The following is a 72,089-nucleotide window of genomic DNA, read 5'->3' on the forward strand; positions in this document are numbered from 1 at the left end:
AAAAAAAAAACCTCATAAATAAAAAATCATTCAAACTCTCTCTTCCTCTAATTTTATATATAAGTTAGATATACGATTATATATATATATATATTATAGTTTATTCATATTGGGCTCATTTTTTACACTAAATTAACTCATTTTACACAAAAATTTAAAAACTTAGATTAAATAGGACATGTGGCGCAAAATTAAACTTTAATTGAAATCAAATTTTTACATTGAATTAACTCACTTGGTCCACCACACAACCTTGGTGCGATGGTCACTCCACAGGTATAAGTGCTTGTAGGGTGTAGGGGGTAAGGGCCGAGATTCAAATCTTTAGGAGGAAGCTTCACACACATACACTTAGATTAAGTTAGAGTAGAATTCTATCTTAAAAAAAAAAAAAAAAAAAAAAAAAAAAAAAAAAAAAAAAAAAAAAAAAAACAACCCTCACTTGACACAAAATTTTAAAAACTTAGATTATATAGGACATGTGGTTCAAAATTAGACTCTAATTCAATTTAAAATTTAATTGAATCTTCTCCCAGTTTTGCATATATATATGAGTTGAACTCAATTTACACCTAGTGTAACTTTAAGTAATGTTCCATCACTCAATAACTTTTTATTGAATTCATATTTTGAAATTCAATCGTTGAATTACATGTTCTATATGTTCTTAACATATATTCCAAATTTAATGCAAATCAAATGTAATTTACCATTCGATTCATAAACTAATCTTTTGTGCATTATTTCAAATTACAAAAACTTGAATTTAAATAATTGATTGATGACATGGCTATTGATCTTTGATCACTTAGAATCTTGCAAGTATGAAGAATATACGAAGATAATGTAATCTAACTATGGATTTGTCAAAATTTGCATCCAATTAAAAACTATTAGTTGGTATAACATTATTTTAGAGTTACACCAAATATAACTTGAAACCAATAATGGAGGTCCAAAGATTTGTGAGAAAATGTATTTATAAGGATAGGGATGTGGGGGCAAAGAGAGAAGTAAAAAGACAAAATTCTAAAACTTAATGATTCAATGATTTATTGAGGAAAGCATAGAGTCTTGACTCTTCAATTAAACTCAACCCTTTATTAAAGGCTAATGTGTTACAAGAAACGGATTACATAGATTCAGTATTTCATTTTTCTTCCCCCTTCTATATTTGTTTTTGTTTACTCCAAAACTTAAATCCGATGGGCAATAAATAGTCGTGTAAAACAAAAAAGGAGCACGTGTAGTGTTTTTAAATATGACCGTTTTTCTTTTCTTTTCCTTACTTGATGTGTAACACAAAACGACATATATGACATTTAAAGGCCATATTTAGTTGTCCTAATATAGACCCAAATCACCAGAAATATGGTAGAATATTAATGAAATTATAATTGAACATTAAAGGGCATTTTTTTTTTTTAATTTCTCTTTATTATAGACACATGGAAAACATATTAACTTGTGCAAATAATTGCTTGACATGTGTTGTTGTTTGCCCATATAATATCAATTAGGGCAAATTTCAAAGTTGGTCTCTATTCTTTACACCATATTTCAATTTAGTCCATAATCTTTCAATTGTGTCAATTTGATCTTTAATCTTTCAGTAATGTGTTAATTTAGTCCATGTTGTTATCTTTTGGATGGAAATTGTTGATGTGGCAAATGGCCCAAATAAAAATTTACTTTTTTCCACATCAACGGATACTGTACCGCCACATCAGTTTTTATTATAAAAAAAACTCAAATTAAATCTGCAACACGTATTTTTCTAAAATCCAAAACCCCTAATAACTCATCTTCATCTCATCTTCGTTCTTCTTCTCTCTCATTAGTCACCATCCAAAAAGCATGATTATATGATCGTTGGTATGATTGGAAGACGAAAAAGGATTTACGTAGCCAATCTCAATTCCTCAAGATTAAGATATGCTAACATATGCCAGGGCGGGGGAAGTAGAGTTGTTTTATGAATTTTTTCTCCTTTAATGCAAATAGTGTATTTTTTGAATGTATTGTATAAATGAACCACTCCAAGATATAGTGTATCTTGATTTCTTTTGGGAGGCTGCCATAAGATTAAGGGTGGCAATTCGTGTTTGTGTGTTGGGTTTGTGTCGTATTAACTCATGTGTATCCGACTATATGGATCAACACTAACCCGACATGTTTATTAAACGGGTCAAGATTCCTTTACTCTAACACGACTCATTTATTAAACGGGTTAGTCGTGTCAACCTGTTTATCAGATTTTATCAAGATGAAGAAAAAAAATTTATGAGAAAACAAACAAATAGATATTTTAAATATAAAATTCAGAACTAATGAGTAACTACATCACAAATAATCATTTAAAACTAAAGTATATTTCAATATCACAAATAATCAATCATAATATGTTAAAAAAAATAAACCACAACAACTAATAATTTTATATACCTAAGGTTTGAAGGTTATATTAGTAAAATTTCATTTAATAAAATGGGTTAGATAGGTCAAACAGGTTCCATAGATTGAACACTAACCCAACCTGTTTATTAAACGGGTCCGTCGTGTCAACCCGAATATGACACGAACCCATTAAGTTTCAACCCATAATCTGCTAATTTCGTGTCATGTCATGTAGAGTTTGTGGGTCGTGTCCAATTTTGCCACCCCTACATAAGATCACCCACAATCGTTTTCTTTGTTAATGATGCGAAACTTTTTCCCGAGATTTACCAGCGCTATATAAACAAGTAACCATGTACAAATGCAGGGTTTGTTGGTACTCTAATTCGTCTTCTTTGCCACAGTAGACGAAAAATGGAAAAAGATAAAGGTTAATAGCAGTCTGAGATAGAGAAGAGTAGAGACTAACAAGAAAGAGGGAGGAAGAAGAGATGGAGAAAGTCAAGAATTTTGGATTTTAGGGAAATAATTCAGATTTAATTTGGTTTTTTTTAATTGACATGGCAATACATGTGTCATTGTCAAAAAATAATTTTTTATTTGAGCGTGGGTCACATCATCAATTTCCATCTAAGAGATAATGATGGGAACTAAATGAACATAGTACTGAAAGATTAAGGACCAAATTGACACAATCAAAAAGTTTAGGACTAAATTGAAATATGGTGTAAAGGATAGGGATTAACTTTGTAATTTACCCTATCAATTAAATATAGGAAGTTGTCATGTGTTTATTTTAAGAGATGAATATGTGTAATTGTAGCAAGCATCCACTAGTTTTGTGATCCAATTCAACCAAAAAAAAAAAAAAAAAAGTTTGGGATCCAGCTTTTATAATATACTAGTATGTAGCCCCGTGCTACCGCACGAGAATGGATATATTATTAATCATGAGTTTATTCATGTTTAAAAGGCTCAGTTAAGTCTAAATTCATATTATTAACCAGAAAATTTCATTAACAAAACTTAGCAGTATATATATTTTACACAGAAAGATGAACCTTGGTGACAATGTTTATCCAAAAGATCCATTCACGCTTTTGAATCTTCAATCTCAATTGGTGATTGAAATTTTCGCAGCTTAAAAATTTAAAATTAAAAAAAAAAAAAAAAAAACCGTCAGAGTTGTACTCATTTTGTAGTTTTACGATGGGTCATTTTGTAACATGATGGGCATTTGTGTGAAGAAAAAACCTCTGAAGTTCCATGGTTGATAAAAGAAATTCTCTCCAATCTCTTTTTATAGAGAGATGGGTTTGTACGTGTTTTTATACATCCTTGGGGCTAAAAATTCGTAATCACCAATAACTACTACTACTTGAAATCAAATGCAACATGACTGTAGCTTATTTGAATTGCTTGGCTGCCATGTGTTCTTGGGACACAACAAATAGTTTAAAAACCCAAAAAAAAAAAAAAAAAAAAAGCAAAGAAAATCAAAACTCATACAAACTTTAGGGACAAAAACAATATTTTAGCCTTATATTATGTATCACTCAATCAAATATGGATGTGTGTGTGCACTTAAAAAAAAAAAAAAAATGTGGATGTATACCATACTAAATAGTTTAGAGCATCCATAGCAACCGTGCCAAATGTGTCAAATGCCAAATATTTGGCACATTTGGCACACCAAACACAAAAATCCCCCTTTATCAGATGTTCCAAATCTTATTATTTTTGCAACATGTGAACAGTACCCTCACAAATTTGCCACTGTACGGACAGCTGTGGCATAAGTTTTTATTATTTTTTTATTCCACTTTCTCTCTCATCTATCCGTCAGTCTCCCTTCAAACCCCAATCCTCTCCTCTCAAACCCCACTCTGTCTCTCTATCTCCCACTCCCTGTTTCTCTCGGTGCCGTTGCCCTGCTCGACCTCGGCGCCTCCGTGCTCACCAAGACGCTGACGTTCGCCGCCGCATTCTCCGCCTTCTTCGCTCATCGCGTGGCTCATTGCGCTCGCTTTCTTCTTCGCCTGCGGGTTCATCAAGACCAGGCTCAAGAATCGAATCGCTTACCAGCTCGTCGTTGGCGCGAATTTGACTTTCAACACGATCAAGCAGACGATCGGGTGGACCGATTGGGCCAAGGCAGCGATCGTGCCTGGGTTGGTGTCGTTGATTGTTGGGGTGATTTGTAATGGGGTCCGGTGGTATGGGTGTGGGGTTTTGATTTGTGGGAGTGGGTTTTGGGTCGTGGTGGTGCAGTGGCGGCGTGGGGCCATGGTTGTGGCTGGGTTTTGTTTTGAATTGTGTTTTGGGTTGTGGAGGATGTGGTGGTTGTGTGGTGGTGGCCGGTGGTTGTTGGCAACAGTGTGGTGGCTGTTCATTGTGATTGATGAGTTGTAAATATTATTTTAATGGGTAGGAAATATTATTTTAATGTATAGAATTGAATGATAAAACATCTGATAAATTGGATGTTGTAAAATGATGTGGTAAAATAATAAAGTAGGTCTTTAGTGTGGTAAAATGGCATAATTTTTGCCACATCTGCTGTGAATGCTCTTAGACTTCAAAACAGTATCATGTATTAACTTCCTTTTTCTTTTTCTTTTTTTATAATGACTTCTCTTGATTTTGCCTTCATATTTCTCAACCTTACTTTATCTAGCAAAGATCTTTTTATTTTTTTTGAAATGTCATTCCACATATAAATTAGATGGTGTTCTAGGTATACAAATGTGTCTTTTTCATATAAGGAATGGCATTCCAAAATAAGAAACCGTTAGAGCATTAGCATCAAGTTTGCTAAATGTTAAATGTATAGCATTTAGCACACTTGACACCAAAAATCCACCAATATGAGAGAGAGAGAGAGAGACCAGCTGAGATATAATCGAGCAAAGCAAAATGCCAGCTATGTTAGGTCTTAGTATCCATTCTAGGTAGAGTTTCATAGTAATTTGGCCTTGTTGTCCTCTGTAATCCTGACCTATATAATTGGATTGCTCTATGAAGTCAATCAAATCATCTCAAGGTATTTTGAGCTATTAGAGGATCTACGTTAATTGGATTCAGGAAATTTTTGTTGATTATCCCTTATGAGGATTCACTTATTGACCAAACAATACACTTGCTCTACAATGGTTATGAATGGGATGTTGACCATTAAATGGTCAAAGTAATCGTCAATGGGCCGGGCTGGGCCGGCCCGACCTGTTTTTACTTGGCCCATGGGTCTAATGGGCTGGGCTTAACGGGCTGTTGACTAGTCAATGGGCTAGGTCGGGCCGGGCTAGATGGAAAAATCCTAGCCCATGGCCCTACTCATGGGCAATGCCCATTTAGGCTTTAGTGGGCTAGGCTAGTGAGGTGGGTTTAATGGGCTAGTCATGGGCATTTTTAACAGGTCTTCAATGGGGTTATAAAAATTTAACCAAAAAAATTATAATTATATATTATTACAAACTATCAAATTGAACAATTAAATCTACTAAAAAGATTCTATTAAAAAAAATACTAAGACATACCTCTTAAAAAGGTACTAAAATAATATTAATTAACTTTTATTGATAAGAATAAATAAGTACATTGAATTAAATATCAACTCTTAAAGGAAATATTTGAAGAATAAAATATCAATTCTTAAAGGAAATATATGAAGAATCAAATATCAACTCATTAAGGAAAGAATTTCTTCCAACCAACGGTAAGCTTTTTTTTTTAAGGAATTTCTTCTATAATTGTAACTTGTAAGGAAAGAATTGGAATTTATCAAAGGAAAGAATGACTTTCTTTCCAGAGGCACAGAGGTAGGGCAACAGTCATCTTAGTAACTTTGTTTTAAAAATCAAAGCTACTAGACTAATACCAAAATATATATTTATTATGCATATTGTATCACAATCATGCCAAGTATTTAGTGGTTAGGTGTGTGGTCTTAAAGTTTTTATAATGTCTAAAGTTCAATCCCTCACCCACCCAACCCCCAAATTATTTTGTTATAAATTTTGGTCAATGAGTCAGGCTAACGGGTCGGGCTACTAGGCTGGGCTAACGGGCCGGCCCACCGGGCGCCCATGGGTAAAGAAACCAACCCATAGCCTGTCCCATTGGGCTACTGGGTTGCCCACGAGCTTCATTATTACCGGGCTGGCTGCCCATTAGCCTGGTGGGCTAGCGGGCTACTGGGCCAGCCCATGGGTCATGGGCTATTTGATGACCCTTGATTTTTACCATTATATGTACTAGGATCGTATGCGTTGACAAATTGTGTCAAATTGTGAGTCTTGTTATATCTTATAGTTGTAAGTCAAGTATAAGATGAATATCTAAAGATCGACTAAAGAAAGAGGATTCTTGAACCAAAATAATAATAATAATAATCTACCTTGATTTATTCAGATTGTTAGAACTAAGCTTTAAATCACTCATTTAAGTTGACAAAGTAATTTAATTTCAAGCCCTTTTTGTTAGTGTGTAAAAGAGACTTGATAGAAATTGACTTATATGAGGTTTTCTAGAGAAGCAACAATTGAGTTTGCGCGCCTGGGTTTTGTATGAATGTCTCTTAATTTCATCATACCAAAAATATCAAAGTAGATCTGAATATCAATTGGTGAAGAAGCTAAAGCCATAGTGTTACCGCATACTTATTGCTATATTTTTCTGGGATTGTAAAACTTATCTTACCATAAAGTATTTAATTATTTATCTTGTTTGGGAAAATTTTTCATGGAGTGGTTTTTCCCTTGGATTCTCAAGGATTAAGGACAACTTAGTTCAAGGGACTTCTAATTGAGGCTCCTATGGATATCCATGTCGAATGGTATTTTCTAATCTATGGCCCATATTCTGTTCGTTACATGGGTTGGACTACAAAACCCAAAATTGCAAGTGAACTCATCGCAATGGAGTGTTCTTGGAAGCCCACAATCAGCTCCCACAAATTGCTTCACAACTCATTAGCATATTCTCTCATAAACAAATCAGATCTCACACGTATTGAACAGAACTATTGATTTGTCTTCTATGCTGTCTTCTCCACCGAAGCCACTCTGTATCTTCTTCCCAATTAAGGCTACTGGAGCAAGTCACTTTCCTAGCACAAAATAGGCTCAGATCAAATCACTCTGTATCATCTTGATTAAAGTTGCTGGAGCAAAGCAACCAAACATTTGACAACACAAAGAAGCTACATGAGATGGCTAAGTCTTGTACTCATAGCTGTCTAAATGTGATTCATAATGTGAAGTGATTTTCTTAAGTTGTATCGTATTGTATTATATATTGTAAAATACACTAACTTTTTATAAATTTTATTGTTATAGATATATATAAAATGTAAAATTGTTTTTTTTTTTTTTTTAAATTTGGAAATATTTAACTAATAACTAATTTAATCAGTATGTATGCAATAATATTAACAAAATTAACAAAATAAATCAAATTAAAATATATCTTAAATATCTACATTCAAACTGATAAAACTTTTTTTTTTGGGAGAAACAAACCCATAAAACTTAAAAGTTATAATAGGTGATATATAATAAAAATATGTTATTTATCATCACATTTATTGCCAATTTTTTTCATTTCCATAGTTCAAGTTGATGTTATCATCATCTTGCAAAACCATTTCATCATTTACATCTTCATTCTTTGCAATTTGGAACATTTACTGTATCCATTTTCATTTAATCCGTTTTCAAAGTATAGAAAATGAACTTGTATATAAAAGTAAAGTGTGAGGTGTGTAGTCTAAATTTTGTATTAAAAAGAGAATAAAAAAATAAAAACAACAAATAACAAACTCGTGAACGCTTTATTTGATGGAGCTTCGCCAAGTAGTTCATACTTCATAGTTTAATGTTAAAAACAAGCCTAACAATTTGTTGGACTCAACTCAAATTACAAATTCTAACTCACCCTCCCCCATAAAAAGAATAAAAAAGAATTATAACTTGTCTATGTATCATGTGATTGATCGGTATGGTCTATACATATTTATGATACAATACATTTTTCAATTGATTTGAGAATGACTTATTTGAATCTTTAAATAATTTTTTAATCCATATTTTATCCACTAAAAATACTAAGAAAATATCAATTTTACTCAAATATAAATTTTAATTATTTTTTGAGAAACAAATATAAACTTTTATTTTAGTTTTACATATTGCAAACCCATTTTGTTTTTTTCGGCAATATTGCAAAACCAATTATTGACTCTATAAAAATTCATTTCCAAGTAAGAGTAATACTGAGGTACAGTGATTAATACTTTACCTTAAAATTGCTAATTTTGCATTTAGCTCAAAATTCATGCTCAAAGGTGCTTGTGATCAATCATCAATTACCGCCTGCTTGGCCAAGACCATGAAGGAAATGTATTCTTGGAAGACTTGATTCTTAACATATATCAATCAAATTATCACCTATAAAAGGCAATGAAAAATGGTAATTTGTAGTTTTGTACATGACATGAGCTCCCCCATCCCTTTTTTATTCTATGAAACCCACTCCCAATTCCCATGAAATCCCATTAACACCACCATGGTTGAAAATCTCTAACTAGCCAGCACCCATCACCATCCCAAACCCATCATCATCCACAATTTTATCATCAACTAACCACCCAAATAAGGCAAACCCATGAATCAAAAGCACCCAAATATCCAATGACAACACCCTAACTTGTTGTCTATTGAAATGGATTGTGTTTTATTGTCTAAAATTTTGGTGAGATGATGTCTTGAATAGAGTTGCTTATGTTACAAAACTCTAAACTTTTGATCTTAATTTCTTGAATTTAGTTATGATTTTTTATGTTTTAACCATGAAGGGATGAGGTGGGTAATAGATCTTTAACTAAGCTAACCCTAGGTAGGTGTACGTGCAAGTTAGATTTGTGAACTTGTGTGAGAAATGGATGAGCTATCTAACAGTACATTTTGATGAAAAAGCTCGGAAGAGATAAAAATGAAAGCTTTAACATCATAAAATCGAGAGAAAAAAGAAAGCATTGCAAGGAAAGTAAAGAAAACAAAGGATGTACGTGGAAAACCCTTAAGGAAGGGTGAAAAACCATGGTTGAGAAAGGGTGAATGTCCCTTACTCCTTCAAGTTCTCTATTATGTAAAAATGGAATTTTTTCTTGTACAATAATGGTGTTCTTCCTAAAAGAGAGACCTTTTCTCTACCTCACTTCCTTACAAACTTTATACTCTTTTTTCTAATGTTCTCTCCTGGTTCTTGCCCTAATAGTCCAGCAACATGTTCCTTTATAGTCTGAAGAATGTTGCTAAGTACAAAAGACAGGTGTCAAATTGCAATTCCCCCATTTGAACCCTAATATAGCTGCTATACTATGTAGTGTTGGAGGAAAGATAGTGAGCATTCTGAAATCAGAGTAGCGGCCTGAAGAGTGACCTTGCCACTTTGTGGGGAGCAATCCTTAGACAAGGAAAGGGACATAAAGGGCATTGAGAGCGATGCATGTGTCCTTGACAGTGGTCTAACACTAGCACAACCAATAAAAAGGAGGAATCTCATAGCCTCTGACCACAGGGGGTCACTATCTCCCTTTTGTGAGTGCTAAGTGTCCATGTCAGGTGCAAATCTCACTCTTCCCTAAGATGGTCATGCTGTTGGCATGGACCAAAGATCCTTTCCCCAGCTAACGTTTCCTCTCCTTTGCTCACAGCCATTCCACATATAGAGTTCGGATCCAGCTATGTCAACATTCTTACATGCCTTGGTTGGTGTACTGTACAGTAGGTAAAGTGACTTTTTATAAATAATAGGTAGCAAAGTGATAACATGACAAATCACATGTGGGTAAATTGTAATTGTGGGGCCCAAATGATTTATGAGCCAAGCCCATCTACTCGGGGAGAATCCGAAGGCCCAAGCCGAGGAGGGCTATGGCCCAAGCTCGACAAAATAGCCTATGGATACTGCCGAGGACAGCTCAGTCCTCGGCAGACCCAAAGTCCCCCCTGAAAGAGGGGTAAAAACGGTATAGGACTGAAACTTGGAAGAAAGATCTAAAATATCCAGGGAAAGCTGCCCTTACTGTCATTCAATGCTCTGAACCTGACAGAGCCGCATTCTTTGGCTTTTACAACCACCCCCAACGACTTTGAATATGGGCTGATGGGACAAGTATCAATCCTAGAAAGGTTGACCCTATACGTGGACGAAGGATAATGAACGCAGGCAAATATAAAAGGAAAAATAAGTAACCTAAAGGAAGGGGTTGGGAAAAATTGCCAAAAACCAGAGCCTCCCAGCCCACCTCCAGGAGAAAGACTCTAGGGGTGAAGGAAAACTTAAACTTGTACGAATACCGCGAAAAACCCACCGCCTGTCAACCAGGGCCTAGCCTTCCAAACCCACGCTCTACAAATGATATTGTTAGGGGCCTTTTTACGTGCGAACCCGACACTGTTACGGTCCGCCACGAATCGTGTCCTTACAATTGGCGCCGTCTGTGGGAAAGGCTTGTGTGTTGGTATAGGATGTGGGTCGATAGAGTTTCTTCGTTATTTCTAACCGTTGGTTATAGAGTTCTAGTATAAAGTTCTGCTAGGGGCTACGTTTCTTGACTAGGGGTTTGGCTGAGGAGCTAACTCCCTTAAAGCCAAGGTCTCCCGTAAAGAGCAAACTAGGCACTTGATAGCGTTAATCGTATGGATAAACTCTAGGGGCTTGGTTAAGGAGCTAACTCCCCTAAAGCCAAGATCCCACACAAAGAGAAAACTAGGTTTTGGACAGAACCAGGGCATTGCATAGTCCACGGACTTAAGCCTATGGGGAAACCAACTACTTGGATGAGGAAAACTAGGTTTTGGACAGAACCAGGGCATTGCATAGTCCACGGACTCAAGCCTATGGGGAAACCAACTACCTGGATGAGGAAAACTAGGTTTTGGACAGAACTAAGGCATTGCATAGTCCTCGGACTCAAGCCTATGGGGAAACCAACTACCTGGATGAGAAAAACTAGGTTTTGGACAGAACCAGGGCATTGCATAGTCCTCGGACTCAAGCCTATGGGGAAACCAACTACCTGGATGAGGAACCAACTATTTAAAAAAAAAAAAACTATGGCACATAAACCTCGAAATCCATCCGAAGAGAACTCCGCGTTAACAGATAGGTTAATACCTTGATTGCGCAGATTCCTCGGTCTACCCTCTGATCCCCAGTATTAAAGGGGTTGATGCGATACGACACAACGTATTACCCAAAAAGCACAACCAAAGTCCCTCGCTACTCGGCTACCCTCTCGGACGAATTACTTAGAGTTTATCGTTCTCGGACATCGCTCTAACATGCATCGCGCAGCACTCAGTGGTTATCCCGGTTAGTTCCAAGAGTTTAATTTATTGATGATTAACCTTGTTATGCTTGATAATATTTGTAAGTTTAAACTAGTAGGAATCTGTGTTAAGGCATTTTTCTGCCTGGAATATCATTAAGGGCAAGCTTATATTTAATATTCATGCATAAAGTAGTTGTTACGGAGAAGAAAGATATGTATAGAGAAATAGACATATATTTTATTAAGACAAGGGAACAGTACAGTGTACAATGAAAAGCTTAAACAAAGCCTACATTGAAGCTAACTACGTAAGCAACGAAAAATACAAGAGAGTGAAGATAAAGCCGAGGAGGTAGCACAGAGGAGAAGTTGGCTACTGTCTCGAGACCTTATTCCTCCTCAATGCTTTTGCATGTCCATAACTCAGGCAGCAAAAGAACCCAACTTGGGGCCTGCACCGGTGAAGAAAAGGTGCAGGGAACCTGACCTCAGGCTAACACCATCTACAGAAAAGGTGCAGGGAGCCGGAAGTTGGGGAGCCCCCGCAAAAATTTGTCTGCTACAAGGCAGACGGCGCTGATGGCGGAAATTCCTTCTTCTGACATACCAAAAATCTGGCATGACCAGAACCTGCTTCGGATTTTGACTAAAAGAAGGAGGAGTACCATCTTCCTCCTGTCAAGACGGAGGACTGGCTTGAATCTGTGCCATCCTTGTCCATACCATATCACCTTGAGGATTCGGTGCCTCTGAAGCGTGCGGAGACCTTTCATCCCCATCCACGCCTCAAACATCTTGCTTTGAGGCAGTGGCACTAGAAAGAGAGATCGCGGATATGGAAGAAATATGGTTCTGAAGGGAACAGGAGAGTTCATGTGCAAGTGAAGTGATCCCCTATCCCATTTATACCCAGAAGTAAACCGGTGGCATTTAATTCACGCAGCGTCCCAAGGAACGCTACAGACAAAACGTCTCTGGCTCGATTTCCAACGTCGTCTGCAACCCTGAGGCTAAAGGAGTCTCGAGAAGGCGCATCTCGAACACTGGGACGCCAAAGAGTACCGCGTGATCAAAGACTACGGAAATACCTCTTAATTTGTGGGCCCAGTAAATTCGCGGCCCAGACCCGTTCAGCATATGGGCCCAGGGACAAAACCAAGGCCTTGCATGGTCCTCGGACTCAAGCCTATGGGGAAACCAAGTACAAAAAAGAAAAAAATCATAGGTTTTGGACAGAACCAAGGCATTGCATGGTCCTCGGACTCAAGCCTATGGGGAAACCAAGTACAAAAATTATAATTATTACAAGTTTTGGACAGAACCAAGGCCTTGTATGGTCCTCGGACCCAAGCCAATGGGGAAACCAAATACTTGGATAAGAAAAGGTTTGAATTTCGTAAGATGGGTTACTTGATAAAAATGTCAGGTCACTTCATCCACGGCTTAAACACCATAAAAGGTTAAGACTAATAAAGTTGTAAGGAAGGTGGTGGAACGCCCCAGCATTTAGTCGTATAAGAAGGCTGTTCATTTGGTGGGTGATATATCTTCAAATGGTTATTCCTCACACGGCATCAAACCTTCGTTTTTCTCCTCGGCTAGCATGGGGTAAGTATTACTTTTCACTGGTCGGCCTTATTGTGCCAAGCATTTCTATTAAAGTTATGGCGACATCTTTTTATTATCAAGTATTTTGGTCTTAGTCGTCATTGATTTAGATGCTATATTATTGTGCCGAGCAGCGTTTGTAAATTTAAAAAAAAAAGAAAAGGCATAGAGACAAAACATGCGAAATAAAATAACAACAATTTTTATTAATACGAAAAATTATTACAACGTACAAAGAGGGGCTCAAACGAGCCTATACAAAATGTGAACTGCCTAAGCAACAATTACATCCGTAGTACAGATAAGTAAACTGTCAGGCGTCTTTTAAACTCGTCTTCAAAGTCTCTCCAATCTCTGCCTCAATACTGCTCATATTACGATAAGAACCTTCTTTGGGAAAAAATGGCGGAGAAGGAAATAGTAAGGAAGAAATCAATGAAGAAGATGGAGGAGATGAATGAAGAAGATGGAGGACATGAGTAAAGAAGGAGGAGAAGAAGAGAGAAGAGATGAAAAGAAAGAAAAAGGAGCAAAAGAGGGAGAAGTGAAAGCACCAGAATGGATCTGGTGCTGGGAAGACTAAGAAAGGGAGACGGAGGATAGCACCAGTGAAGGAAGAGAGGAAGAAGTAGAGACACTTAGTCCCTGCCTCGATCCTGACTCCCAACACACTGGAGCCATACTAGGTATGCTCATAGGAGAGCGATTGGTACTGATGATGGGTGTTCTCGACTCAGTCACGCCGAAAGTTTGACGTGACAAGTCCCTGCTTCGGATTTTGACTGAAAGAAGGGTGAGGTTGATTTTGAGTCTTCGCCACCCCTGTCCCGATCGAGCCATAATGAGCTTTATTGGAGCATGGCGTTTATGGGAGGGGTTTGGCTCCTGCATCACTCGTTGTTATGGTAAAGTGTATCACGATTTAGTTTATAAACCAGTGGGTAAAATGAACCCTAGGGGAGGCCAAGTATTTCGAATCTCAGAAGGATGAAAAGGAATTCTTTACAAAAACAATAACCTCCTCCCTTCCTTCTTATACAGAGGGTGGAGCGAGAGACATTTAATAGGTTCAGATCTCCAAAGGAATCTGCCAACACAAACATGCCGGTTCCGTTTCTCCACCCCATCAAAACAAACCGCCGAATTAAATTAGTCTCGTAAATAGTGGTCATTAAAAGCGCGTCTTGGATACCCAAACGACAAGAACGCATCAAGCGCGAAATCAAAAAACTGTCTCATAGACCGGTGCATTTCTTGGACAGATGAAGAGCCGCCAGCATTATTAAAAGGCCAAATTGATTGGGCCGTAGGAAGAAGTTCGGCATCACCAAAACCCCCCATTTCCAACCAAGAGGTTGGACAGCCGGGTTTTGAGGGGCTATTGTGGGGCCCAAATGATTTATGGGCCAGGCCCATCTACCCGGGGAGAATCCGAAGGCCCAAGCCGAGGAGGGCTATGGCCCAAGCTCGACAAAATAGCCTATGGATACTGCTGAGGACAGCTCAGTCCTCGGCAGACCCAAAGTCCCCCCTGAAAGAGGGGTAAAAACGGTATAGGACTGAAACTTAGAAGAAAGATCTAAAATATCCAGGAAAAGCTGCCTTTACTGCCATTCAATGCTCTGAACCTGACAGAGCTGCATTCTTTGGCTTTTACAACCACCCCCAACGACTTTGAATATGGGTTGATGGGACAAGTATCAATCCTGGAAAGGTTGACCCTATACGTGGACGAAGGACAATGAACGCAGGCAAATATAAAAGGAAAAATAAGTAACCTAAAGGAAGGGGTTGGGAAAAATGGCCAAAAACCAGAGCCTCCCACCCCACCTCCAGGAGAAAGACTCCAGGGGTGAAGGAAAACTTAAACTTGTACGAACACCGCGAAAAACCCACCGCCTGTCAACCAGGGTCTAGCCTTCCAAATCCACGCTCTACAAATGATATTGTTAGGGGCCTTTTTACATGCGAACCCGACACTGTTACGGTCCGCCATGAATCGTGTCCTTACAGTAATTAATGCTAGAATATATATTTATATCTCAAGAATTATCCATAAGCAGTGTTTTAATGTAAGAGAAATAATGTATAAACTTATTTTTATTCTTATGTTCAAAGAAATGATGTTTATTTTGTCACTTTGTCATCATTTATTTTGAATTTGGCCACTTGATATTTGTTAATTTGAAAGCACAATGCAACACTACAACAAAGAATTATTCATGAAGTAAACATTAGGTAGTCATGAAATATGAGACCTGGGGCTAAAAATTGGTAGTCACCAATAACCGCTATCAACCATGATGATAGCTTTGATATCTCTCCTCTTGGAGTCTATTGGTCAATGCTAAGCCTCTTCTATATTATTATTTCTTATGTATATACACACACACATATATATACACACCCATTAGGATTTTCAACCATACTCATCTGCTTAAACTATAATGTTTATCCTTTAGAATTTAGAGTGTTGGGAGCTGAAATCATAGCAATGGTAAAATTATTCACAATTTTGATATTTTCCACAGCTGATTGATTTGTTAGAAATGAAAGTTTTGGTGCAATATTTCATGGCTTAGGTTTGATTTCAAACAATTAAATTAGAGGTAACTTCTGATGTTTCCACCGTGAAAAAAATGGAGAATGTGCTTGACTACTTTTTCTCAATATTGAGTCTATATTTTGGAGAAAAATAGGGGGGAAATGTACCAATTCTTAATAATATCTTAAAAAAAAAAAAAAAAAAACTTGACGATGTAATAACTTGTCACCTCATTTTTTATTTTTATTTTTTATTCTAGACGTATTTTTTATCAGTGTTTTATAATTTACTAAGAAAAGTTTATCTATATGTTTTATAATTGACATTTTCTTGGCTATACTCCCAATTTAAATCTTAAACCCATATGGGAGGAAGTACTCCCCTTCAAAGAGCCCTATAATTCACAAGTTAAATTTTAACTTTTCCAAATGTAATTTGTTTATATGTCCCATGTATAGACATATGTATATGCATTTTAAAAATTAGAATCCCATTTTATTAACATTGAAGTGCCTAACAAATTAACCAAAACTTAAGAAATATTGTACATATACACCATAATGTATAAATAATAGTCTGTAGTTCGTGTGATGTACGATAATATTAACATAATGTTTTCTCAAAAGTACATCTAATTATATACATTACAATGTCATATGAAACAATCATTTTCTTTGTTTCCATCTTTCTCTCTAATATAAGGAACATAAAACCTAGAATGATAATGAAAAAATTAATGAGATTGTCAAGCATGGCAAAGTCAAACCATTTAAATTAGAAGTAAAACTATTTAAATTATCTCTGATGTAAACATTAGACACATTGAAAGTAGTAAATATGTGACATCTAGCCATTGTCATTGTTCTTACAAAGTAAACTCATACTTTTTTATCATCTTACAAAGTAGATCTGTGTGATGTAAATTACAATCAAAACAAAAGGAAGATTTTAACAAATTACAATTCCTTACTAGAGGTTTAAAAATAAAGAAAAAGAAAAGCAGTATGACATGGCGTGAAAGGGCTGAGTTTTGGCTAGAATTTCTATTGGATTCTCTTTAGAGAATAAACTCCTTAGTTTATACCAGTTAGGCATAGCGGAGGTCCAAGGATTTGTGAGAAAATGTATTTATAGGAATAGGGACGTGGGGCAAAGAGAGAAGCAAAAGACAAAATTGTAAAACTTAAGAGAAGTATTACGTTTATAATATTTTCATGACAAATTAGAGGCAGTTTTTCTCCAAAAAAAAAAAAATTATAGGTAGTTAGTTATTATTAGTTATAATTTCAATTTATCATTAAAATTACATTTTTGCCCCACCAATAATAACCTATAACAACTTGTCACTTAGGATTTATTGTAAAAATATTATATACACAACATTTCTCAAAACTTAATAATTCAATGTTTTTTTGAGGAAAACATAGATTTTTTTTTTTTTCTTTTGGTAAATTGCAAAGTACACTCCTGAAGTTTGGAATTGTTTGAGTTGTACACCATGGAGTTTGGTTCCGTTAGCAAAAACACACCCTTAATTAGTTTTGGTTGTTAAATGACATGTCAACATGATGACATGTTTTTATTTTTTTGGCTAAATCATCCCTTAAACAACACAGTTTTACCCAAAAATCAAAACACAAAACTTAACTATTTACACGACACAGTTTTACCCAAATAAAAACTATTCCCAAATAATTGACACATATTAAACGTATTAATTTGTACAAATAATTGCTTGACATGTGTCGTTATTAGCCCATATAATATCAAGAGTAAATTGTAAATTACACTCTGAAGTTTGGAGTTATTGAATTTTATATTTGAAGTTTCAGAATTTGAATTTTATTCTCTAAAATTACATTTTGTTTGAATTTTAGTTTCTCCGTTAGTTATTTGCTGATAGTAAGTGTTATGTCATGCCTAGTTTTGGTTCAATTAAACAGTGACATGTGTAATTATCTATTCCATGTCATTAACTAAACTTAATATAAATCTTTAAAAATATTTTTCTTTTACAATATTTCTGATTTTCTGGGTATTCAAAGTTTTCCCAAGAAAATCAAAATTTTCTTTACAAATAAAGACTAAAAAATGACAATTCAAAACAAAAACTCAAATGAAGCCAAGCACATGGAAACAAGCATAGAAATAAAGACAAGAACTCAGATAAAAATTTCTTTCCACCATTTTTTCTCAGTATCCAAAAGAAATCCACCAGTTTTCCAACCATGAAAATCAAGCCCAACTATGAAAACCCAGCCAAGAAAACACCATGAAAAACCCAGCCATGAAACACCATGAAAAACCCAACTATGAAAACGAAGACCTAACCAACCCTTTAAACCCAAATTGAACCATGAAAGGTCAGCAAATAAAAAACAACAATCCAAGCACACAAACTGATCTCCAGCCTTAGCGGCACCAATATCAATTCGACTCGAATCAGAATATGATATCTCAAGCGAAATCAAGACGAGACAATGAAGTGCTACGAAGCGGCCAACGAGATAGAGGAGGAGCTCAAGAGAGAAATCGAAGACTTGAAGGTCAAAGTTATTTTCCTCAGAATCTGGTTCAAGCCGATTTTGGTAAAGGTCAAAATAGGTGAGAGAAGTATTGTCTTAGAGTGAGGGAAGGAGATATATTTTTTTAGATGTGTTTTGAAGTTGTGTGGATTTATAATTGTTTTAGATTTGTATCAAGATTTTGTGGGTTTCCAATTCTATGTGTTTTGATCTATTAGAATTGTGTTAATTCTATTATATATATTTTTTTGTTTACATAATTTTTTAAGTTTTAGATAATTTAATTTAATTTAATTTTTCTTAAACTTTTAAACATATTTAATTTTATATAAAATGATGAAATTGATGTGGCATTTTTTCATTAGATACCGAAACACGCACGACAAGCTAATGTGGCACTTAATGGCCATATCGACAAATAACTGATGAAATGGCTAAAATCTAAACAACATGTAATTTTAGGATGTAAAATCCAAATTTTGAAACTTTAGAGTGTAAAATCTAATAACTCCCAAACTTTAAGAGCGTATTTTACAATTTACCCTAATATCAATTAAATATAGGAAGTTGTCGCATGTATGTTTTAAGAGAGGAATATGTATCATTGTAGCATGCATCCACTAGTTGTGAGATTTAACTTTTATAATATATTATAGATTGTTATTAAAATGATGGTGTAGTTTATGATTATGTTGTTTAAATGAGGATGAAATATCATTTTCGTCTCTAAACTATTACAAAAGTTCATTTTTCATCCCTAAACTTTCGAAAGATTGTTTTTCGTCCCTAAACTTTCTAAAACATTATGATTTTCGTCCTTCTATCCATAGCTGTTAGTTTATGTCTTATGTGACTTAACGAAGTGTTGAAATATTATTTGACTTAGATTAAATTATTTTACTTTTAAAAATGTGGACGCATGGCAAATAATTGTTGGCACACATGGAAACCATTTTTTAAAATGCCAAAATACCCCTATCTCCCCCAGTTGACACAACCCAATAGAAATCCATTACTCATGCCTTTAATCTCAAAATTCCCAAACTTGAAACCCCAACCCAATCGTGAAATATTTACCGGCGACCCAACCATTCAACGGTAGCTTCTTTCCACCTACGTCAAGGAGAAAAAATAGGACTTAGAACTCAATTGGCTTGGTTAGTGCAAAAGACCTAAAACCCCCAAATCTAAATTACTTTTGAGATTATTTGTTTCAATGGATCTTTACCGAGGTGTATAGATAATGGTTTTTTTTTTTTTTCAATGGTTTTTTTTTGCTTAATCATACCAAAAGAAGTATTATATTTTTTTGTTGGTAAGTCTACGCTAGTTTTGTTGCTGGCTGTTTCATTATAGATAATGGTAATTATATTTTTATGAATTTCCAAGCTATACTACATGATGTTAGATTTAGGGTTTCACATATATTTCTTTGTTTCAATCAATTAAGTCCTTGTTAGTCATTACCAAGTTGAGTTTTTCTAATCTGATTGCCAACTTCACAGAGGTCGGTAACTTATGAGATGTGAGTGGGCCGTTGCTAATTATGTATAACCCAATTGATTGGGGATTTTGGGGTTCTAAGCCATATTTCATCTCATCGATGCAGGCGAAGTGAGACTGCCATTAAACGGTTGGAGGGCGGTGGGAATTTCATGGTTGGGGGCTTGGGGCAGTTGGACTTTGGGGTTTCAGATTTGGGGATTGGATTTCTATCGGGTTGTCAAATGAGAGAATGAAGGGTATTTTTGGCCTTTTAAAAAATGGTTTTCATGTGTGCCAACAATTATTTGCCACGTGTTCATATATATATATATATATATATATATAAAGTCAGATACTATGTCAGCACCCCATCAGGCCACATAGGACATAAACTAACATACATAAACAGAAGGATGAAAATTAGAACATTTTGTAAAGTTTAGGGATAGAAAACAAACTTTCGAAAGTTTAAAGATGAAAAACGAACTTTTGTAATAGTTTAGGGATGAGTATGATATTTTACCCTTTAAATCACAATAGGGTTTAAGAGAGAACGTGAAGAGAACCACGCACACATAGCAATAGTAAGACCTAAATCTTGAGGACAAGATTCTTTGAAGGGGAGAGAAATAGTGTGTCTTAAAGACACGAGGCAGCCAAACCAATTGTAATCACCATCACCGCCAAAGACCGACAACCCATCACCATCCCTCCCATAACAACCAAAAAAAATCCCTCACAACAACTGCCACTAACCAACCAAAACCATCGAGATCAACCACTGCTGATGATAATGCGAGATCGGTGGCAAAATGGAGAGATCGATGGTTAGGTGGCAGAATGGAGGAAGAGAGGAGAAGCAATAGAAGAGGCTAAGTGAGAGAGGAAGAAAGGAGAGGATGAGAGTGATAGAGAAAAGTATAGAGAGAGAGAGAGAGAGAAGGAGGTGAGAAATGAGTGAGAGTAGAATTAAAAATTTTATAGCATTTCTGTCCGTGTTGTTTTAAATTTGGAATGGTACTATTTGTCCATGTTAAAATTTTTATCATTTAGAACATTTGATGTATGAGATTTTTTGGTGTTTGGTGTGCCAAATGCTAAAAATTTAGCATTTGGAACACCTGATGCCAATGCTCTAATAGAAGGGTAAGGTAACAAATGCCATAAATTTTTATTAGTTTTTTCTCTTTCCATGTCTTTCTTCTCCTTTTCTCCAAATCAAATTTCTCTCTCCTCTTTCTCGTCTCTCCTTGTCTTTTTTCTCCCATGGCCGGTCTCTCCTCTCTCCTTTCTCCCTCTCTCCCATGGCTGATCCTCCAACAAAACGCCATTACTCACATAGCTCAAAAAGCCCATGGCTGGCCCTCTAGTAAAACGTTGTCACTCACCACTGCCACTTACCATCGCTTGATTTCTCTCTCTCACTTTCTCACTATGTTTGTTTTTGCCATGGGTCTTGGATAATTTTTCAAATTGGGTTGATGGGTTTTGGGGTGTGATTGTTGTTGTATGGTGGTGGTTTATGGTATTTTTGCGGTGGTTGTTTTTTGTTTTTGTACGGTGGTCGTTGTTGGTGGTTATGGGTTTGGTAATGGGTTTGTTGTGGGTATTTGGCTAGATTTGTTTTGAGTTGTGTTTTGGATTGTGGAGGATGAGGTGGTTGTTTGGTGTTTTTGTATGGTGGTGGTTGTTGGTGGTTAGGGGTTTGGTAATGGGTTTGTTGTGGGTATTTGGCTAGATTTGGTTGGGTTTGTTTTGAGTTGTGTTTTGGATTGTTGAGGATGCGGTGGTTGTGTGGTGGAAGTGGTGGTGGCCATTGGTTTATTTTGGCAATTGTGTTTTGTATTGGGTTGAGTTTTAAGTTAATATTATTTTAATATGTTGCATATATTATTTTAATGTATTGAATTGAAGAATATAAAATGTGATGTAGAGTGTATTGTAAAATGATGTGCAAAAATAATAAAATAGTTTTTTAATGTTTTAAAATTACATTTTTTTTACAACTCCTAATGATAGTGCCCTTATTGTTGATTACTTGATTAGAAAGCGGTAATTAGTTTTGGGATGCCATTCCATATATAAGATATGATTATAATGTTCAATGGGTGTGGTTGTTATTTTCCTTGCATGAGCCTCTTTCCTCAAAATCTAGAAGATGACCATGTTGAGGTGTAGAAAATGTCAACATCTTAAGACGATATGTGCTAGTTGTGGGATGTTGAGGTGTCTTGACCTGATGATACAGAACAATTATTATAGGCCCACTATAATTAGGGTTGAAGTATTTTAATAAAAAAAAAATTATATTTGTAATTAATTTGTCCGATTAATATTTAAGTCAAAATTTGACCAAATTTTTTTTTACTAATTTATAGAGTTTTATTTGAGATTTATAAATTATATTCCTATTAAACTCAATTTTTTATTCACATCCTTTCATATTTGGCGGCCTATTTGGTTTTTTTGTAAGTCTCCAGTTCATTAAGTTTATAAATAGATCCTCTCCCTCAGCCTATTAAAGATAAACACTATCTATCTAATGTCTCTTAGGCTGTGTTTGGTTGGATGTAAAATATTTTCCGGAAAAGAAAATATTTTCGGTGAAAACATTTTCGGGAAAGGAAAATATTTTCAAGTGTTTGGTTGCATTCCAAAAAATATTTTGAAAAATATTTTCTAGTGTTTGGTTATATTCTTGAAAATGCTCTAGAAAACCCATTTTTATCATGTTTCTCACATTTTCTCACATTTTCTCAGCTTCCAAACAAATATATCATCAAATCCAACAAAACCCAAATTCTCAATACCCAACAAAAAAAAATTCATCAAATCAGAGATCAACCCAAAATCAGAGAACAACAAAACAAGAACCACCCACGCCACCACAACAAGAAAATCAGAGATCAAAGAGAGCAAGCGGATCGGCGACAAGATCGACCCAGAGGAGGATCGACCCAGAGCAAGCAGATCGACAATTCGGCGGGACGATCTCAGGTTTGACGAATGGGTTTGACGAATGGTGCGACGATTTCTGGGTTTGCGATGATCGGTGACGAATGGATTTGACGATTTCTAGGTTCGCGACGATCGGTGACGAATGGGTTTGACGATTTCTGGGTTCGCGATCTGAGGAATGGGTTTGACAGCACGATCTCTCTCTCTCTCTCTCTCTCTCTCTCTCTCTCTCTGTGTTTGTGCGTCTGAGTCCTTCCTTCTCTTGCTCTCTCTCTCTCTTTGGGCATTGCTCGACGAACGAGCTCGATCTTGGGTTTTCTGGGATCGTCGGAGCTCTTGGATGTGGATTGATCTCGCCTTCGCCGGTGCTAGGGTGCTGGTGCTATCTCTCTTCCTTGCTGTCTCTCTCTCTCTTTTATTTTCCTGGGGTGGAAGTGATTTGAAGTGAAAATGAGAACGGAAATTATTTTCCACCCTCTCAGCCTTATTTTACTGTCAAACTAAAAATGTTTTCAATTTGACCGAATTTTCAGTAACAGCCAAACATCCACTTTTCCAAAAAAGCATTTCCGGAATCAGTTTGAAGCCAAAACAAACGGAGCCTTATTCTTTACATTTTTTACTCTTATTATCAACCAAAAATATAATAAAAGTTACATTTTTCTATAACTATGTTATCAAAGTATAAATAAGAGTACTATTTTTGAAATTCCTATTTCACGTAGTAGTTCTGACTAGTAAGATGACGGGAAGGGTGGCCAACCCGTTTTATCTCAAGGATGGTGTGCCTAAAAAGTTGGTTGCATCAGTGATGAAAGATCGATCTTACAAATATCATGTATCATCTTAAGAGGGTGACATTTTCTGCTCCTCAACATAGTCATCCTTAATCTCGTGTCTAGGACTTACGTATAATTGAAGCTTTAAACCAAACAAATTTGTACTCTTATTCCAAGTAGAATTCAAAATCATCAAAGGCAAAGCTTGACTTAATCAATTCAAGCCACATGTCAACAGACACAATAAGTGCATATATACAATTAACATATTAAAATTACATGACTTGGTTGTTGTTATAATCTAAAAGAAAGATTACATTAGGTTGCTTTCTAATTACAATTTAAGGAAAAGGGGAAATTGCATTTTTTTTTTCTAGTTGCATTCTAAAAAATCGAAATTAAATTGACAAAAATCGAATCATACAATAATCTTATCACAACATAAAATTAACAAGAATATATATATATATATATATATATATGTGAAAAAAAAAATTACATTTTCAGGTGTCAAATTAAACTAGAGAATGCATTCTCAAGAATTACCAAAGTCTACTGCCTAAACAAAGTGTTAACTACGTTTTTTTTTTTTAAATGTTACATTTGTATCTGATTTTTCAAATCAAAGATTGAATTGTAAATAAATAAAAAGTCAAAAGTTTGTGCCAGACGTCAAAATAAAAAAAATAAAATAAAGATAACATGTAATTCTACTACCACATAAAAATCACAACTTTTACTACAACTATCTTACAACTTTCAATGTAATAATACTTTATAACTTAATATTAGTAAAAAGAGAATTATCTACTATGGTAAAATAAGAACCCAAAATATCATTATCATTTTAGAGTCATTGTCAATTTGGTTTCTACATTTTAATAGCAATTAAATTGGTTCGTGTTAATTTCAATTTATAGTCATTTTGGGGACAAATTTGAGTTTGTTTTAATTACTAAGTTGATATGTGCATCTATCAGAGTTGAAAATTAATAAATTTGAGAATGACTTATTTGAATCTTTAAATAATATATATATATATATATATATTAATTTACTATAAAACTAATAAAGAAAATCTCAAATTTAGTCAAATATAAACTTTTATTCTTTTTTCAAAAACAAATATAGAATTTTATTTTAACTTTTGTACAATACACCAGCCAAGACATGTGAGAGTGTTGACATGGTTGGCTCCAAAATGGCTATGAGCAAAGGAGGGGAAATGTTGGTTGAAGTAAAGGATCTTTGGTCCGTGCTAATGGCGTGACCATCTTGGGAAAGAGTGAGATTTGCACTTGACATGGACACCCAACACTCACAAGAGGGAGATAGTGACCCCCTATAGTCAAAGGCTATGAAATCCCCCTTTTTTTATTGGTTGTGCTTGTGCTAGACCATTGTTAAGGACACGTGCATCATTCTTAGTGCCCCTGATGTCCCTTTCCTTGTCCAAGGATTGCTCCCCATGTAGTGGCAGGGTCACGCTCCATGTCGCTACCCTGACTTTGGCATGCTCATTCTCTCTTCTCCAGCCACTACATGTATAGTACAACAATTGTATTAAGAATCAAATGGAGGAATCATGGTTTGACACTTTTTTTTTTATACTTGACAACATTCTTCGGACTATAAGAGGGACATGTTACTCAACCATTAGGGCAAGAACAGGAAGAGAACATTAGAGAAAAGAGTAGAAAGTTTGTAAGGAAGTGAGGTAGAGAAAAAGGCCTCTCTTTTAGGAAGAATACCATCATTGTACAAGGAAAACTTCCATTTTTCACATAATAGAGAGCTTGAAAGAGTAAGGGACATTTCCCTTTGCTCACCCGTGGTTTTTCATCCCTTCTTAAGGGTTTTCCACATACATTATTTGTTTTCTTTACTTTCCTTGCAATGCTTTCTTTTTCTCTCGACTTTATGATGTTAAAGCATTCATTTTTATCACTTTCAAGCTTTTTCATCAAAATGTACTGTTAGATAGTTCATTTATTTTTCATACTAGTTCACAAATCTAACTTGCACATACAACTTTACACTATTGTAAACCTATTTATCAACTCTATAAAACCACATTCATAATCTACCCTAAAATTGCTAATTTTGCATTTATCTCTAAATTCGTGCTTAAGGTGTTGCACATTCTGAGTTCAAAATTAAAATATGAGCCTAAAAGAGACGAGTCAGTTTTAGATAAATTGTGATCAATTGGTACGACTTGCTTGGCTAAGATCATGGAAGAGAGATATTCTTGGAGGACTTGATTCTAAACACATATCAAATAGACTCTCACCAATAAAATACAATGAGCAGTGGTACAAAACAAGAAAAAAGTGGTAATTTGTACAAGGCATGAGCTCCCCCTTCCTTTATTTTATTTTATTTTTATTTATGAAACCCACTAAAAATTCTCATGGAATTCCATTAAACACAACAATGGCCTAAAATCTCCAATTAACTTGCACCCATTACCATCACAATCCCATCATCAGCCACAGTTTTAGCGTCAAACAACCACCTAAACAGAAAAAACTCATGAACCAAAAGCACCCAAACATTTAGAGGCAACACCTTAACTTGTTGTCAATTGAAATGGGTTGTGTTTGGTTGTCTAAACTTTTAGTGAGATGTTGTGTTGAATAGAGCTGTTCATATTACACAACCCAAATGTTTTTATTTTGATTTTGATTTCTTTAATTTTGTACATTTTGTACATTTTTATGTTTTATCTATGAATTGATGAGGTAGGTAATGGATCTCTAATTGAGCTAACCTTAAGTGGATAAAATAACATTTTTATAAACCATAGGTGGCAATGTGATAACGTGACTAATCACATGTGGGTAATGGCTCTCTTATTCTTTACATTTTTTACTCTTATTCTCTACCAAAAAAATAAAATAAAAAATGAAAGTTACATTTTTCTATAACTATGTCATCAAAGTATAAATAAGAGTACTATTTTTTGAACTTCCTATTTTACGTAGTAGTTCTGACTAGTAAGATGACAGCAAGGGTGGCGAACCAGTTTTATCTCAAGGATGGCGTGCCTAAAAAGTTGGTTGCATCAATGATGAAACATCGACCTTACAAATTTCATGTATCATCTTAAGAGGGTGACATTTTCTGCTCCTCAACATGGTCATCCTTAATCTCACGTCTAGGAAACATTGAAGCTTCAATTACAAATAAACTGAAGCTTTAAACCAAAACAAATTTGTACTCCTATTCCAAGTAGATTTCCAAATCACCAAAGGCAAAGCCTAACTTAATAAATTCAAGCCAATGTCAATAGACACAATAAGTGCATACAATTAACAAAATAAAATTACATGACTTGGTTTTTGTTATAATCTAAAAGAAAGATTGCATTAGCTTGCTTTCTAATTACAATTTAAGGAAAGAGGAAATTACATTGTTTAATTTCCTAGTTGCATTCTAAAAAATCAAAATTACATTGACAAAAATCGAATCATACAAATTATTTGCTTTTAATTAAAATTGAGAAGCAAAATGCTGAATAAGAATTCTCCTTCTAAATTAGTTGTAAAGATTATGAAATATACAATATAATAATCTTATCACAAAATAAAATTAACAAGAATATATATATATATATATATGAAAAAAAACATAAAAATTACATTTTTAGGTGTCGAAACTAAAGAATGCATTCTCAAGAAATACCAAATTCTACTGCCTAAACAAAGTGTTAATTGCGTTTTTTTTTTTTTTAATAATACATTTGTATCTAATTTTTCAAATCAGAGATTGAATTCGTAAATCAAAAAAAAAAAAAAAAAAAGTCAAAAGTTTGTGTCATACGTCCAAAAAAAAAAAAAAAAAAAAAAACATAGATAACGTGTAATTCTAGTACCACATAAAAATTACAACTTTTACCACAACTATCTTACAACTTTCAATGTAGTAATACTTAATAACTTAATATTAGTAAAAAAGAGAATTATCTACTAGGCTAAAATAAGAACTCAAAATATCATTATCATTTTGGAGTCATTGTCAATTTGGTTTCTACATTTTGATAGCAATTAAATTGGTTTGCGTTAATTTCAATTTATAGTTATTTTGGGTACAAATTTGAGTTTGTTTTAATTACTGAGTTGATATGTGCATCTATTAAAGTTGAAAATTAATAAATTTGAGAATGACTTATTTGAATCTTTAAATAATATTTTTTTAAATATACTGTAAAACTAATAAAGAAAATCTCAAATTTACTCAAATATAAACTTTTATTCTTTTTTCAAAAACAAGTATATAATTTTTCAATTTTACACTATTTTAAACCTATTTATCAACTTTATAAACCACATTGATAATTTACCTTAAAATTGCTAATTTTGTATTTATCTTAAAATTCGTTCTTAAAGGTGTTGCACATTCTGAGCTCAAAATTAAAATATGACCCTATAAGAGATGAGTCAGTTTTAGATACATTGGGATCAATTGGTACGACTTGATTAGTTAAGATCATGGAAGAAAGATATTCTTGGAGGACTTGATTCTGAACACATATCAAATAGACTCTCACCAAGAAAATACAATGAGCAGTGGTAGATAACAAGAAAAAAGTGGTAATTTGTACAAGGCATGAGCTCCCCCTTCATTTTTTCTTCTATTAAACCCACTAAAAATTCTCGTGGAACTCCATTAAACACAACAATGACTGAAAATCTCCAATTAACTTGCACCTATTACCATCACAATCCCATCATCCGCCACAGTTTTAGCGTCAAACAACCACTCGAAAAAGGAAAACTCATGAACCAAAAGCACCCAAATATTTAGTGGCAACACCTTAACTTGTTGTCAATTGAAATAGGCTGTGTTTTGTTGTCTAAATTTTTAGTGAGATGCTGTGTTGAATAGAGCTATTCATATTACACAACCCAAACTTTTTTATTTTGATTTCTTTAATTTTGTTACGTTTTTTATATATTTATTTTAGTAAATAGTAATATTTATTAGAACACACACGAGAATAATAATACTAGTGTTTTAAACCGGATTTATAATTTAATTGTGAATTGATGAGGTGGGTAATGGATATCTAACTGAGCTAACCTTAGATGGGTAAAGTAAAAAAAAATTAAACCATAGGTGGCAATGTGATAACGTAACAAATCACATGTGTTAAATTGTAATTAACCCTAGAATATATATATTTATATTTTAATAATTAGCCACAAGAAATGTTTTAATGTCCAAGAAATAATGTATAAACTTATGTTTATTTATATGTTTGAAGAACAATTTTTTTAATAAAAAATAATGTAAAAACAATGTTTTAATTTCGTTTTATCATCATTTATTTTGAATCTGGTCTTTTCATGTTTTATTACTTTGGAAGCACAATGCAACACTACAACAAATGATTATTCATTTAGATAAAAATATATAATACATAAACATTAGTTAATCATGAAGAATATGAGACTTGGATCTAAAAATTTGTAGTCACCAATAAACACTATCAACCATGACGATAGCTTTGATATCTCTCTTTGTAAAGTCAATTGGTCATCCCTAAGCCTCTTCTATATTATTATTTCTATGTATACTTTTTTTTCTTTCTTTTTTTTAATATTCATTAGGCTTTTTCAACCATACTCATCATCTTAAACTCTAATTTTTATCCATTATAATATAGGTTGTTGGGAGTTGGCAACAATGGTAAGCTCTCTTACTAGCTTGATATTTTCACAGTTAAACAATTTGTTAGAATTGAAGGTCTTTATGCAATTTGTTAAGTGTTAGGATTTATTCCAGTGCTCTCAATTTTTCCTGGAGCTAAGCAGTATGTTGCTTCATAGGTGTGATTGCAATAATACTGCATGTAACCTGCTAGACTAGTTTTCCCCAATAATTTCTTTTTTATTTACAAAAAACCAAAAACAAAACCTTGACAATGTAATAACTTGTCCCCTCATTTTTTTTCTAATTTTTTTATGGCGATTATATGTTTATCTGTGTTTTTAAATTTATTAAGGAAATTTTATTTATTTGTTTTATAACTAACATTTTCTTGGCTATATTCTCAATTTAAATCTTAAACCCCTGTTGGAGGAAGTACTCCCCTTCAAAGAGCCCTAATTATTCACAAGTTAAATCTTAACTTTTCTAAATGCAATTTGATTATATGTCCCATGTATAAATATATGTATATACATTTTGAAGATTAGAACCCCATGTTATTAACATTAAAGTGCCGAACAAACCAAAACGTAAGAAACCTTGTACATATGCATCATGATTTAAAATACTACTATTAAAATGATGATGTAGTTTATGATTATGGTGTTTAAATCATAATGGGGTTTAGGAGAAAAGGTGAAGAGAACCACCCACACATTGCAACAGTAAGGCTTAAATCTTGAGGACAAGATTTTTTGAAGGGGAGGGAATTGTTGTCTTAAGGACATGTGGTAGCCAAGCCAACTGCAATCAATTCAAATTACATGTACATATGAGGATAAAAAAAATAAAAAATAACAACTGCTAAAAACAAATAACCTACCTAACCTTAATGTATTTAATTTATTTTGTAAGTAAAGTACAAACGTTATTTAATATTGCTTTAATGTTTTTTTTTTTTTTTTCCTTTTCCTTTTTCCATATTTGGATTCTATTTATTTATCATTGACCATGTAATATTGCTTTAAAGTTTTTTTTTTTTTTTTCCTTTTCCTTTTTCCATATTTGGATTCTGTTTATTTATCATTGACTATGTAGACGGTGTATCGCACATATATTTATTAGGAACTGGCTTAGTTCTAGTATTCTTGTGCATTGGATTTGTTAGGATACTCATGTCAAACTTTTGTTAAATGTCCATATCTTAGTAGGCGCCAGTCTTCTTCACCTGACCATTGCATCAATATGGATCAAATAATCCGTTGGGTGTACATTCAGAGATGGATAAAATTGCTTTTTACCCAAGCTCGAGAAATGCAGCTGCGATTGGCTTCTCACAGTGCACAGAGCACCGGATTCATTCTTGCCATAATTATTATAATTGAGTCATTGGGACACTTGTGCAATCAAAACAATCTATTAGAACGGAAGAAATAATTTAAAAGAGTATGATATTTGTTCGTTCTGAAATAAATTGGATATCATTAAAAAAAAAGGAATGTTGATTGTGTCCGTACAAGTTTATAAATGTCAAGTTCAAAGGTGTGGATGGTAACTTGTGGGTTCTAATTATTAACCTCAAGCGTGTTAATGTATTTTAATCATAGTGCCTTGGCGTTTATAAGGGGGCTTCTCCACACACACACACACAAGAGACCCATATATCAATAGAATGATAAGAGTACTAACCATAGGAGTTATGAAATTTGTGCAAAACAAATATATACACTCTATTTTATTTTTCCCCTTCGAAAAGTCAAGCTATAAAGTCGTATAATAATTTAAGACTTGCTGAAAATATAACGTTGCTTCATAATGGACGGCATTTGCATGGGTAGGATATATTAATTAGATTATTAACTATAAAAAATATCGGTAGACAAATACACAAATACAGGAGCACACAAGTCATTTTTTTTAGACGCACTTTACAAAAGGACCAAAAGGACTTAGCCAAAATAGTAATCTCCGAAGTCATAAAAATCATAGTCAGAGAAATCATCATAGGATAAATCGCTTTCCCCTGAGAATTCATAATGCCCATAACCCTCAGAGAGAGAGACGTAATCTATGTCCGACATACCAGATGGGTCGTCTTCATCAAAAGATCCACCATCATCAATTTCAGCAGCAAATTCATAGTCATCAGTGGGATCATCGGGACGCCGCAAGCTTTTAATCCGTTCAGCACATCTTTTTCCCAAATCCCCAGATAGATTGACATTGAAACATCGCCTTAGGTCAAGTGATTCAAGGTGAGGACAACCATTAAGTATGGCATTCAAGCCATCATTTGTCAGCTGATTTCCAAAAAGCTGGAGGTGGCGCAATTCAGGCATGCTCTCTGCAACAGCAACTGCCTCCTCATCGCACTCTATGTGAACGCTTCTAATCCCCTGCCGGTTCAATTTGAATGATTTCAAAAGAGGACAACAGCGCCCCAAAGCCATCAGAGGTTCTTTTGAAAATAAACAAATTGTAATCTCCAGCTCCTCCAATAATGGAAGTTTTGCAGCTGCTTCATTCAATCCCTCATCCATAATGTGATAGCAAGAAACAAGACGAAGGCGTCTAAGCTGACTTGAACTGCCAAAATACCAGAAGATTTGATAAATAAAATAAAAAAGAACCGGCAGTTATAAAGTAAATACAAAATTGTGGAAGAATTCTGCATCTACAAATCCCTTTTTGGAGAACAAATAGCTTGAGCCCACCATATATAGATAGTGAACTGCAGTAAGTGATCAAAGAAATATTTTTCTAGAACCAGCAGCCCATTGGGGCTCATAATTCTATAGGAGGGCTTGAATGTGTTGTGCTGTCTATCTAGTTGGGAACATTCTCTAAACCAAATCATCCACGAAACCAATTAATAAAATCCCATGCCCAAAGCTTCCTACCTGAATTTGAAGCTATCAACCCAAGTACTTGTGACCATGTGTCAGCTGACAACATAAGCAAGCTTGCCCAAATATCAAAAACAAGCAAACTATCCCAAGTTTGTAACACATCAATTGAAAACACAGAATACAGCCTAAAGTAGTAGACTAGTAATCAGTATCTAGTAACATATAGTCATAGCCCTATAAATGAGTATTAGTTTACATATGCTGATACTAGGGAAAAAAAAAAAGGCTTTCTTTAATATAGGCCAACTATAATACTACATAATAAAATTGCACTTGTGGCATCATTTTAGAGAAGTCACTGCTGCACCAATTAGACCTAATTATAATAGACCAAGGTTCTAATGAATTACACAAGCCTCATGGATGTTTAAATCCTTAATTAAAACATGAAAGGAGTCCAAATGTACTGAGGGTTGAACAATAGGCAATATTATGCAAAGGTAATTTAAATGATCAGTTTGATTAAAGTCCTCAACAAATTGCAAGAGATGCAAATTTACTTATTCGTCAATTGATAATTGGCTCAATGTGCATGAAGTATACAACAAACCACACAGTGTGCGCAAGAGTGACAAAACTGATAGCACCCCAAATTTTAATGAAGATAAAAAAAGAGTTAACCTATTTTTCTCTTTGACATAAGTGGTCATTGGTGAAGGACAGATTAGATTATTAGAAATATGTATACATGTTCTTGTGGAGTGCTTTATACTCAATAAAACTTGTAGATTTTAGGGTTAGGTATAGGGCTTTTAGCTTGAATATGGCTTGAAAAGATTGGATTTTTAAGGAGAAAACTAGCTGTTGAGTGTGTTCCCAAATAAAATATGGGGGGATTGGGGGAGAGAAAATTATACACCTTCAATCAAGTATTATTGGGGAAATGGTCATAATATTTTGAAGATGCAGGAGATCAATTTTGAAGAAGAGTGATTGGTGCGGGAATTGGGGAAACTTGGGGTCAATGGACAATGGGGTCTATCAGCAGTAGTCAGGGGTGTGACCTATGGAGGAGTATAAGGGTAAAATGATGAGGAAACTTGGGCCAATGGACAATGTAAATGGTACACCAGTCATGCTCATGGGTGTGGCCTATGGAGGAGTGTAAGGGTTGGATAGGATAAGTGCACGAGGTACATTTGTTATGAGATTGGGGATGGTCATAGGGTAAATTTCTATACAAGGCACAGTAATCTTGTACTCTCTTTGTTTTTTGATTGTAAGTTATAGTCACCCAATGGGTCATGAACCTAGAGTGTAGTAATCATGTACTGAAAGAGAGATACCCAGATTTGTATTCAATTGCTGTATATAAAGACACTTCAGTGCATATGTATTCGGAGCAAATAAACGAGGGGGATCTCAATAATGGAATATTAAAATTGCACGTGATTTTTAAAGCTGGGATCTCTTTTTTTTTTTTTTGATAGGTAATCAGTGTAGTTATAATGTTACATTGACTATATATATATATATAAATATATATATGTATATATATTTATATAAGAGTTACACCTTTTTTTGGACCATTGATTATTATTAGATCAAAGGGTGAAAAAATAGTCATAGTAATGTCATTATTATTTTCTAAAAATTAGGGATTTAGGCATTAACTCTTCTTATTAAAGGGGGAAAAAAAACACAGCATTAACTCCCACTTTCCTCCACATCATCATCTTCTTCCTCTCATCCTCTCTCACATCTTTTTTCCTGCACTATGTACCTAGGTCACCATCATATATTTCTACTGGAAAATTTTAGAAATAGTCACAATCATTTTAGAGAAAAATTGTTGAGGATGAGTATTTCTACGGATAAAAAGAACGCATGGCCAAAGCCAATTTAAAAAATTAGTACTCTAACAACGTGATACCATCTCTTAGCCATATCATCATCTCCCACTATGGTCCTTGAATGATCTTAAAAAAGATGGGCTCCCTTACATCAATATATGCAAAGCATCATGGTTTATGGCAAAATAGGCTAGTACTTTCGTGGCGTTATTTTTCTTTGTATAATGAACAAACACTCCAAGGACCACCACCTTAGAGTTGAACCTTAATGTCCTCCATGATATGGCCCCACAGTCTCTAATGCTTGCCATACTCCAAAATAACCTCTACAGTGAAAGTCACAGCAAACCTAAGTAGCTAAATATACAATCAACATTTGTCTTGCTTCCTTATGATTTGTTTGCACGAGAGCAAGAAGATTATGTGAGAGAGGAAGAACATGATGGCTTTTTTCTTTTTTCTTTTTTTTTTTTCCTTTGATAAGAAGAGTTACTGCCTAAATCACTAATTTCTAGAGAATAATAATGACATTACCGTGAGTGTGTTTTCACCCTTAGATCTAATAGTAATCAATGATCCAAAAAAGATGTAACTCTTTTGAAGTTATACCGGGTGTAACTTGAACCCATCTCTCTCTCTCTCTCTCTCTCTCTCTCTATATATATATATAAAGGAAAACGAGTTCACAATGATGAACCCAAAAGAACAAAGATCAAGCAGCTATTCTAAGAGAGACAAGGAAATCTATGCTGGATGAGCAATCCTAGAAACCCCAACATCGAGACCAACCAAAAAGAGTTCACTGGCACAAATCTTTTAAATGGGTCAGTCAGTTCTCTTTTCAATATCCCTTATTCCAAAATCCTTTTTTTTAAGATTTTATTCAAAAGAGACTACTTCATGCAAAACGGGAAAAAAGTATCCCAAACAAATACAACAGATTATATACAAAAAGACAGTTCCAATTACATGAGAAGAATTAAGTGCAAGTTAAGCTATAGTTCCCTGGCCAATTATCCAATTTAGAGTCAATGTTTAGAGTAAATCGACGCCAACTTGATTTGACAACTGAAGTACAAGTTCAGGGACTAAATTATATTTTAGCCAAAGATATAAACAAAAATGAACAATTCCAATTACACCAAAAAAGCAAAATGTGACAGATATATCAAAAATCACTGACTATTAATTATGAAATTGAGAGAGCATATTGAGAGAAAATATAGAAGAGACCTGTGGGTGATGTGTTTGAGGAGATCATCAGTGCCGAAGTACTCGATGCTGATATCACGCAACTGACCGGAGCTGCGATCGATGGCGTGGCGGCACATCTTCTCGAGGTGATCGAGGTCCCAGTACTCGTGATTGCGCATGTCGATGGCGCGCCACATGGAGGGGTCTTTGCAGAGATTGCGCCAATGCATGCACACCTTCTGCGCGCTCTCCAGGATCTCGATTGCTCCCAGTCTCTGCAGAATCGACGCCGTCACGTCCCTCGGAAGTTCCAGCCAGTTCCTGTACTGCTCACTACGAGTAGAAGAAGAAGAAGATGAAGATGAAGATGGGGACTCCATTTTCGTGGTTCAGATTTTACATACTTAGGGAAATTCTGGAAAATGGAAATGGGACTTTCTAGGGTTTGGAATTTGGGTGTGTTTGAGAATTTTGACTCAATTGAATTAAGTGATGGAAGGGATACATGACTTGCCACGATTTTTTTAAATCCTGTGCGATCGGGCGGTTTTTATTTTTATTTTTTTCATAAATAAATAAATAAATATTGTGTTATTAGTTCCCTAAATAATCTTTAATAACCAAAAAAAGACCTCAAGAATATTTTTGATAATTGAATAGTTGTAATGGGAAGGGACATTTCAACCGAGAATGTCGGGGACATATAAAAAGGTGATAACTAATTAAACTATAAGCTTGTTAATGTATTTTTTGTCATACTAAAAGTTATAATCTCATTAATGTACACTTTGTCATATTAATCATTCACCGTTTAATTTGAGAGTTCAATTGTTAATGGTCCCATAATATAGACCTTGATTTTTCAATAAAGTTACATCATTTATCAAACCAAATATAAAATATAATTTTTAATATTTTATAAATTGGATTCACTAATTGAAAAATTTTACGTATCCTCGAACTCTCTTTTCACATTTATAGTAAACCCTACCATAAATTTAATGAGTAAATTCTATCATAAATTCATATTATGAGAGTATCTAAGAATTACACTTCACTCTCCAGAGAAGGACAAGAAAATAAAAGCTTTGTATAGTGATAGATTCCAAGGAATTGTAGGCCCTATGAAATTTGCTTAAACATATAAACTAATCACAGGATGGATCCTAATTATATATACATATAATAAATCCAACTAGGAGATGTTATCACACCATTTTTTTTCAACTCTATTTTTACCCCTTTTCAAAAGTCCACCTATAAAGTTATATATTAATTTAAGATTTGCCAAAATGTCACGTTACTTTTACTGAACGACGGCATTTGCATAATTAGGATATATTAATATTAGTTTATTAGAAAATATATAAGTTCAAACTTCATGTCTAAATAAAATTCAAAATATTGGTAGCGAATACTGAAATGCAGAGCACATAATAAGTCATTTTGTTTAGGTGCGCACTTTACAAAAGGACTTGTCAAAAAATATAATTTCAAAGTTTTGATACTCAGTGAAATCATCATAGGAGAAATTGGTGTCCCCTGAGAATCCTTGATACCCATAATCATCAGAGAGGTCATCCAATATACTCCCAATCCTCACTGTATTTTCTAAAGTAATCATCATAGGAGAAATCACTGTCGTAGTAACACTCATAATCATCAGAGAGGTCATCTATATCCATCCAATACGGAATGTCTTGCTCAAAAGATCCATTATCAGAAGTTTCAACAATGAGTCTACAGTCATTAGTAGAATCATTGGGAAGCCGCAAGTTTTTAATCCGTGCACATCTTCTTCCCAAATCTCCAGACAGAGTGACATTGAAACATTTCCTTAGGTCAAGTGATTCAAGGTGAGGACAATTGTCTAGTATGGCCTGCAAGCCATCATTTGTCAGCCTATTTCTAATAAGCTGGAGGTGGCGCAGTTCGGGCATGTTCTTTGCAACAGCAACTGCCTCCTCATCACATTGTATGCCAGGGAGTCTATACCCATGGTTCCATTTGAATGATTTCAAATGAGGACAATGGCGCCCCACAGCTTCAATAGTTTCATCTGACAGTAAAGAACTCGTAATCTCCAGCTCCTCCAATAATGGAAGTTTTTCAGCCATTTCAATCAATCCCTCATCTGTAATTTCATAGCAATCAAAGAGCCGAAGGCATCTGAGCTGACTCGAACTGCAAAAATACCAAGGATGTGATAAAAAAAATGAACCAGCAGTTATAAACAGACGGACAAAGTTTGGCTCCATACTATTTGAAGCTATCTTTTCTAACCTATTATGGCAAATTATAAGACTATCCATATGTATTATTTAAACAAGTCACATGACTCATTAAAAAAATAATGTAGCTAAAACAACATTTGAATGGTCTTTTCAATTGTCACATGGTAGGTTGAAATAAGATAGCTCCAAACATTCTTAGAGCCAAACTTTTTCCTAAACAGACATGTAAACACAAAAATATGGAATGATTTTGCATCTGCAAATTCAATATTGGAGACAAATAGCTTGAACCCACCATATAGATTGTGAACTGCAGTACGTCTACTGTACACAGGAAAATTGTTCAAGGAACAGAAAACAACGTATCTAGTTGGGAACATTATCTAGGCCAAATCACCCAAGCTTCATTCCTGAATTTGAAGCCATCAATCCAAGTACTTGTGACCATCAGTTAACAACATAAGCAAGCTTGCCCAAATATCAAAAACAGGCAAACTATTCCAAGTTTGTAACTCCTCTACAGAAAATAAAGGATATATATGTACTCCTCAAGCATTTTTAATTCCTTGATTTAAACATTAAGAAGGAAGCCCAAATGTAGTGATTGTTGAACAATAGGCATTATTATGCAAAGGTAGTTTGAACAGTCAATCTGATCATTTGATCCAAGACACACAACAAATTGTAGGAGGTGCAAATTACTTTATTCGTCAATTGATATTTGGTTCAATATGCATTAAATATCCAAAAAATTGGGGTTAAATGTGGTTGCAACAACCAATCATTGTGTGCAAGAGTGATAAAAATAATAACACCCCAAATTTTACTGAAGAAGAAAGAACAAGTTAAGTCATTTCTCTCTTTGATATAAGTGATCATTGGTGTAGGACAAATTAAAAACAGACTGTATACATGTGCTTGTGGTGTGCTTAAAGTTTATAATACTTGTAGATTTAGGTCTAGGGTCTGTAGTTTGAATATAGCTTGAAAGGTTGGATTTAAGGGGTGAACAAGCTGCTGTGTGTTCTCCAATAAAATATAGGTTTTTTTTTTTTTTTTTTAGAATCAAGCATTATCTAGGGAAATGGTTGTGGTACTTTAAAGAGGCAAAAGATCAATTTTGAAAAAGAATGATTGGTGAAGGGAAGCTCAGGGTCAATGTACAATGGAGAGGAACAGAATTTGAGGGTGCAATTTGTAATTTGGCCTTTCGTTTTTTGTGGACAGCAACTTGGTAAAAAACGTAGACAAGGGACAATCTCATAAAAAGAGAGACAACTTCCATATATTAGTGTTGTATTGTGCAAATGTTACAGGAAAACAATGGATCATTTGTTGACCCATTGCACAATGGCTCCTGAATTATGGGCTTTTTACTTTTGTAATGTTTGGAATACAGTCATGATGCCTAACAGCCTAAGAGGGTTATCATCTATGAAGCACGGGTGCGTTTCGGGACTCGGGTGCGGGTGCGGGTGCGGGTGCGGGACTCGGCAATTTTTGAAAAAATAGGGTGCGGGTGCGGCGGGACTCGGCGATTAAAAAATTATTAAAAATATTTTTATTTATATTTTCTATATATTTTTACTATAAAAATATTCTTAAAAAACACATTAATATACTTGATTCATAAAACAAAGAAAGAAGAAGGCAAAAATCACATCTGAGGTCAGAATTTCGGCTGCTCCGGCGAGTTTTAAGGCCAATTTCGGCCGATTTCGGCCGATTTCGGCCGTTTCCGGCCTGTATCGGCCGTATCGGTCTCCGGCCGATACGACCCGATATGGCCGATACAGGCCCGATTCTGGCCGAATCAGCCCGATTCGGCGCGAATCGAAGCCGATTCGGCCCGAATCGAGCCGCGTCGGCGCGAATCCAGCCGATTCGGCTCGAATCCGAGAAAAAAAAAAACTCAGACGCGGCCGGACTCGCGGTCAACCGCGTCGGACGCCGCGTCCCGCGTCGCGCCGCGTCGGACTCGGGTGCGCCACCCTCCCAGCCGCGTCCGTGCTTTCTAGGTTATCATTGTTCTTTTTGGCTGGAGAAGCTGCTTTGAAAAGCATAGGAGTTCATTTGTCCGGAAGGCACACCTCTTTGCTTAATGTGTGGATAATTTGGAGGAAAAGGAATAGTGGCATCTTTAATAGAGTGGAGCTAATTGTTACTGAGCCTGAGACTCTGAGTTGAAATCCAACACTTGAGATCTTTATTCAAGTGGTCCAAAAGAATAGGCACAATTGAATTCAGTCCCTTTCTTTTTTGTATGTAATTATTGATTATTTTTTATAAGTAGGAGTAACTTGCATAGAACCAACAATTGACCTGATTAAAAGACTATTTCACTGCTTTATTGAGTCCACTACCAGTTCATTAGTTGAATTGTAGACTTGAGACTTATTATTTCATACATTTTATAGTTACTAAAATAATTAATAAAAAAAAATACAAACATGTTATATATATTCAAAGAAAAAAAAAAGAATTGAACAATGAGCTCAACAAATGACTTAGTTATAAAACAAGTAAAGAAAAATACATCACATGACATAAACACATTATTCATGTACATTATTCAAAATCAAAAAAGAGAGAAGAAAAGAGAAAACTTTGGGCTATTCAGAGGCAGTGATAGAGAGAGAGACACTCTATCCATGCATGATTTCAATAACACAACATGATTCCTATTATCAAAATCTGAATATCTCTTGAGCAGTGTAGTCAAAGGCAAGCCAGGCACTCGCCTAGGCGCCTGTGTGAGGCGAGGCGCCTTAAAGGCTCTAAAGTGAGGTGCCTTTAGTGAGGCGCTCACCTTTAGAGTCTAAGTGAGCAAGGTGACTGCCTTAAGCCATAAAAAAGGTGCTATAAGGCGAGAACTTCAAGTTTTTTTTTTTAAGTTTTTTTTTTCTTTTTTAAATAAAAAGTTTGTTGTGAAACCTATTTTTAAATTATTAATTTCAAATGGCATGTTATAAAACCTATTGTTAGTTAAATTAATTTACAAATTTTTTTTAAAAGACTTATTGTTATATTGAAGCTTATTGTAAATCATATTTTTAGAACTAACTGATAGAGCCTAAACCATGTTAATCCTATTTTGAAATAATTTGATGGACCTAATATCTTCATGCTACACATTGAAAAACACTTCATTATAATATTATAATACACTAGGTACATATGATTTAAATTCTATATGTATAATAAATATATTGACAATGTGGCACCTTGCTTTACTCGGGCTAGAGCCTTTTTGTCGCCTCACGCCTCAGGCAATACAAGGTCTCTTTCACCTTTGACTACCTTGCTCTTGAGTAATATCTATTAGGACTTGGACTCCTAATTCATGGGAAAACACCAACCTTAAAGCTAGGATGCACAGACACAGACACGGGTAAAGGTAGAGCAATTTTTGAAAAATCATAACGTGATACAACAGATAGGACATCTTTACGACACAACACAGATATGGCGTGTCCGTGCATCCTAGCCTTAAAGTGCCCATGATGGTTAATTTGGCATTTCAAATCCAAATTCAAGTATCCAAACGCAATCAATCATAAAGTTCTAGACTAATCGTTTGCCCCAAAAAAAAAAAATCACGGATACCCCAAATTACAAAGTCAACCATAATTTATTGAAAACAAAAAACCCAACTTAGAAATCATTTTATTAAATTAGCATTTGCATTTGGTTTTTCTAGAGTTTATTATAAAAATAAAATAAAATAAAATAAAAAACCCCAAATATCAAAAACTGAAAATGCAAAAACAAAAATTTAACCAAAAAAGAAGAAGAAGAAGTTACCTTTGGGCGATATAATTGAGGAGTTCATCGTTAGCGAAGTACTCAATGTTGATACCTCGCAATTGGCCACAGCTGCGATCGACGGCGTTGCGGCACATCTTCAGGGGGTCGAATGGCCCGTCTTCCCATTCGCAGAGATTGCACATGTTGATGTCGCGCCACATGGAAGGTTCTTTGCAGATACTGCGCCACAGCGTGCACACCTTCTGTGCGGTCTCGAGGATCTCGACCGCACCGAGTCTCTGGAGAATCGACTCCGTCACGTCCCTCGGGAGCTCCAGCCAGTTCCGTGGAATCTCCTTTTTCCTCCACACTTTCTTAATTTGCTTTTTCGAAGAAGACGAAGGAGCACGAGAAGTAGAAGAAGAAGAAAAAGGAGTAGTAGGCTCCTTTTTCTTCCATACTTTCTTTTGAGGCACTTTCGGATTGGGATTGTCTCGGAATTTGAATTTCTGCATTTGGATTTTGAGTTCGGCGCTGAGAATTGGAATTTCTAGGGTTTTGGATTTGGTGTGCCGTAGTTTCTGGGAGATGAGATTTTGAGAGAGAGAGAGAGAGAGAGAGAGTGAAAGAAAATGAATATGGAAAGTTTTGTATATCGGTATATATATGGCTTGACACGTTTTTTCTTTTTTAAATGCCTATACAATCGGGCGGGTTGGTTTTTTTTTTTTTTTTAATATTTTATTTTATTTAAATAAAATTAATATGGTTTTTTTTTTTTTTTCAATTTCAAAAAATAACAATGGGCTTTATAAGGAAACAAAAGAAAGTTTTCAAAACCCATCTTTTCGATTCATGAGACCCAGAATTTGATTATGAGTAGGCCCAATTAAAATCACATAGAAAATCTTGCAATGATATGCTCTAAATCTTGCTTTTAACTCAGTTTTAGTATTTTTTTTGAAAGCCTTAAATCTCAATTAGAGTGGCATTTTTTCTTACTTAAAACTTAAAAGGATGTTTACAACACTGAGGCTTTTTTTTTTATTCGTTTAATTAAAATGTATAATAACATGTTTAGGGAAAAAAAAAAAAAAAATCAAATTGTGAATCCATTAAAGTTATCTCCAATAGGGAAAAAATGATGACAAGTTACAAAAGTGATTGCATTATCATGGGAAATGATGCTATGAAACTTGCTTAACATAAAATTTTTCTTTGAGAAGATGATTGACATAAAATTTAGTCATACAATGGATCCAAAATATTTTATAAGTTAAGAGTCTTGTAACTTAATTAATTTGCACTTTATCGTGTGTTCATAACATCCAAAATTCAAATCCCACATTCCTTGTTGTAAGTTGTAATTATCGAATTAGAAAAATTAATAATAATAATAATAATAAAAACAAAACAAAAGTCCAGCTATGAGGTTATTTAATAATTTAAGACTTGCTGGAATGTAATGATACATTTACTGAATAGCATTTTCAGGGATATGATATATTAGTTAATTAGAGACTATAAATAAAAATTTCAGATCTAATCACCAAAGTACTCCTAACACAAAATATTCAAAAGTGTAGCACAAAAGTCATTTAGTGTAGATGCACTATACAAAAGGACTAGCCAAAAAACTCTGAAGTCATTAATTGGATACTAGTAGATAGGATCGTTATCAGAGTCATCATCAAAAGATTCATCATTATCGGGGTCGTCATCAAAAGATTCATCATCATCGGAGTCGATGGGGTTGTTATCAGAGTCATCATCAAATGATCTATCATCATCGGGGTCGTCATCAAAAAATTCATCATCATCAGAGTCGATGGGATTGTTATCAGAGTCATCATCAAATGATCCATCATCATCATCATGAATGTCGTCAGAGTCATCATCAAAAGATTCATCATCATCATGAATGTCGTCTGTGTCTTCATCAAAAGATCCATCATCATCATGAATGCGGTTGGATTCCTCATCAGAAGATCCATCATCATCATGTATGTCAGCAACAAATTCATAGTCATCACCAAAAGATCCATCTTCATCATGAATGTCATCAGAGTCATCATCAAAAGATCCATCATCATCATAAATGTCATCAACAAATTCATAGTCATCAGTGGAATCATTGGAAAGATACAAGCTCTGTTCAGCAATGAATTCATAGCCATCCATGGAATCATTGGGATGCCGCAAGTTTTTAATCCGTTCAGCACATCTTCTCCCCAAATTTCCTGACAAAGTGACATTGAAACATCTCCTTAAGTCAAGTGATTCAAGGTGAGGACAACCATCAAGTATGGCCTGCAAGCCATCATTAGTCAGCTGATTTCCAATAAGCTGGAGGTGGTGTAATTCGGGCATGTTCTTTGCAATAGCAACTGCCTCCTCATCACACTCTGTCTGAGAAAGTCCAGTAGCATACCACCGCTGATTCCATTTGAATGATTTCAAAAGAGGACAACAGCGCCCCACATCTTCCAGAGATTCTTTTGGCAATAAAAAAAGCGTAATGCCTAGCTCCTCCAATAATGGAAGTTTTGCAGTCGCTTCCCTCAATGCCTTTTCTGAAATGCAATCGCAACATACAAGACGAAGGCGTCTAAGCTGACTTGAACTGCATAAATACCAAGGATGTGATAAAAAATGAACTTGAAGTTATAAACAGACAAGTCAATACAAAAATGTGGAAGAATTCTGCAGCTACAAATTCTATATTGGAGGCAAATAGCTTGAACCCACCATATAGATTGTGAACTGCAGTAAGTCAACAAAGAAATTTTCTTTAGGACCTCCAGTCCAGTGTGACTCATAATTCTATAGGAGGGCTGCAATGTATTTGTATGCCGTCTATTTTCTATTGTACACAGAAAAATTTTTGAAAGAAAAGAAAACAACATAACTAGTTGGGAACATTCTCTAGGCCAAATCACCCAAGCTTCCTACCTAACTTTGAAGCTATCAATCCAAGTACTTGTGACCATGTGTCAGCTAACAACATAAGCAAGCTTGCCCAAATATCCAAAAAAAAAGGGTTCAATGGTGTTGCAAATTACTTAATTCGTCAATTGATATTTGGTTCAATGTGCATTAAATATCCAGAAAAAGAGGTTCAATGTGGTTGTAACAACCACTCATTTTGTTGAAGAGTGACAAAACTAATAGCACCCCAAATTTTACTGAAGAAGGAAGAACAAGTAAAGTTATTTCTCTCTTTGATACAAGTGATCGTTGGTGTAGGACAAATTAGAAAGAACCTGTATACATGTGCTTGTGGTGTGCTTAAAGTTTAATAATACTTGTAGATTTAGGTACAGGGTCTGTAGTTTGAATATAACTTCGAAAGGTTGGATTTAAGGGGTGAACAAGCTGCTGAGTGTGTTCTTCAATCAAGCATTATTGAGGAAATGGTTGTGGTACTTTGAAGAGTCATAGGTGTGGGGAAGCTTTGGGGTATATGGACAACTGGGAGAGTCAGCAGTAGTCATGGGTGTGACCTATTGAGATCTTTGTTCAAGTGGTCCAAAACAATAGTATTTTAGGAGTACTTTTCATAGTCAACAAAACTAGTCCACTGGTTCATTAGTTGAACAGTAGACTTAATAATTATTATTTCATAGTACAAAATTGACATTTAAAACACAGAAAAATTCGTACTTTAACAAATCAAATTACACCAAAATCAAATGAATAGAACAAAATCAAACAGATATATCACAAATCGAGATGGAAAAAAAAAATAAAAATAAAAAAAGTACCTTTGGGCAATGTAGAGGAGGAGCTCGTCTGAGCCAAAGTTGTCGATGTTGATATCTAGCAGCTGGCCGAAACTGCGATCGATGGCGTGAATGCACATCTTCTCGAGACAGTATCGCATTGGCATGTTAATGGGGTCACCGAGACTACGTGTGCAGTAGCTACTGCGCATGTCGATGGCGCGCCACATGGAGGGGTCTTTGCAGAGACTGCGCCACAGCATGCACACCTTCTGCGCGGTCTCCAGTATCTCGACTGCCCCGAGTCTGTGTAGAATCGACGCCGTCACGTCCCTTGGGAGTTCCAGCCAGTTCCGGGTGGTCTCCTTTTTCTTCCTCCATACTTTCTTAGTTTGCTTTTTCGAAGATGAAGAAGAAGGAGCAGAAAATGGAGCAGAAGGAGAAGGAGGAGGAGGAGGAAGAGGCTCTTTTTTCTTCCATACTCTCTTTGGTGGCATTTTGGGATTTGGGTTTTCTCGAAATTGGTATTTTTTGCATTTGATTTTGATTTGGGCAGTGGAGGGGTAATGATATTTCTTCCATAATGATATTTCTAAGGGTTTTTTTTTTTTTTTTTTTGGTATTAGGTATCTAAATACCGTTTATTTTTGTTAAAATTAAAAAATTATTGTTAAAAATATTATAAATAAAGATAAAAGTTAAAATAGTACGATAAAGTCCATAAATAATATTAAAAGTACAGTAGAATTATGAATAATTATAAAAATAAATTGAATAATAAAATAATTTTAATTTTTAAGTGCAACCTAAACGCACACCTACTGTGATTAATATCGCCTGAGAAAAGAGACGAGAATGGATGAAAATCAAACGTTATCCCATATATATATATATATATGTATATATATAGGGCTTGATATGATTTTTTTTTTTTTTTTAATTCCTGTGCAGTCGGGCGGTTTTTATTTTTATTTTTTTTAAAATAAATATGGGTGTAATTTTTTAATTCCGAAAATATACCTTCAATTACCGAAATGAACGTAACGACACTTTAGCAGTCGGTAATAAAGTTAATCAAAAAGTGTGGAGTCCTTGGGATTACACTTTTTAGTCTTTTCATAATAAATGTTTTTTTATTGAGGGATAATTTTTTTCTATTATCTAGCTAAGACATAAATTAATTTCTTACTTATATTTAGTTAAGACACAAATTAATTTTTAGCATAAATAATGCTTGAATCTTAAATCTCTTATATGATAATATGAGACTTTACTAGTTAAGTTAATTTGAACCCGCACATTTAAAAAGAATCTTAACAATAGTGATTTTTTTTTAGAGATAATTATAACATACTGCTAACCCCGCATCTTGAACTTTTTTTCCCTAAACCCCAAGCAATTTGTGTATAAGGGAGTGCCAACATGCTGCTAACAATAGTGAATTTAAGAAAACACATATAAATAAGACTGATATTGTATGTACAAAATAAGTGAGGAGACTATTGATCATTTTCTTCTTTATTGTGGATGAGAATTTCCAAACAAGATTCCCTTTGTTGGGAGAAAATTCATGGCATATTTGCAAACTCATTTCTTTTCTTACTTTAAAGGATAATTACAACACTTTTTTCCACCCTTTTCCCTTTCAATTAAAATGTATGATAAGTGATGATATATATATATATATATATAATCAAAATGTAGATCTATTAAAGTTATCTCCAATAAAACAACGAAGAAGAGAAGTTTAAGAAAATGATTACATTATCCAAGGCAAAGTAACCGCGGAAAAATGAATGTTATTGTAGTTCATAAAACCCGAAAGTCTCTCCAGAGAAGGTTTTAAAACAAAATATAACAGAAGAGCACTTTTATATATATATATATATATATATATGTATTTATATTTATATTTATATATCCATGGATTGTTGAGAACAACAGGCTTTGTCAAATTTGCTTGACATAAAAATTAGTCACATGATGAATCCAAAATATTTTTTCAAGTAAATCCAACTAGGAGGTTTTACACTATTTGTTTAACTCTAATTTTTCCACCTTCAAAAGTAGATGTATAAGTTTCGCTGAAATGTAAGAAGGCATTTGCAGGGATAGAAACTATATTAAAATTTCAGATCTAATAACTAAAGTATTACTAATACTAAATATTCAAAATAAGTGCAGCACAAAAGTCATTTTGTTTAGATGCACTGCACAAAAGCACTAGTCAAAATAAAAATCTCCCAAATCATTAATATAAGTCGGTGGGATCGTAGTCCGAGTCATCATCAAAAGATCCATCATCATGAATGTCATCAACGACTTCATCATCCTCAGTGTAATCTAGGGAATAAACAATATCCAAGCCTTCATCAAAAGATCCATCATCAGCGACGAAACCATAGTCATCAGTGGAATCATTGGGATGACGCAGGTTTTTAATCCTTTCAGCACATATTCTTCCCAAATTTCCTGACAGAGTGACATTGAAACATTTCCTTAGGTCAAGTGATTCGAGGTGAGGACAACCATCAAGTATGGCCTGCAAACCATCATTTGTCAGCTGATTTCCAATAAGCTGGAGGTGGCGTAATTCGGGCATGTTCTTTGCAATAGCAACTGCCTCCTCATCACACTCTGTCTGAGAAAGTCCAGTAGCATACCACTGCTGATTCCATTTGAATGATTTCAAAAGAGGACAACAGCGCCCCACAACTTCCAGAGATTCTTTTGACAAGGAACAAAGCGTAATGTCCAGCTCCTCCAATAATGAAAGTTTTGCAGCCACTTTGCTCAATCCCTCATCCAAAATGCTATAGCAACATACAAGACGAAGGCGTCTAAGCTGACTTGAACTGCAAAACTACCAATGATGTGAATAAAAAAAAAAAAAGAACTAGCAGTTATAAACAGACAAGTAAATACAAAAACGTTGAAGAATTCTTCATCCTACAAATTCATTATTGGAGACAAATAGCTTGAACCCACCATATTGTGAACTGCAGTAAGTCATCAGTGAAATATTCTTTAGGACCTCTGGTTTATTGTGGCCCACAATTCAATTGGAGGGCTGCAATGTGTTGATGTACTGTCTATTTTCTATTGTACAAACAGAAATTGTTCAAAGAATGGAAAACAATATATCTAGTTGGGAACATTCTCTAGGCCAAGCAATCCAAGCTTCCTACCTGAATTTAAAGCTATCAATCAAATTACTTGTGACTCTCTGTCAGCTGACAACATAAGCAAGCTTGCCCAAATATAAAAAACAAGCAAACCATACGAAGTAAAGCTTACATATGCTGATACTTTTTGGGATTTTTTTTTTTTTTTTGGTGGTAGGGGACTGGGGGGAGGGGGAATTCTTTAATTTAGTGACTAAACTGATTGCACCCCAAATTTTTTTGAAGAAAAAAGAATGAGTTAAGCTATTTTTCTCTTTGATATAAGTGATCGTTGGAGTAGAAAAAATTAGAAACAACCTGTGTACATGGGCTTGTGGTGTGTTCAAAGTTCCTAATGCCTGTGGATTAAGGCTTAGGTTTTGTTGATCAGTAAGTGTGAAAACTTATTAAGAATAGAGGGAAAACATTACATCCACTGTACATAGGAAGTGTACAGACGCTGTAAATGGGAATCAGTTAAGAGTGCATAAATCCAGAAATTCTAGCAAATTATAAAAAGAGTGGCCATAGAACGGCCATCCAGTCAAAAAGAGTACGAAGAAGTAACAACTTTAGATCTGAGGGTGAACACTCAATGTCTTCAAATGTGTGATTATTACACTCTCTCTGAAAAAGCCACATAAGACATAAAGGTATAGCACCCCAAATATCTGCATTTCAATGCCGACCAAACCCCCCCTGCCCAAAACTTCACCAAGACCAAAACGCTCTTAGGTATAACCCGCTAACCCAAACATGTCAAACACCATAGACCATATATATCATATGCAAAGGGGCAATGAATTAACAACTTATCAACGGACTCACCACTTTGCTTACAAATGCAACACCAATCTACCACACAACCCCCTGCTTACAGAGAGTGAGAAACTTAGACACCTTCAATCGAGCATTATTGGGGAAATGGTTTGGTTGTTGTACTTTGAAGAGGCAGGAAATCAATTTTGAAGAAGAGTGATTGGTGAGGGGAAAGCTTGGGGTCAATGGATAACTGAGAGACTCAGCAGTAGTCATGGACTCATGGGTAGTCCAATAAGAATAGGCACATGTGATGCCAAGTTGCCAACACTTCTATTGAAGATATTGATTCCCTTTCTTTAATTTATAATGTAGTTTTTTAGGAGTACTTTGCATTATTATCAAAATAGAACCAACAATGGACCCAATTTAATAGACTAGTTCACTATTTCATTGATTAAACTAGTGGTTTGTTAGTTGAACTGTAGAAAAAGAAATGAACAATGAGCTCAATAAATGAAGTAGTTATAAAGCAAGTATTTTATTTTTTATTTTTTTAAATCACATGACATTATAAATGATCATTAGTGTAGGACAAATTAGAAACAACCTGTATACATGTGCTTGTGTTGTGCTTAAAGCTCATAATACTTGTGGATTAGCATTATGTACTTTTGATCAGAAAGTGTGAATAAGAATAGAGGGAAAAAAGTCAAAAACATTACATCCACCGTACATAGGAAGTTTACAGAGGTTGTGAATAGAAATCAGCTAATAGTACATAAGTTCAAAAAGTCTAGCAAATTAGAAAAGGAGTGGCCACTCAGAACAGCCAAACAATCAAAAAAGTACGAAGAAGTAACAGCTCAGATTAAAGAGCAAGACACTCAATATCTTCAAATGTATGATTATTTCCAAATAAGCCACATAAGACAAAGGTATAGCACCCCCAAATATCTGCATTTCAATGCCGACCAAACCCCCCCGCCCAAAACTCCACCAAGGCCAAAAACACTCTAAAGCATCACCCAAGCTAACCCCAATATGCAGAAGAGAAATGGATTAACAACTGATCAATAGACTCACCACTCACCCCCACTTACAGAGGTTAACCATGGTTATAAATTTCTCCTTAGCGGCTGCTCACGCAAAAAAAAAAAGTTACAGTCATTGGGACCTTTGTCTTGTATATATGTATGATCTTAATAGTAGTAGTAGTAGTAAAAAACTTGTCATTTCCTGATTTTAAAACTTGAGGCAAGCTTCAGCCATCTCAGGGCCTATGAATGACCAAAAAGCCTTACTTTTACAAGCCCATGTACAAATATTTTGCCAATTTTCGTTTATGAGCCCAAAATCCAAATACTAAGAGAGAGCTAGTTATTACACATCGGTGTGTATGAAGTCATGTATGCATTAGTTGAAATCGTGTTTTCAAGATTATAACGGAATGAAAATGCAATTTCGAGATTGTTTGTATGAATGTGTGCAACAAATGTTATACTATGGTTTTAAAAAGTGGAACAGTCAAAGAACTAAAAAATTGTTTGGTTTTCAGTTTTTCTAGTTGAACCACCAATTTGGTTGTTTTATTAGACCGGTTTAGGATCTAGATCTCTGTTAAACCAGCCAATCTGATCTACTTTTTAAAACCACACTAAATACGAATAAGATAAAATAAAAAAAATAAAAAAGGTTGGCTTAACACACACAAAATGATGTTGTGAGGTTATTAAACTGTGGGTTCTTGTTATTATATCTAGTAAATTTTTTGTGGTCGAATAAAAAATCTGAGTTGAAATTCTGATTATATAAAAAATTAATTTGTATTTTGGTTTAATAATAAAGAGTAGTCATTATAGAGCGAATATAATAAATTAAAAATCTATCGTATTTATGTTAAAAAATAATAAAAAACAACCTTTAAATCAACTCCAACCTTTAAAATAGAGGCTCTCCATTTTAAAGTGAAATGGAAAGTAGTCTACTAGTCTTATCCCCTAGAGGGTAGAGGTAGAGGACATGTCTTGGAGGACAGGCTTAGTGTCATCTTGAACTGCTTTGCCCATTGTTGTTGTTGGATTTCATTGAAATCTCTGAAACTTTCATTGTTACCTAGCTCTCTCTCTCTCTCTCTCTTCTGAGTAGTCTCTACTCTCTGTTGCTTTCACAAGAGAAGGCGGAAAGCAGAGAGAAATGAAGGCGTCTTGTGACTGTGTGTGATACAAAATTTAGGCTAAAATTCAATTGAAACGACGGCGTCTTGTGACTGTCTCTCTACTCTCTGTGCATTGATTTTTACTTCAATTGAAAAATTAGACCCTAAGATTAAATTTTGATCAATTTAGTCCTCACTTTTTCAGAGTCCAATTCTGTCAGCAATAAAGCTGTTTAAAGGTTAAACATTTTTTTTAATTAATAAAAATTTAACCAAAAACATTCATGAGACATATCATTTGATAGAATTAATTGTGTGATAAGTATTATTTTAAAAAATAAGGTTTATAAGGCTTCATATTTTAATAAATTTGGACAAAAAGTAAGTACTAAATAAAATAAGTAGAGAATTTATGTGAGATTTGCAAATAGTATGATAAAAAGCAATAAATTGACTTATAATTAAGATCTAAACGCACACAAAAAGGAATTTTAACTTAAAATCTAAAACAAATGGAAACAAGAAAAGAAGAGTAAAAGTACAAAAATTACCCTTCTAATTTGATTAAATTAAGTTTTGGTTCTTAAAATTTAAAAGGTTGTTATTTAGTCCTTAAGAATTCAATAGGTGTTAATTTTTTGTCTAACCTATTAACATCTCACTCAAGTAATCACTTATGTGAAAATAAAATGTTGATGTGACATGTTATTGAGATCTTTGTTCAAGTGGTCCAACAATAATAGGCACATGTGAAACAAACTTTTTTTTTTTGGGTAACGGCAAAATGGTTAGAGGCAGGTGACCAGTGTGGCTTCCCTATCTAGGCGACCACTATTTAGATGCACTTAGCATGGTTATCAAAACAGAACCAACAATTAAATAGACCAATTAAATGGACTTAACAACTATGATTTTATAGTATAATTTTTATAATTCTATTAAACTTAACAATAAACTAAAAATACACAAACAAAAAAAAAACGAACAAAATTCATACAACAATTAACAAACTTAACAATCAGATAAAAATAATAAAAAGTGGATAGTGAAAAAAGAAAGGTACCTTTGGGTGATGTAGGCGAGGAGCTTGTCGGTACCGAAGTACTCGATGTTGATATCTTGTAAGTGGCCGCAACTGCGATCGATGGCGTGAATGCACATCTTCTCGAGGTCGTAATCCATGTCGTGGAGGTCACCCAGATTGCGCATGTCGATGGAGTTCCACATGGAAGGGTCTTTGCTGATGTTGCGCCACAGCATGCACACCTTCTGCGCGGTCTCTAGGATTTCGATTGTGCCCAGCCTCTGTAGAATCGACACCGTCACGTCCCTTGGGAGTTCGAGCCAGTTCCGGCACTCCTCACTAGAAGAAGAAGCAGAAGAAGAAGGGGACTTCATTTTCTTCCATGCCCTATCTGGAGGCATTGGAAATGTTTTAATTACATTCAGAAGTGAAAATGGGATTTTTCTGGGGTTTGGGCTTGTCTGAGAAACGTTTTTTGAAATGCCTATACAAATCGGGCAATATTTCATTTATGGTTTTTTGTTTTTAATAGAAAATATATGATAGAAAGTTTAAATCAAACATTTTTTTTAAAAAAAAAAAGAGTTTTAACCTTTATGCCATAAAGCCTTACTCTATTTTTTTTTTTAATATTTGTATTTAATAAAAATATCCATTGAATTACCTATACTATTCATTATTTAAGAGGTTTCTCTGGTTTGGATTCCTCATTTTTTTAGTTCAAAAATGCCCCTACATCCTAATGCTTAAGTAGAGAAAAAACTAAAGGACTATCCGATAAAAATGCAACTCTAACTTCCACTAAAACATTATCTAAAAGATAGTACAACTCCCCTGTTAATTTTCAAATTGTTTTATTCACTTATAAATTAGATTTTTAAAATAAAAATTATATGTATATAAAATAAATAAAAAACACATTTTTTTTCTACAAAATAGGACCACTAAAAAAAAAAAACCTCATCGCACATGCAAAGCGCCTGTAATGAGGCTAATAAATTCATTAAAGGGTTCTCAGAACCTTGAAAAAATTGAAACTAAAAATAGGATTTTTGGCAAATGGGATCAAAACCCAAAATCATTAGTATTTCGACACAAGACTTTATTATTTTGATACAAGAAAGGTATGGAAAATTTTTTTTATTAATGATAGTTTTTTATTATCCGACCAAAACTAAGTTTTTAGTGGAGGTGGAGATTGAACCCCAAATTTTTTATTCAACCATCAGAGACTTTACCAGTTAAGTTAACTAAAATGCACATGAAACATTTTTAGAAATGATAGAGTGGCATTTTCAAATTTTTTTTCCATGGTTTTTTTTTTTTTTTGGAGAGAATTTTAACCTATGACGTTCGCTTTTATCTTTATTATCAGATTAAAATACTAATCAAATTTTGGTATAGGCAGAAAATAAACCTCAAATCTCTTATTCAACCATTAGAGACTTTACCAGTTGAGGTCATTTTCAATTTTTTTTTTTTTTCCCATGGTATTAATTGTGCTTATTTGAATTTACTTGAGTTGCTTGTAAGGTGTGTTTTTATTTATTTATTTATTTTTTTTGGTAAATTGCAAATTATACACCTAAAGTTTGAAGGTATTTATATTTTATACCCAAAATTTTAGAATTTTGATTTTAGCCCTTTAGCCCTTAGAGTTTAAGTTGTTTCGATTTTATATTTTAACATTTCAGAATTTGAATTTTACTCCCTAAAGTTAAAGAGTGTTTGGATTTTAGACCCTAAATTCTAAAACTTTAGGATGTAAAGTCCAAATACTCCCAAATTTTAAGTAGTAAAATTCAAACATCCTTAATAAACAAGATGCATTATTAAAGTGGTAATGCAAAATAGATAAAGTGACTTTTTACTTTTTAGTAAGGCTAAATACATTTTCAAATGGAAATACTTTTAATATATAGGGTTTTAAGTATACAATTTTCAATTTTAAAATATTTGAAATAAACATTCTAAAAACACTCCATGCCAATTATTTACAGTGCAGTAAATATTTTGAAAAATGCAGACCCCACATTGTGTCGCTAAAAAAAAAAAAAAAAAAAATTCTTAAAAAATGATACTCATACCCAAATTCCCAATACTACATTATAAGTTACCTAAATTTTTTTTTTTCACATTGATTTGAAAACAAAAACATCGATTACTTTAAAATTAAAAGGTATGATATGTTTCTTTTAAATAAAATGTAAATATATTAAGGTTATATGGAATAAGGCAACCACTATGAGAAGTTATTGTAGTACACACAACCCAAAAGCCAAAAGTCTCACAAGGTTACTTATTAAATGAAATTGAACAAAAGATTAATCGATAGATAACTAAGCATAGTAGGCACCATGGAATTTACTTGACATACAAATTAGTCACACGATGGATCCAAAATCTTTTCTAAAATAAATCCAACTAGGAGGTTATACACTTTTTTTTTTCACTCTATTTATCCCCCTTTCAAAAGTCATGAGACATTCTGGATGGCATTCGCATGGATAGGTTATGTTGGTTGATTAGAAACTATAGATTAAAATTTCAGATTCTTAAAAAATAATAATACTAAAGAACTAGTAGTCAAAATAAAAATCTCCTAAGTCATCTTCATCAAAAAGATCCTTAATCAGAAATTTCTGCCATGAATCCATAGTCATGAGTGGAATCACTGGGATGCCGCAAGATTTTAATCCGTTCAGCACATCTTTTTCCCAAATTTCCTGAGAGAGTGACATTGAAACATTTCCTTATGTCAAGTGACTCAAGGTGAGGACAACCATCAAGTATGGCCTGCAAGCCATCATTCGTCACCTTATTTCCAATAAGCTGGAGGTGGCGCAATTCGGGCATGTTCTTTGCAATAGCAAGTGCCTCGCCGTCATCATCAAACTCCTCATCACCCTCTATGCGAATGTGAGGGCATCCATCCCAAAGCTGGTTCCATTTTAATGATTTCAAAAGAGGACAACAGCGCCCCAAAGCTTCCAAAGGTTCTTCTGACAATGAAGAAATTGTCATGTCCAGCTCCTCCAATAATGGAAGTTTTGCAGCCAATTCACTCAATTTCTTATCCGTAATGTAATAGCAACATACAAGACGAAGGCGTCTAAGCTGACTTGTACTGCAAAAATATCAAGGATGTGATAAAAAATGAACCAGCAGCTATAAGGAGACAACACAGACAAGTAAATACAAAATTGTGGAAGAATTTTGCATCTTCAAATTCAATATTGGAGACAAATAGCTTGAACCCACCATATAGATTGTGAACTGCAGTAAGTCATCAAAGAAATATTCTCTATAGGAGGGCTGCAATGTGTTGGTGTACTGTTTATTTTCTATATTGTACATAGAAAAATTGTTCAAAGAATAAGAACACAACATATCTGATTGGCAATATTCTCTAGGCCAAATCATCCAAGCTTCCTACCTGAATTTGAAGCTATCAATACAAGTACTTGTGACCATGTGTCAGCTGACAGCATAAGCAAAAGCTTAAACAAATATCAAAAGCAATCAAACTATTCCTAGTTTGTAACCACTCTATAGAAAACAAAGAATATACATATGTTGCTTAACAGAGTAGAGCTAACTGTTACTAAGTCTGAGTTGAAACCCGAACACTTGAGATCTTTGTTCAAGTGGTCCAAAAAAAAAGCACATGTGACTTGTGATGCCAACTCTTTTAAAAATTCCCTTTCTATTAGTTTTTTAGGATTACTCTGCATAGTTATCAAAATAGAACCAACAATTGACTCGATTAAACAAGTGGGTTCATACATTTTATTATTATAACATTAATTAAAATACAAAAAACATAATAAAAACAAGTACATGTATTTTAAACTTAACAATAATGATTGTGATCTTTATGATTAGACCAACACACCAATTGGTTTTTTATATAGCGGGAATGAACCCAAATCATTTATTCAATCCTCAGAGACTTTACCGAACCACAATAAACTTAACATTGAACAAATTACACCAAAACCAAATAATAATAATTTAAACAGAAATATCAACAATCGAGACGTATATATACCTTTGGGTGATGTAGATGAGGAGCTCGTCGGTGCCAAAGTACTCGATGTTGATATCTCGCAACTGGCCGCAACTGCGATCGATGGCGTGAATGCACATTTTCTCGAGGTCGTAGGGCATGTCGTGGAGATCACCGAGATTCTGCATATCGATCGCACGCCACATGGAAGGGTCTTTGCAGATATTGCGCCACAGCATGCACACCTTTTGGGCGCTCTCTAAGATATCGATTGCGCCCAACCTCTGGAGAATCGACACCGTCACGTCTTTAGGGAGATCCAGCCAGTTCCGGTACTCCTTTGTCTTCCGTGCTCTTTTCCGAGCCATTGTCGTATTGGGATTTCTAGGGTTTGGTTTGGGAGTGTCTGAGAATTTCATTTTTTTTTTTTTTTGCTGAGAGGAAGTGTCTGAGAATTAAGGTTTTAGAATTAGAATGAAAGTAAAATGGATGGATATATTATTATTATAATATAAATAGAACGTGCCATTTTTTTTTATAGGGCGGGATAGAATTTTTTTAAAATAAATAATTAGTGTCATTTTTTTAAAAATGCCTAAAATAAAGGTTTTTTTTTAGTAAAAGAAAAATAAAAGGCAAATTACAATTTACCTGTAGTTAAAAACTTAAAACCGCAAACTGCACCCTAAAATTTTGGAGTTTTTTTTATTTTGGCATAAATGTATTTTTAGTTCTCACATTTTGGCCTTATCTCTATTTTGGTCTCTACATTTTTATTTTATCATTTTTAGTTCCTAAATCAATTAATGCATTCCATTTTGGTCCTTACTGTCACTCAGTTAATAGAAATATCCAACGTGACAAACGAAATGCACTATTAACATAGTAAATGTTGATGTATCCATTAAAATAATATTAAAAAAATACCACGTGACGAATAAAATAATATTAAAAATGCCACATTAACATCTAATTTAAAAAAAAATTATCAATTTTAACTAAATAAAAAAATAAAAATAAAAACATCTTTTGGGATTTCTAGGGTTTGGTTTGGGAGTGTCTGAGATTTTTTTTTTTTTTTTTGAGAGGAAGTGTATGAGAATTAAGATTTTAGAATGAAAGGTAAATGGATGGATATATTATTATTATAATATATATAGAACTTGCCAAATTTTTTTTTTTTTAATTTCTGTACAATATGAATAGGGTAGGATTGAATTTTTTTAAAAAAATAATAATAAATAGTGTCATTTTTTTAAAGTGCCCAAAATAAAGGTTTTTTTAAGGAAAAAAAAAAAAAAAAAAAAAAACCTCTATGGTTAAAAACTTGAAACCGCAAACTACACCCTAAAATTTTAGAGTTTTTGAATTTTATACTTTAAAGTTTTAAAGTTTGAATGTTACCGTTCAAGTTATATTCCATTTGCATCAACGATCTCTCCATCTATATGTTCTATTAATTGTCATTTTGTTAAGTGTCACATAAATTTTATGTGACACTTAGCGAAAAATATGGGCAGAATGCAAATGAAATAAAACTGATTGATATCTTAGTTTGATTATAAAAAACATTATCAAGAGCGGAGCGGAAGTTATAAGTTAAAACTCTCTCAGATAAAACTTTAAAAACTAAAATCTAAAATATAAAATTTCAGATTATATAATTTAAAACTGTAGTGGTCATTTGTACAGAAGATATGAGATATATGGCAAATGAAAGTCGATCTAAACTGTAGTGCATGTAGAAACGTTCTCGGCTATGAAGGTTGATGCCCTCAACTTTTAGGCTGTAGTAGTTGGTTTTCTTCACTTTCTGTGAGGAGTTGCTTTGTTCCTTTTTGTAACTAGTTTACTGTCAAGGCTTGTGGATTTATTTTGTGGGCTACACGATAAGTGTTTGTTGAAAATTCTAAGAGAGTTTCTTCGCTAGGTTGATGCTCTAAACTTTAGGCTGTAGTAGTTGGTTTTCTTAACTATCTGTGGGAAATTGTTTTGTTCCTTGCTGTAACAAGTTTACTGTCAAGGCTTGTGGGTTTATGTTGTGGGATTTGGGAAACAGTTTCTTCTTGTTATGGATGATCTTGCTCTTAATGGGAATAAACTTTCTCTTGCTCATAAAGAAGGAAAAAGTTTATCTATTTCAAAGGATAAGCAAATTCATGAGTTTGTTCTAGTGGCAAAATTTCTTATGAAGAGGAATGTTAACATTGATGCAGTGGCTAAGACTTTTAGACCTTTATGGCGTATGACTCAGCGTTTTAATGTCAGGGATGCTGGTGATAATTATCTTTTGTTTGGCTTTGAATCGGAGTCGGATGTTGAAAAGGTTATTATGGGAGAACCTTGGTCCTATGATAGACACCTTGGAATTCTGCACAGGTATGATAGAAAGACCCCATTGGCAAACCTACAACTTTCTACAGCAATGTTCTGGGTCCAAATTCACAATCTTCCTTTTAGTATGTTATCTCCTTAGATTGTAATGGATATTGGTGATACTTTGGGGGAAGTCAGAAGATTGGAGAATACTTCAGAAATGGTAGGAGGTAATTTCTTGAGGGTCAGAGTGGCCATTGACATCTCCCAACCTCTTTGTCGTGGAAGAATTATTTCATTGGATGGCAGTTGTGAGAATTGGATTTCTTTCAAGTATGAATGATTACTGAATATCTGTTACCGGTGTGGGAGAGTTACTCATGATGATAAGGATTGTCCTCTTTGGCTGAAAAGTAAATGCTCTCTGAAGTTGGAAGATCAACAATTTGGTCCATGGATTCGCGCTGCTCAGTTCAATAATTCTAGAAGATCAGTTGTTGAAGTTGCTGGTTTTGGCAGACTCCTTCATACCATCAAGAGAAGCTTCATTGTTGAATAATCCTCGTAAGTTTAATCAAACTCTAACTGGTTCTGTTCATAGGCTGGTGACTATTTCATTGGAGATGAGGAAAGGTGGTGGTAGTTCTGATCAGGAGTTGGGGGAGGTGTCTCAGAAGGTAGTTAATATTGGAAATAGGCAGTTAGTTATGGAGTCGATGGAAGTTACTGAAATTTCAAAAGTTGGTGATGCAGTTTCGGATTTTGAGCAAAAAATTAGGGAGATAGACAGGGAGTTAACCGAGGATGGTGGAGGTTCAAATTTGAATATTTTGAAGTCTGATACGATTAATTTACAAGTACCTCTTGAGGTCAATTGTGATGCAAATTCCGAAATTGTTGGAGATAAAGAGGTAGTTGACAAAATGGATAAGTTGCATGCTATTCACGTTTCTAATCCCATGAATTGTGGGCCTATGGAGAATCTTGGAAAATCTGATGGTTGTGTTATTGTGGATAAGGGAAGGAAATACCGTGGGTTTAAAGGCAAAGCTAGCGTAAAATCTAAAGTTTTTAAGTTTGGATAAGAAGAATAAGGTTCAGATTAAGGAAAATATTGGCTTCAAAAAAAAGATTTAAGGAAAATATTAGAAGTGTTTGGGTTAGACTTCTTCCAAAGGGTATCAAGGACAGCGTTGGAGATAAAGAGGAGGCTTTGGGTTTCAAGAGAAACACTAGTGGCACTATGCTCTCTGTATCTCAGGAAAAGAAAGTAAAAATTGAGGAGGAAACTTTGAAGCTAAGTGAACTCTTAGCAACTAATTTTGGATTGGCGGAGGCTGTTGAGCAGCCCCGCCAGGACCAATGAGTCTGTTCGGAGGCTTGGGAACCCTCGCACAGTTAATGCCTTAAAAGAGGTGATTAGGATAGAAGAGCCCAAAATTGTTTTTCTGATGGAAACAAAATCTGATAGAGATTGGATGGTGAAGATTCGTGATATCTGTGGATTCAAACAAGGATTGATTGTTCCCAGCAGAGGTAGTAGTAGAGGGTTAGCTTTATTTTGGAGAGATGATATACAAGTGAATGTTATAAAATATTCTCCATAGTGGAGATGGTTTGGGTTGGTGGCATCTTACAGGTTTCTATGGACAACCGGAGACCTCTCTTAGATACGAATCTTGGAGTTTATTAAAATATCTCAATGGTCTTTCTCAGCTGCCATGGCTTGCTATTGGTGATTTTAATGAATTTATGTGTTCATCTAAGAAGGAAGGTGGTGCCACCAGGCCCGCTCAACAAATGCAGCAGTTTGTAGATGCGTTAAATTGGTGTGGTCTTCATGATTTAGGCTTCTTTGGTCCTAAATTTACTTGGCTATATCAACAATCTGATGGAACACAAATTAGAGAAAGGCTTGATAGGGCTGTAGCAACAGTGGATTGGGTGATTAAATTTCCTCAAGCAAAGCTTTTTCATAAAACTTCTTCTGTGTCTGACCATAATCTGCTAGTGTTGAATCTGATGAGGAAGAAATTAAAACCAGTGCAAACTAAGATTTTCAGGTTTGAAGCTATGTGGTTGAAAGACTCAAGTTCTGAGGATGTTGTGAACTCGGTCTTGGAGGAAGGTTTACATATGGAGACTGAGTTTCCAATTGAGAGTTGCATGGAAAATTGCCGTGCAAAGCTGGATGTTTGGAACAAAAACTGTTTTGGACATGTTGGGAAGAACATTGCCCATCTTCAAAAGCATCTACAGTGGCTAGAAGTGCAACCAGCTTCTCTTGAAAATATTATCTCCATGAGGGATACTTGGGTGGAGCTCCATTGTTGGTTGGACAAAGAAGACTCGATCTGGTATCAAAGATCTTGCCTAAATTGGTTTCAAGCAGGTGACAGAAATACAAGTTATTTCCACTCAAAAGCATCTAATCGATATCAAAAGAATTGTATTGAGGGGTTGTTTGATGAAGATGGAATTTGGCAGAAGGATGATAGAGCTGTGGAGGGTGTGGTGCTTAAATATTATTATGACTTGTTCAAGTCTTCTTGCCCATCAGATTTTGCTGAATTATTGGAAGCCATTGTTCCAAAGGTCTCTACAGATTTGAATGAAAGACTTACAGGTGATTTTCAAGGAACAGAGGTTCGTAAAGCTCTTAAACAAATGTATCCTCTTAAATCTCTTGGTCCAGACAGTATGCCCCCCTTATTCTTCCAGCACTTTTGGCCTGCTATTGGGAGTGTGGTTACTAAAACTGTTTTGGATTTCCTTAATCTTGGTACTATTCCACCAAAATTTAATGAAATCCATATTGTTTTAGTACCAAAAAATAAAGATCCAAAGCGTATTACTGATTATCGTCCAATTAGTCTTTGTAATGTGATTTATAAATTGGCCTCTAAAGTTCTTGCTAATAGACTTAAAAAAATTTTACCAAAAATTATTAGTGATACCCAAAACGCTTTTGTGCATGAAAGGTTAATTACTGATAATGTTTTGGTAGCTTTTGAAACTACGCATCACATCAATTCTAAGAGAGGGGGGAAAATTGGAGAGATGGCTTTAAAGCTAGATATGAGTAAGGCATATGATCGAGTGAAATGGATTTGCTTGGATAAAATTATGGAAAAATTGGGTTTCAATTCTAGGTGGAGGGGTTTGATGATGTAATGTATCTCTTCTATTTCCTATTCTGTACGTATTAATGGTAAACCTAGAGGTAATATTATTCCCTCAAGAGGGGTACGGCAAGGGGACCCTTTGTCTCCTTATCTTTTTTTAATTTGTGTAGAGAGTCTTTCTGCTTTGATTAAAAAATCTGTATAGGAAGGTAAGATGGAAGGGGTGGCTGTTTGTCGTGGTGCTCCTATTCTTTCACACTTATTTTTTGTAGATGATAGTCTTATTTTTTGTAAGGCTAGCTTGGAGGAGTGTGATTCTTTGCAGCGTGTCTTAAAAGTTTATGAAGATGCTTCCGGCCAACAATTGAATAGGGCTAAAACCTCTCTGTTTTTCTCAAGCAATACAGATCAGCAACTTCAAGAAGAAATTAAGACAAGGTTTGGAGCTCAGATTATTAGATAGCACAAAAAATACCTTGGTCTTCCATCTTTAGTTGGGAGGAATAAAAGAAATACTTTTAATGCTGTGAAGGAAAAATTGGCAAAAAAGCTAGTTGGATGGAAGGAGAAGTTGCTTTCTAAAGCCGGGAAAGAAATTTTGATCAAGGTAGTTGCTCAAGCTATCCCAACATATACCATGAGTTGCTTCAAAATCCTTGATTCCCTTTGTGATGATTTGATTAGTATGATTAGAAATTTTTGGTGGGAACAAAAATAGGATGAAAGAAAGATGGCGTGGTTGAGTTGGGAGAAGTTGTGTGTGCCTAAATCATGTGATGGGATGGGTTTCAAACTGCTTAAGCCTTTTAATCTAGCACTTTTGGCTAAACAAGGCTGGAGACTTAAAATGGCTAATAATACTCTTGTTCATAGAGTTTTTAAGGCACGTTATTTTAAAGATTGTGATTTTGTTCATGCTTCCTTGGGAAATAGACCTTCATACGTGTGGAGAAGTATTTATGCAGCCCAAGAAATTGTTAAAAAATGGATGAGATGGAATGTTGGCAATGGTCAAAAAATCCGGATATGGGAGGATAAGTGGATTCCTAACTCTCCTTCATCTAAGGTTATCTCCCCTAGAGTTCTTTATCCTCAAATCTCTATGGTTAGTGATTTGATTGATGTTAAAGATAAGGGATGGAATTTTAGTTTACTTAAATGTATTTTCCTTCCTTTTGAGGCAGAAATTATAGGAGGTATTCCACTGAGTACCCGGCTTCCTGAAGATAAACAAATCTAGACAGAGACTCCAAATGGTTTATTTTCGGTTAGGAGTGCCTACAAAGTTGCTATGGATTTGAGTAAGCTTATCGAATCTGCTTCAAGCTTGGATGGTGATAGCATGAGGTAGTTTTGGAAAAAGCTCTGGAAGATCCAAGTTCCTCATAAGATTCGACACTTTATTTGGAGGGCAGCCCGTGATATTCTCCCAACAAAGGTGAATCTAGTACGTAGGCATGTTATATTGGAGGGTGGTTGTGAGGAATGTGGTGATAATTTGGAATCCTTGCTGCATCTTTGTTGGGAAAGTCCTAAGGCACATGAAACATGGATGTTATTTCAAAATTTCAATGACTTTTCCTCTGTGTAGTTTAGGTGTTTTATGGATTTCCAATGGTTTAGATTGGTTGTGTGAAGATCAGGCCACTGCAATCACAATTTTATGGGCACTTTGGACAAATAGGAATGAAGTTCAGCATGGTGGATTAAGGAAGAATGGGAAGCAAATGATTCTATGGTGTACTCACTGCTTGGAGGAGTATTGGGCGGTTGTGGAAGTCCCAATGAACCTTTCTCAAGTTCATGTTTTAAAATGGGAGCCTCCGGCTTTTCCTTTTTATAAGGTTAACGTAGATCGAGCTGTTTTTAAGGAACAAAAAGAAGCTGGAGTGAGGGTTGTAATTCGAGACCATTTTGGAAATTTTATTGCAGGTCTTAGCATGAAATTTCGGTTTCCTCTAGGAGCTATTGAAGTTGAGGCAAAGGCCTTTGAATCTGGTTTGGAATTTGCTAAGAATATGGGTATTCAAGACTTTGTTCTAGAAGGAGATTCACTTAATATTGTTCATGCTCTTAGTGGAAATTCTCATGCTGCTTCAACAATTGCTCCTCTAATTTATGGGATGCAGGTTACTTCTTTCGAGTTTTGGAATGTCTTATTTTCTCATATTTGTAGGAACGGCAATATACTTGCTCACCAGTTAGCTAAACATACTTTAGGCATCTTTGATTTTTCTATTTGGATTGAAGAGAGTCCCTGTTTTCTTGTACAAGCTCTTCTCCATGATATATCTACTGGTTTTAATTATTAATAAAGTTTGTGTGTTTTCTATCAAAAATAAAACTGTGTGCTTTAGACTTTAGCCTAACTTAAAAATACCATAACAGAATACGGTATTTGGTAATTAGCAAAATTACAAACATGGACTATGGGCTTTATAAGGAAGAAAAAAAGCCTATGGGGTCTTAATTAAAATTTGCTTTTCTGAATCAAGATTCATAATCTTCATGTGGAAAGTCTGTAGATTTTATTACCGGCTAAATGCAACCTTATCAAGAAAGTTCACTCTTAAAGCTTTCTAATTCGACTATGATAGATTTAATTGATTGGATGGCCCAAAATTTATATGAGCCCCAGATAGAAGATATTGCTTCTATGAAAATCCAATTTAAATCACAATGAACAAAATCGTTAGCAAGAGATGTTTGCAATAATCTGCCAATTAAGAGATGGGATCAAAGCAAATCTTTGAGAATGTAGAGTGTAAAAGCTCAATTTCCCAGCCCTTGAAACTCCAAATTTCAAGTTAAAATTGCGAACAAGAGTAAAATTATTATGGACAAAGTTTAGCTACAAAATTGGTTGTAACTTAAGGTTACAACTTTACTCAATATCTTTTTATTAACGATGAATTTTGATAAATCTACCATTAGATTATATATTTTTCTTATATTCTCCATGCTTGTAAAATTTCTAGAAAATTAAATATCAATAGCTATGTTATCAATAAATTGTTTAAATTGCAAGTTTTTGTAGTTTAAAATTTTGCATAAAACATAAGGTTATAGATCATATAACAAATAAGATTTGATTAACCCAAAATTTAACATGTGTATTAAGAGCGTAAAGAACATGCAATTCAATGGTTAGATTTCAAAACATGTAGCAATGTCTATTTTATTGAGTAAGGTTGTAGTCCTAGACTACAATCAATTTTGTAACTAAATTTTGTCCAATTATTATTTCACAAGTTCAAAGGGGAAAAATCACATCTCATTATGGAAAAAATCAAATTAAATTGGGCCTTGATAGGAAATTTTGTCATTTCAAAATTTAGAAGTTTCACACTCTAAAGCATATACAAGGTTTTATTTTTTTAACCTAAATTTTAAGAAATAAACACACACAAAAGAAAGAGGAAATGAGGTTTCCATAAAATTACTTCTCATCAATTGAAGAAGAATTTAAAATGTACATGAGCATATCACATAAACGTCAATTAATTTTGATTGTACTAAAAAATAAGTGATTTTAATAGATTAAAAATTTCTTTTCATTGGTTATCAAAAATGAGGATAAACATGCATGCATAAGATCAAACTTATAAAATAATTTAGTAATTTTAATTATTAAAATTAATTGTTTGTGTTACAAAGTAATTAATTAATTAGTTTTGCTAAATCAATAGCTTAATCACATAATATTGTTACCCTAATCAAATAAGAAGTCAATTTCGATAAAAACTTATGTAAGTATCTCTTACAAAGATAAAAAATAGAAATGAAATATGTTAAGTGAAAATATAAGAATAAAAAATTAGGGAAATTGGTTCTTTAAAAAAAAAAAAAAACCTAGGAAACAGGAATCAAAGTGTTGGTGTTGGGGCAAATCATATATATATACTAAAATGGGTTCCAGTTAACTCAACTAATAATGTCTCTGATAATCGAATAAGAGATCTCGGGCTCAATCTCGACTTATACCAAAAACTAATTGGTGTTTTGATTTGATGATAAAGAGTTATTATCAGAAGCAAATGCCATAGGTTAAAACTTTCTCAAAAAAATATACATATACTAAAAGTTGGGATTTTGAAGTCATTGTTGCACCAAATTTCACTACTTTTTTAAATAAAAAGGATAACTAATTCCACCAATGTTTTAGATAAAAAAAAAATAACTAATTTGTTCTTATCAACTAATCGTCTTCTTCTTTTTGTTCATATAAACTTCTTCTTTTTCTAATTCATATAATTTTCACATTTTTTTAAACGTTAATTATGGAGTTTGGAGTTGTGAGAGGTTTTAGGATTGGAAAAGAAATTTATACAGGGATAAGATTCTTAAAATAAAACTAATTGATCTTTATTTAAATCAAAATATAGTGGACAATCCCCCACCCCACCCCCCCCCCCCCCCCCCCAAAAAAAAAGTTCACAATTTGTGATGAATGAATTATAGTCAAATTGAAATTCTTATTTAATAGATAGTAATCTAGGATTTTCTTCTTTTGTTCATATCAGCTTCTTCTTTTTCTTCTTGTTTGTATTGCAATGATACTTTTTAAATATACTTACATGGTATCATTTGATACTAAATACATTCTCCTCAACTAGACCAACCTTCTTAGTGAGGATTATATTTTTAAAGATAAATTTTTTAATAAATATATAAATATGATAGAATTTCAACTTATGGTGTCCGTTCCATGATAATTGTTCTTTATCTAGCCAAGACACCAACAAATACATTCTCCTTAACTAAAGTGGCATTCTTTTTGAAGATTACACTTTTATAATAAATATACTCCAATCAGTTTTTTGGTCTAGGTAAAGTTTGAACCTAAGATCTCTTATATGACAACAATAGATTTTACCAATTGAGATTATTAGAATCCATATTTATAAAAACAATTTGGGTAAAATATTATTTTGGTCCCTAAATTTTACCAAAATTTTATTTTTCGTCCCTAAACTTTAACAAGTTCATTTTTCATCCTTAAATTATAGAATTTTTTTTTTCATCCCTAAACTAATGAAAAAAAAAAAAAAAAAAAAGCTTTTTTTTTTAATCCCTATTTTTGTCTTTAAACTATTGAAAAAAATCTGTTTACAAAGTTCAAAGATGAAAAAAGAACTTTTCAAAGTTTAGGAATTAAAAACAAACTTTTGATAAAGTTTAAGGACCAAAATAGTATTTTACCTAAGACATTTTAACCAAAGAGAATTTAAGGAAACATATATCATTATTATAAATTGATATTGTATGTACAACAAGTGAGGTGACTACCAATCATTTGCTTCTTTATTATGCATGACAATTTCCAAATAAAATTCCTTTTTTATTTATTTACTTGAGAAGCTTGTTTGTGCTTAATTGTCTTGAGAAAATCCATGGCATAGTTGTATAGATAACTTGTTTCTTTTCTACTTGAAAGGATGTTTACAACAGTACAGAGTTTTTTTCTTTTTAATTAAAGCGATAAATGTTATTTTTAAAAAAATTAAAATGTAGATCCATTAAAGTTATATCTAATAAGGCAACCACAATGCAAAGTTACAATAGTGATAGTATTATCTGGGAAAGTAAGTAATATTGGGAAAAAGAAAGTTATTGTAGTTGACATAAACCCAAATACCCGTTTGAATTGAGGGAGGAGGGAAGGAGAGTAAGTGGAAGTAGAGTAAAGTTGACTGAAAATAGAATAATTTTAGGCTAACTCTATTCTACTCCCCTCTCCCTCCATCTCAATCCAAATGGACCAAAAAATCTCACTAGGAAAAGTTTTAAAATATAATGGAACAAAAGAGCACTTCTTTATTGATAGATTACTACGCCGTAAAATTTGCTTAACATAAAAATTAGTTATATGATGGGTCAAACTCCAAAGTATTTTTTTTTTCCAAATAAATTCAACTAGGAGGTAGTTTTTTACACTATATATGTATATAAGTTTTTCAAAAAAAAAAAAAAAAAACTTTATTTTCCCCCTTTTAGAAGTCTAGGTATAAAGTTGAATAATAATTGTAGCTTTTACTGGACGGCCATTGCAGGATCAGAATACAGGATTAGTTGATTAGAAACTATAAATTAAAATTTTAGATCTAATCACTAAAGTATTACTAAAAGTGTCCATTTATGATCCACTTATTTTGCTGAAATTAAAAACTTTTTGTTGAAAGTACTGTAAATAAAGGTAAAAATTAGTTGAAATAGTACAATAAGACTTATGAATAGTACCAAAAAGTGCAGTGAAACTCATGAATAGTAGTAAAAATAAGCTGAATAGTAAAATAAGTTGACAAAAATAATTCATGCCAAACATAGCCTAATACCAAATATTCAAAATATGTGCAACACAAAGGTCATTTTGTTTAGATTTATTGTACAAAAGTACTTGTCAAAATAAAAATCTCCCGAAGTCATTAATCGTAGTCAGTGGAATTGTTATCCGAGTCATCATCAAAAGATCCGTCATCAGCAACGAATTAATAGTCATCAGTGGAATCATTGGGATGGCGCAAGTTTTTAATCCTTTCAGCACATCTTCTTCCCAAATTTCCTGATAGAGTGACATTGAAACATTTCCTTAGGTCAAGTGATTCGAGGTGAGGACAACCATCAAATATGGCCTACAAACCATCATTTGTCAGCTGATTTCCAATAAGCCAGAGGTGGCGTAATTCGGGCACGTTCTTTGCAATAGCAACTGCCTCCTCATCACACTCTGTCTGACAAAGTCCATCAGTAGCAAACCACTGCTGATTCCATTTGAATGATTTCAAAAGGGAACAACAACACCCCACAGCTTCCAAAGATTCTTTTGACAATGAACAAAGTGTAATGCTCAACTCCTCCAATAATGGAAGTTTTGCAGCCTCACTCAATCCCTCATCCGAATTGCTATAACAACATACAAGACGAAGGTGTCTAAGCTGACTTGAACTGCAAAAAATACCAAGGATGTGATAAAAAAGGCAATTATAAACAGACAAGTAAATACATAAAGGTGGAAGAATTCTGCATCTTACAAATTCATTATTGGAGACAAATAGCTTGAACCCACCATATTGTGAACTGCAGTAAGTCACCAGAGAAATATTCTTTAGAACCTCAGGTTTGTTATGGCCCATAATTCAATTGGAGGGCTGCAATGTGTTGGTGTGCTGTCTATTTTCTTTTTTACAGACAGAAATTGTTCGAAGAAAAGAAAACAACATATCTAGATGGGAACATTCTCTAGGCCAAGTAATCCAAGCTTCCTACCTGAATTTGAAGCTATCAATCAAAGTACTTGTGACAATGTGTCAGCTGACAACATAAGCAAGCTTTCCCAAATGTAAAAAACAAGCAGACTATTCGAAGTTTATAACAAGTCTATAGAAGACAAAGGATATATGTGTGCTCCCCACCCCCAACCAAAAAACTAAGATGGTGTTTGGATCATTTTTTTTCATTACTCAATTTCCGTCACTCATAACTCATCACTTAATATACCCTACCCGTTTGGCACCATTACTCATTACTCATCACTTAATATTTTTCACACTATTTGTGGGTCCCATACCTGTCACTCAGACTCAGTGCAACTTTTTTTTTAAGTACCCAAACTCATCGAACCCAGTGAAAAAAAAAAAAAAAAAAAAAGAAAGAAAGAGAAGAAGAAGAAGAAGAAGAAACCCAAAACTGAAGACCAAACCAATGAAAAAAAAAAAAAAAAAAAGAACTGAAGACCGAACCCAGTGAAAGAAAAAAAAGAGAAAGAAGGAAGAAGAAAGGAAAAAAAAAAGGTGATCAAAAGGTGCGGCTAAGTTAAGACTAATGGGTCCCCATGTGTGTTTAATTACAAAAATGTCATTAAGTTATGAGTTATGGAAACTGAAAACACATTTTAGCTGTTTTCAGTTTTCATAACTCATAACTTAAAAATTAGAGAATTGAGTGATGGAAACAGAGTTATTGTGCGCCAAATGGATATTGAGCTATGGATCCCACCATTTTTGAGTTATGAGTTATGGAAACTAAGAATTGAGTTACGGAAACAGGCCATCCAAACAGCCTCTAAGCTTGCATATATGCTGATACTTTTTAGGCTTTTTTTTTTTTGGGGGGGGGGGGGGGAGCGGAAATTAGGCTCAATGTGGTTGCAACAAACCACTCATTGTGTGCAAGAGTGACGAAACTAATAAAGTTAATCACAAAAAAGTGGAGTCCTTTGGATTACACTTTAAAAGCATCTTTTTGTAATAAATGTTTTTTTTTTCAAGGGATAATTTTTTTTTTCTATTATCTAGCTAAGACACAAATTAATTTATTGCTTATATCTAGCTAAGACACAAATTAATTTTTAGCATAAGCAATGTTTGAACCTTAGAGACTTTACTAGTTAAGCTAATACCCACACTTTTAAAGAGAGTTCTAACGTTAGAGAATTAAAAGAAACACATATAAATTTGATACACTGATATTGTACGTACAAAACAAGTGAGGAGAGATTGATTCTTTGCTTTTTTTATTGTGGACAAGAATTTCCAAACAAGATTCCTTTTGTTGGAAGAAAATTCATGGCATAATTGCAAACTCGTTTCTTTTCTTATTTTAAAGGATAATTACAACACTTTTTTTTCCCTTTTAATTAAAATGTACGATAAGTGATGATAAGTTTTTTTTTAATCAAAATGTAGGTCTATTAAAGTTATCTCCAATAAAACAACCACTAAGAGAAGTTTAAGAAAGTGATTACATTATCCGGGGCAGAGTAACAGCGGGAAATGAATGTTATTGTAGTTCATAAAAACCCGAAAGTCTCTCTAGAGAAGGTTTTAAAACAAAATATAACAGAAGAGCACTTATATATATCCATAGATTGCTGAGAACAGTAGGCTCTGATAAATTTGCTTGACATAAAAATTAGTCACATGATGAATCCAAAATATTTTTTCAAGTAAATCCAACTAGGAAGTTTTACACTATTTGTTTAACTCTAATTTTTCCACCTTCAAAAATAGATGTATAAGTTTTGCTGAAATGTAAGAAGGCATTTGCAGGGATAGAAACTATTAAAATTTCAGATCTAATAACTAGAGTATTAGTAGTACTAAATATTCAAAATAAGTGCAGCACAAAAGTCATTTTGTTTAGATGCACAGTACAAATGCCCTAGTCAAAATAAAAATCTCCCAAATCATTAATATAAGTTGGTGGGATCATAGTCCGAGTCATCATCAAAAGATCCATCATCATTAAATCATCAAAGAATCCATCATCCTCAGTGTAATCTAGGGGATAAACAATATCAGTGACGAAACCAAAGTCATCAGTGGAATCATCAGGATGACGCAGGTTTTTAATCCTTTCAGCACATATTCTTCCCAAATTTCCTGACAGAGTGACATTGAAACATTTCCTTAGGTCAAGTGATTTGAGGTGAGGGCAACCATCAAGTATGGCCTGCAAACCATCATTTGACAGCTGATTTCCAATAAGCTGGAGGTGGCGTAATTCGGGCATGTTCTTTGCAATAGCAACTGCCTCCTCATCACACTCTGTCTGAGAAAGTCCATCAGTAGCATGCCACGGCTGATTCCATTTGAATGATTTCAAAAGAGGACAACAGCGCCCCACAACTTCCAGAGATTCTTTTGACAAGGAACAAAGCGTCATGTCCAGCTCCTCCAATAATGAAAGTTTTGCAGCCACTTTGCTCAATCCCTCATCCGAAATGCAACAGCAACATACAAGATGAAGGCGTCTAAGCTGACTTGAACTGCAAAACTACCAATGATGTGATAAAAAATAAAAATAAAATGAACCAGCAGTTATAAACAGACAAGTAAATACAAAAACGTCCAAGAATTCTTCATCCTACAAATTCATTATTGGAGACAAATAGCTTGAACCCACCATATTGTGAACTGCAGTAAGTCATCAGAGAAATATTCTTTAGAACCTCCGGTTTATTGTGGCCCATAATTCAATTGGAGGGCTGCAATGTGTTTGATGTACTGTCTATTTTATATTGTACAAACAGAAATTGTTAAAAGAATAGAAAACAACATATCTAGTTGGGAACATTCTCTGGGCCAAGCAATCCAAGCTTCCTACCTGAATTTGAAGCTATGAATCAAATTACTTGTGACTCTGTGTCAGCTGACAACATAAGCAAGCTTGCCCATATATAAAAAACAAGAAAACTATACAAAGTAAAGCTTGCATATGCTGATGCTTTTTGGTTTTTTTTTTTTTTTTTTTTTTTGGGTGGTGGGGGACTGTGGGTAGGGGGAATTCTTTAATTTAGTGACTAAACTGTTTGCGCCCCAAATTTTTTTGAAGAAGATAGAATGAGTAAAGTTATTTTTCTCTTTGATATAAGTGGTCGTTGGAGTAGGAAAAATTAGAAACAACCTGTGTACATGGGCTTGTGGTGTGTTTAAAGTTCATAATGCTTGTGGATTAAGGGTTAGGTTTTGTTGATCAGTAAGTGTGAAAACTTTAATAAGAATAGAGGGAAAACATTACATCCACTGTACATAGGAAGTATACAAACGCTGTAAATGGGAATCAGTTAAGAGTGCATAAATCCAAAAATTCTAGAAAATTAAAAAAAGAGTGGCCACTTAGAACGGCCATCCAGTCAAAAAGAGTTC

At 34.2% G+C, this 72,089-nt stretch overlaps 7 protein-coding genes across 7 annotated transcripts in view; all 7 read right to left on the reverse strand.

Annotated features, from left to right (window-relative positions):
• Positions 1 to 31,105: 31,105 nt before the first annotated feature.
• Positions 31,106 to 35,737, reverse strand: LOC115989281 (F-box protein SKIP19-like). The gene is made up of 2 exons (XM_031112950.1): positions 35,225 to 35,737; positions 31,106 to 31,875 (listed from the first exon to the last, which is right to left on the reverse strand). The coding sequence occupies exons 1-2, from the start codon at positions 35,563 to 35,565 to the stop codon at positions 31,239 to 31,241; spliced, it is 978 nt and encodes a 325-aa protein (XP_030968810.1). The 5' UTR covers positions 35,566 to 35,737; the 3' UTR covers positions 31,106 to 31,238.
• Positions 35,738 to 36,552: 815 nt separating this feature from the next.
• Positions 36,553 to 41,810, reverse strand: LOC115989280 (F-box protein SKIP19-like). The gene is made up of 2 exons (XM_031112949.1): positions 41,224 to 41,810; positions 36,553 to 37,369 (listed from the first exon to the last, which is right to left on the reverse strand). Exons 1-2 carry the CDS (start codon positions 41,679 to 41,681, stop codon positions 36,763 to 36,765), a joined length of 1,065 nt encoding a protein of 354 aa, XP_030968809.1. The 5' UTR covers positions 41,682 to 41,810; the 3' UTR covers positions 36,553 to 36,762.
• Positions 41,811 to 42,700: 890 nt separating this feature from the next.
• LOC115988774 (F-box protein SKIP19-like) lies at positions 42,701 to 45,458 on the reverse strand. The gene is made up of 2 exons (XM_031112390.1): positions 44,931 to 45,458; positions 42,701 to 43,789 (listed from the first exon to the last, which is right to left on the reverse strand). The coding sequence occupies exons 1-2, from the start codon at positions 45,383 to 45,385 to the stop codon at positions 42,826 to 42,828; spliced, it is 1,419 nt and encodes a 472-aa protein (XP_030968250.1). The 5' UTR covers positions 45,386 to 45,458; the 3' UTR covers positions 42,701 to 42,825.
• Positions 45,459 to 47,016: 1,558 nt separating this feature from the next.
• On the reverse strand, positions 47,017 to 52,490 carry LOC115988775 (putative F-box/LRR-repeat protein 23). The gene is made up of 2 exons (XM_031112391.1): positions 52,033 to 52,490; positions 47,017 to 47,743 (listed from the first exon to the last, which is right to left on the reverse strand). The coding sequence occupies exons 1-2, from the start codon at positions 52,392 to 52,394 to the stop codon at positions 47,140 to 47,142; spliced, it is 966 nt and encodes a 321-aa protein (XP_030968251.1). The 5' UTR covers positions 52,395 to 52,490; the 3' UTR covers positions 47,017 to 47,139.
• Positions 52,491 to 54,317: 1,827 nt separating this feature from the next.
• LOC115988777 (putative F-box/LRR-repeat protein 23) lies at positions 54,318 to 56,463 on the reverse strand. The gene is made up of 2 exons (XM_031112393.1): positions 56,045 to 56,463; positions 54,318 to 55,120 (listed from the first exon to the last, which is right to left on the reverse strand). Exons 1-2 carry the CDS (start codon positions 56,419 to 56,421, stop codon positions 54,622 to 54,624), a joined length of 876 nt encoding a protein of 291 aa, XP_030968253.1. The 5' UTR covers positions 56,422 to 56,463; the 3' UTR covers positions 54,318 to 54,621.
• Positions 56,464 to 68,075: 11,612 nt separating this feature from the next.
• LOC115990694 (F-box protein SKIP19-like) lies at positions 68,076 to 68,576 on the reverse strand. The gene has a single exon (XM_031114499.1). The coding sequence runs from the start codon at positions 68,574 to 68,576 to the stop codon at positions 68,076 to 68,078; it is 501 nt and encodes a 166-aa protein (XP_030970359.1).
• Positions 68,577 to 70,547: 1,971 nt separating this feature from the next.
• LOC115988776 (putative F-box/LRR-repeat protein 23) overlaps positions 70,548 to 72,089 on the reverse strand; it is a 3,280-nt gene continuing 1,738 nt past the window's right edge. Inside the window, exon 2 of the mRNA XM_031112392.1 lies at positions 70,548 to 71,209. Coding sequence (XP_030968252.1) covers positions 70,603 to 71,209 — 607 coding nt within the window. The 3' untranslated portion in view covers positions 70,548 to 70,602. The remainder of the gene's footprint in view (positions 71,210 to 72,089) is intronic.

Source organism: Quercus lobata, chromosome 5 (genome assembly GCF_001633185.2).
Source record: "Quercus lobata isolate SW786 chromosome 5, ValleyOak3.0 Primary Assembly, whole genome shotgun sequence".
Classification (NCBI taxonomy): Eukaryota; Viridiplantae; Streptophyta; class Magnoliopsida; order Fagales; family Fagaceae; genus Quercus; species Quercus lobata.

What these genes read in the sequence shown, in the direction of transcription:
- LOC115989281 (XM_031112950.1), bottom strand. Translation starts at nt 35,565, where the DNA reads ATGGAGTCCCCATCTTCATCTTCATCTTCTTCTTCTTCTACTCGTAGT. An exon ending in CTCAAACACATCACCCACAG is followed by an intron (nt 31,876 to 35,224) that starts GTCTCTTCTATA and finishes GTATTTTGGCAG; the next exon opens with TTCAAGTCAGCTTAGACGCC.
- LOC115989280 (XM_031112949.1), bottom strand. Translation starts at nt 41,681, where the DNA reads ATGCAGAAATTCAAATTCCGAGACAATCCCAATCCGAAAGTGCCTCAA. An exon ending in CTCAATTATATCGCCCAAAG is followed by an intron (nt 37,370 to 41,223) that starts GTAACTTCTTCT and finishes GTATTTTTGCAG; the next exon opens with TTCGAGTCAGCTCAGATGCC.
- LOC115988774 (XM_031112390.1), bottom strand. Translation starts at nt 45,385, where the DNA reads ATGCCACCAAAGAGAGTATGGAAGAAAAAAGAGCCTCTTCCTCCTCCT. An exon ending in CTCCTCTACATTGCCCAAAG is followed by an intron (nt 43,790 to 44,930) that starts GTACTTTTTTTA and finishes GTATTTATGCAG; the next exon opens with TTCAAGTCAGCTTAGACGCC.
- LOC115988775 (XM_031112391.1), bottom strand. Translation starts at nt 52,394, where the DNA reads ATGCCTCCAGATAGGGCATGGAAGAAAATGAAGTCCCCTTCTTCTTCT. An exon ending in CTCGCCTACATCACCCAAAG is followed by an intron (nt 47,744 to 52,032) that starts GTACCTTTCTTT and finishes GTAGTTTTGCAG; the next exon opens with TTCAAGTCAGCTTAGACGCC.
- LOC115988777 (XM_031112393.1), bottom strand. Translation starts at nt 56,421, where the DNA reads ATGAAATTCTCAGACACTCCCAAACCAAACCCTAGAAATCCCAATACG. An exon ending in CTCATCTACATCACCCAAAG is followed by an intron (nt 55,121 to 56,044) that starts GTATATATACGT and finishes ATATTTTTGCAG; the next exon opens with TACAAGTCAGCTTAGACGCC.
- LOC115990694 (XM_031114499.1), bottom strand. Translation starts at nt 68,576, where the DNA reads ATGGGCCATAACAAACCTGAGGTTCTAAAGAATATTTCTCTGGTGACT.